This window comes from Nuphar pumila, chromosome 6 (assembly GCF_984573655.1).
Source record: "Nuphar pumila chromosome 6, dmNupPumi1.hap1.1, whole genome shotgun sequence".
In the NCBI taxonomy this organism is placed as follows: Eukaryota; Viridiplantae; Streptophyta; class Magnoliopsida; order Nymphaeales; family Nymphaeaceae; genus Nuphar; species Nuphar pumila.
The window spans coordinates 92,779,880-92,838,386 of record NC_143254.1 but is presented as its reverse complement, the minus strand read 5'-3'; the positions used below and the strand labels follow the sequence as shown (position 1 = coordinate 92,838,386).

At 38.4% G+C, this 58,507-nt stretch overlaps 1 protein-coding gene and 1 pseudogene across 4 annotated transcripts; one reads left to right on the top strand and one right to left on the bottom strand.

Annotated features, from left to right (window-relative positions):
- Window positions 1-17,817: 17,817 nt before the first annotated feature.
- LOC149835172 (protein DA1-like) lies at window positions 17,818-56,222 on the bottom strand. 3 transcript variants are annotated; one of them, XM_090011743.1, is made up of 6 exons: window positions 56,084-56,177; window positions 55,778-55,888; window positions 29,644-29,776; window positions 26,600-26,720; window positions 26,344-26,427; window positions 17,818-17,994 (listed from the first exon to the last, which is right to left on the bottom strand). In XM_090011743.1, exons 3-6 carry the CDS (start codon window positions 29,712-29,714, stop codon window positions 17,887-17,889), a joined length of 384 nt encoding a protein of 127 aa, XP_089867869.1. In that variant the 5' UTR covers window positions 29,715-29,776; window positions 55,778-55,888; window positions 56,084-56,177; the 3' UTR covers window positions 17,818-17,886. The 3 variants fall into 3 exon arrangements, with proteins under 3 accessions (XP_089867869.1, XP_089867871.1, XP_089867870.1); XM_090011745.1 differs by lacking the exon at window positions 55,778-55,888 and having other exon boundaries at window positions 56,084-56,222; XM_090011744.1 differs by lacking the exon at window positions 56,084-56,177 and having other exon boundaries at window positions 55,778-55,946.
- Window positions 21,292-24,354, top strand: LOC149835173 (protein DA1-related 1-like; annotated as a pseudogene). The gene is made up of 7 exons (XR_016432417.1): window positions 21,292-21,728; window positions 22,313-22,382; window positions 22,446-22,660; window positions 22,766-22,828; window positions 22,926-23,044; window positions 23,625-23,691; window positions 23,969-24,354. The product of XR_016432417.1 is annotated as a protein DA1-related 1-like (transcript).
- Window positions 56,223-58,507: the final 2,285 nt, after the last annotated feature.

The following is a 58,507-nucleotide window of genomic DNA, read 5'->3' as shown; positions in this document are numbered from 1 at the left end:
CCATCTCATGGAACACCACCCTCATCTTCTCCATGGTTGCATCTCAACAATCATATGAAGGAACTAACAACTCCACTTCTGAACTAAACTAACTGCCAAACTTCCCTCATCTTCAGATCCAAATCTCCTTACAATTCAGTGTGTCATCCACCGCTACCCTCTTGTCTTCTGACCCATCAAGGCTTGCCCAGATGAATGGTGTCTCTCCATCTTCAGTTTTTTTATGATAACAAGCAGGTGATTGTCCCAACAAACTGCTCCTACTTAGGTATATATTACCAATCTAACACGTCTTGTTCCATTCAAGCTGGTGTTGGTACCTTCTTCAGTGTGGCAAACGACACTTTTAAAGGTCTTGACTTGTCAAGCGCTGCAGAGTCAGAATGGATGTGCCCAAACTCAATTGCCAAGTGGTGTGAGGATTAGTATTCCACCGAGATGTGCTTGTCCTACAGCACAACAAATCAATGGTGGTATGAAGTATCTTTTGTGTTATTTGATGACTTGGCATGATACTGGCAGAAGGTTAGGTGTCAGTACCAATGCCATTTTTACCATGTTTTTGAACACCGTCCACCACGTCTTCCACCCCACCCTCTATTGCAAAATGAACAAGCATAGGGAGAACGTTTAGCCTCAGAAGAAAAACCTCGATGGGGCCGCCCTCCCATCGTTCGTCTCTCTCTCTCCCAACTCTCTTACACTCTCTCCTCACCTCGACGCTCTCTCCCTCTCTCTCACCCCAACTCTCTCACTCTCTCCTCTCACCTCGACGCTCTCACCCTCGACTCCTCACCTCTGGGAACCTCCCTCTTACCTCTCTTCGGTGAACCTCTTTCTCCGGCCATCAAGGGGGAACCGTCTCACATGTATATCTCTCTCTATGTTTGTTTTGCATCTATACCCCATTTTCAATCTAGGGTGAGAGATTTAAACCTCTCACAACTTATTGAGTGAATGCATAGGGTTTGTTAGTAAGGCATTTTTTAGGGGTTACACATAATCTTGCATACTGCAACTGTTTGTAGGCATACTTTGGGGTTCTGAGGGTAGTAGTAGCTGACTGATCGACTGCAGCTCTTGGGTTCTGATGTTTAGGTTTCGGTGAAGCTCTAACATTTTCTTTTTTTGGGGTACAAAAATTAGAGAGGAAGAATTATCATTTGTTTGGTGTTTTGCCCTCGTTTAACTCCTACTATAAATAGTTGAAACAAGAAATGAAACGCGAAGAAAATCGAGTATAGTGTTGGTTGTTACTTTTGTCTTTACTGTTTCTTCTTCTCCTGATCACTAATTGGTAAGATCATTTGGGTACGTGGATGGAGATCTGATCTATCTTAGCAAACAAAAGGACAATAAAATGGTTACGTTTTGCGATGCACCCACATACCCAGAAAAATAGGGGCCAGCTGAAATTTTGTAGATATTGAGTAATTTCCCAGCTTATCCTGTTTTCAAGCCGGTGCATCCAAACATCTCACCCAGAAGAATAGTATTAAAGGGTTACTATACTGTGGGGCAAAATATAATGTAAATTTCCACTCATTTGATTTTTTGATAAGTGGGTAAATTCAGGCTGTGCATAAGAGTGCTAGTCTTGGCTCCAAACTTGTGAGAATGAATGATGGATGTTGGAGTCCACGTCGTTAGCTTGTGGGATTCAGCAGGTAGAATGGTTGAGAACAGTTGCCGATGGGTTTGAGTGCATATTGGATAAGATGAAGGAATTGGGTTTTGTACATGGGATTGTTACAATTGCCAGAATCCATACTGCTGACTTGTAGAATTGACTAGCTCAACTCTCTACTAGCATAAGTCAGGTCGATCATTCTATATTTCTGTCTTGGCTTGATCCATCCAGCCAGACCATGAGTTGGATTAGTTCCCAACTCTGATGGCTCCATCAGATTCAGAGGACTCAATAAGTTTCTCATAGTAATGCCCATTAGATGTAATTTGAATGGTCTGTATTAAAATAGCTCTCCTTGAGTTGAGAAACAGGATTAAAACTCATCTAAGGTGGTTTAAAATCACTGTGATAATGCATTAGCATTACCCAGTAGACAACGCCCTGCGATGTCGCTTAACTTGATCCATTTGAAATCTAAAAATCTTAACGAACAGTCACAATTCTACTTGGCTATTGACGTTAGAAGGCGAAGGTGAGGTATTTGGTACTTTGTGCTGTTTTTTCATCTTGTTGTCTTGAAATGCTAAAAACTTTTAGTGGATGGTTATAATTCTACTTGGCCATTTCATTAGACGACAAAGGTGAGCTATTTGCTATATTCTGTGCTGTTCAACCTTGTTGTTTTGTTTGTAAACACATACAATGTTCGGTTTTTTATCAAGGTTTAAGTTATTAACTGTGCTGTCATTGCATTATAAACATGCATATCTCCCTTGAGACAGATAATGTACTATCTTTCTTTGTATTTTTTTAGGTGATAGTATTTGAAGAAAGCATTGAGTCACACTCCTTATAACATATTCATGATTTTGTCAGTGAAGTACAATAGATCATACATGAAAATTCTGAGCTCTAACGTTTCAAAGGAGAACAATGAGGAATGTTCTAGAGATAACATAATCATATCTGTCAGACATGGTCTCATTCATAAACATTGGATACAATGAAATTTATGTGTTAGCAAGATGCCTTTGTATGCCAAGAATGTGATACTACCGCTATCAAACGATTGCTATACTTGGTGTGATGTAGAAATGCACTCTTACCCATTCGTCACCTTCCCATTTGCGGACTACCTTAGATAGCAAATTAGAAAGAGATATGAAATGACATTAAAACAGAGACTCATTTAGCTCCACACCATATGTATGACATGGTACATATAGGAGAGACATGCCATTTGTCAGCCAAAGGAAGGAAACTAGCAGGTACAATGTGCTAAGTTGGTTCTAATTTTTATTATCTAACCTAAGGTCTCTCACCCTTTTGCATACTTGGTGTTGAAACTTGGATGTATCTTGACAAAGAGAACTTTTAAAAGGACGCATGCCTCTTATGACTATATACAAATGTACATCCTTTTATTACTCAAAAGTAATTTGATAATGCATACTATGTTTTCAATTTTTTTAAGTAGGAATATTTTTTCTTAGCATGTAATATATTCTTTTTTTGCATGTTTTATAGAATCCAGAATGGCAGATGTAATGGGTGAGGTACAAGAAGTGCAACCAAGTCAGATTGAGAAAATGCAATGGAGTACTTTCTAGGTGGACTTCTTATTTGACTGCATGTTAGAGCAGTCTATAATACCTGCAATGAAATGTTCTGGAGGATTGAAAGAGAAGGCCATGAGGATGATGGAAAGTCAGATGAAGGAGAAGTTTGGGGCCGAATCTACCTTAAAAAAAATAAAGAACAAGTTGAAGCATGCCAGACGCAACATGACAGTAATGAACAAAATCTTAAACACATTGGGCTTTGGATGAGACGTTGAACTGAAGATGCCTTTGACAAATACAGAAATATGGATCGAGTGTGTTAAGAAAAACCCAACATGAAAGAATTATCATAAACCTGAAAAATGACAATATTTTGAACAGGCTGTGGAAATTTATGGTGAATCAACTGCTATAGGTAGTTATAGGTCCATTCAATCAGAAGTACAACCACCACCACCATCTCCCATCGATCTCAGTGTGGAGGAATTGAACTCATCAACAAAAGTTTTAGGTGATAAGACACCCATGAATAGCCCACAACCTAGCAATTTTCAACATTCCACAAATCGACTTTCAACTAAAGGAAAGCACAAAGTCTATAGTGATAATCAAATCGTGGAAATGCTAGGCAGCATTTCTGAGTATGTGAAGACAATTAGCGATCAATCTCCTTGCACGATGATCAAATCGTGTAATGCTATATTGAAAGAAATGTTCAATAATGGTGAGATTACTACGAATCGACGGCAGCCGAGAGCCCCCCCTCCTCTCTGTGCCCTCTGTCAAGGCAGGGGAGGGGCCGAGCCCCTCCTCCCTGTCTCCTGTTACGACAGAGGAGGGGCTCAGCCCCCTCCTCTCTATGCCCTCTGTCAAGGCAGGGGAGGGGCCGAGCACCTCCTCCCTGCCTCCTGTTACGGCAGAGGAGGGGCCGAGCCCCTCCTCTCCCCTCCCTTTTAGGCAGGGGAGGGGCTGAGCCCCCTCCTTGCTCCCTTTTAGGCAGGGGAGGGGCTGAGCCCCCTCCTTGCTCTCTGTTATGGCACGGGAGGGGCTGAGCCCCCTCCCTGCCCTTTCGTTTGGCAGGGGAGGGGTTGAGCCCCCTTCCTGCCATTTCGTTCGGCAGGGGAGGGGCTGAGCCCCCTCCCTGCTTCGTGATACGGTAGGGGAGGGGCTGAGCCCCCTCCGTGCTTTTTGTTTTGACAGGAGAGGGGGTTGAGCCCCTCCCTGCTCTTTGTTACGGCAAGGGAGAGGGCCGAGCCCTCCCAGTGCCTCTTTTCTCGTTAGGCAGGGGTCTCGCCTCTGCCTTCGCTGTTTTTCGGCAGGCCGGGGCAAGCCCCCTTGCCTCGCTTTTCATTGGCATCGGGCGGGCCTCCGTTCGTTGTTGAAAGGCAACGTGCGACCTCCTGCTTCCCCCTTAGTGGCTCGCAGGGAAGGGCCTCGCTTCCTTGCTCTCTTGGCTGGCAGGGCGAAGCCTCCCTCGTTGGCTTCTTTGGGCAAGGGTGCGACCCCCTGCCTCCCCGTTGTTCGCTGACAGCATGTCAGCAGGGGCTCGTGGCCCTGCCCCTGCTTCTTGCGCTTATAGCAGGTGTGCATGTGCACGATGCCCCTGCCTCTGTTTCCCTTACGTCAGGGCGGCGATAGTGCCTCTGACTTTCTATTTTGGTATTAGCTTGCTAAGATCGTTACTTTTGCAGCTCGTACGACGGATCCCGCTCGCGCTCTGCGACCCGAGCCACCAATCGCGTACATCCGCGGACGACAGCAAGCTTGCAACTCTCAAAGGTAGGGGAATATTGCACAGAAGACTTGGACAATTGAATTGAGTTCAATTAACTAAAAAGGACAATTAAATAAATATATATGCATATATATATATATCATATATATTTATACGAGTACACATTTAACTCAAGGATGCAGTTTCACGATCCTTGTCCTTTACTTTGCCGTTGCGCATCGCGCACATGTTTTGTGTTGCACTCCTGTTTACAGTTCCTTTACTTTGCCGTTGCGCATCGTGCAAAGGTTCTGCATTGCACTCCTGCTTACAGTCTTTACTTGCCATCGCGCGTTGTGCGAGGGTTTGCGTTGCACTTCTGCTTACCGCCTTTACTTTGCCGTTGCGCCTAGGCTCTTGCTTTTGCATATGTGTTGGTATTGCCTTGCTTTTGCAGATGACGTGCAGGTTCGTGCTCTTTGCATATGCCTTAAAGGCATCCTCGTGGAGGATGCAAGAGACATCTATCACTCACTCTTGCGACAAGAGTTCAGTTGGGAGCTGGCGATACATCCTCGTCTAAGGAAAGGGATACCTCGCAAGGATCCTGGCTCTTCGTGCGTGCAGTCCTGCAGAGTCGACTTGAGGTTTCAGGGAGCTGCGCAAAAGCATCAAAGACTGCTCCAAATCGAAGCATTTGGAAGGATGTGACTGGCTGGTTCTGCTCGCCTTTTTGGCATATCTCGGGTGATCCCGAATTGGGGGTTCAAGCAAACTTCTTAGCGGGTGTTCTGTTGAGAAACTCGTATCCCGTTTATCGAAGCCGGTATCGAGTCATGCGAGACATGTAGATACTCCGATAACGGATGTGATTCGAGATAATCACATGCATAATGTTGGCACAAGGTACTGCTGTTTCAAAAGATAAAGTAAAGTAGATAAACTTTACATCTTTGTGAAACACTCCTGTTGAGGCTTCTATTGAGGAGCTATACCCCCTTCATCCTAGAGTACTTGTAGTCGTGCACGACACGTCTAGTACTGTGATGATCGGATGAGACGGTCGTGCGACCTCGAACAACGCTAAATGCAAAATGTTGTAATCACATAAATGGCCTCACATTCGCCTTCACAGGCAAGATGCTCGGGTGGTTTAAATACCACAACATAGAATGGGTCGTTAGTTAAGCAACCCCTAACGTACCTATTCGCTTCTTTGTGTCTGTCAAGGGAGAGGACAGAGCGGTACAAACTCCAATGGACAGGTTGTTAACAACCACCCTACGGGCAACGATCTGGCCTCCTCAGTCATTGGAGTTAGGGGAAAGGGGCTACATTAGTTAGCTCAACACTTCTGCAGAAGTTGGATGCGTCCGTGGCACAGCCTCCTTTGGGGAATCCTCTGTCGGCTAAAGCCGTCCCTTTGGAGCGAACTCAACTAGCTATTCGGGTTATTGAAAATACATAGAATAACAGACGCCCGAACTAGTTTCAGTTGGGTCTACGTTTTGCCTGCGCGTACCCGCAGGTTCGTAATTATCGAAACATAAGGTCTGTTCACACTGGTCGTTGAGTCGTGAGCTTCGCTTGCACTACTGCTTCGCTTGCACTACTGATTCGCTTGCACTACTGCTTCGCCTGCACTACTAATTCGCTTGCTTGCTCGATAGTTCAATATGCTACTCGTTGAGCTGTGTACGCCTGTCAAGGCATTACTCTAGTTGGTTAAACTGCTTACGCAGTTCTTTGTAGAGTAATAAGGAGTTTCTCATACTAGTTAAATGCTTATAATAGTAGCATTATGTCAGTTGCTACATATTAGCATGTGACTTGCTTTATCTCTTGGTCGAACTGTTTGGTGCTTATTGTAGCGTAGCACTTGTTGGCTTGCATCTCTTATGATTGATGTGATTGCATACAGCTCGTAATCTACGAACTGGTGGCAACTAGGATTGATGTGGTCGCTTGTCTTATAAGCTGCTTACATATTGTGATATAATTGTTGTCGTATGATTGCTTATGAATGGCTTGTGATGTAATGGTTTATGCCTTACGATTAATTTAATTACTTGTTCATGGACTGAGCCATTTTATGGTAATTATATGTTTTACGAGCATTGTTATGAGTGCTTGTCTTATTCAGTTGTTTTGTTTGGCTGACGGGTAGAGTTAGTTACCCTTCGCCCATAGAATCAATTGAATTGCCATATCTGCGCGTTCTCATGTGTCGTTTACACATGCTTTGAGGGCCTATTTGAGGATTGCAATATTCCTCGTGGCAATCATACGATGCGTAGGATTATATGCTTCTGCGCGGAGTGATACAATGCATATTGCTGATATACATGCTTGTGCCCATATTGTGGCTACTGACCTCGAGAGCAGTCAACTGTTCGGAGCAGTCGATTGTATAGATGCGTGTATCACCGAGTAGGGTGTCTGACGAGTACCTGATCTCCAAAGGATTATCTGCGAGGGCGTGTATGATCAAGACCAGGTACCCGGCTAGAGTGGTAGATTCTCTGTGAGGATGTACACTGTCCACGAACGGGTAGCCGCAAGGACGGTGAACTCCTGTGAGGAAGTGTATGGTCCAAGATCAGGTATACCATCTAGAGCGGAATTCCTTGTGAGGTTATACATTTCCCAGACCAGGTGATCCGGCGTTGATCTTGTTGTTTGTATTAGTAGCTATCGACCCCAAGAGCGGTCATTTGTGTTGATGCGTGTATCTCAATGATTTTCATTGGATATGGCATTTGTTGGGGACTCGTTTCCCAAAGGTTTCGCTGTGAGGTTATACTTTTCCCAGATCGGGTGACCCGGCTAGACTGAGAGATTCTCTGTGAGGATGTACACTGTCCACGAACGGGTAGCCGCAAGGACGGTGAACTCCTGTGAGGAAGTGTAGGGTCCAAGATCAGGTATACCCTCTAGGGCGGTAATTCCTTGTCCGGTCGTATATCTCTCAGACCGAACGATCCGACGTGGATCTTGTGTTTTCGCTTACCATAAAAAGTTATGGTGAGCTGTGACGATCTTCTGAGATTGTTTGTGATAGCCAACTATGAATTCATAGTTTCGGCTTTCTGTTTTAGCATGATTACGTGCATAACTCAGATGTGAGAATCAGATCGTTAGTGATTTGAGTTAGTGATCATGTTTTGGACCTTCTACGGAAGGGTGAGCTTCTCTGAGAATGTATGACGCCTTAGTGCGTCATAACCGGTGACGATTAGCCGCGTAAGACTTTGAGAGATGATGATAGATTAAGGTTGTTCAGGACAATGCGTTTGTTAGATATAGTGAGCGACAAACGATCTCCTGATGGTGATTAGATGCAGAGACCTCGTTCTAGGAACGAGGACAAGCTTGTTGCGTAGTAGTTCTCAACTTACGATCAAATGGATCGTATGCTGCGTTGGTCAGTTGCACTGCTTACTTGCTTTGAACTGCTTACTGTTTGCACTACTTATGCATTTGCACTGCTTACTCGCTTGCACTACTTACTCGCTCGCACGCCTTATTCGCTTGTACTGCTTACGTGTTTGCACTATTCATCTGCTTGCATTGCTTACCTGTTTAACTGCATATCTGCTTTAAACTGCGTAGCCTACTGAATTAAATGTACTTAATTCAGTTCCTTGTAGTATTTCTTGTGCACCTACTAGTTTTTCGCGAAACTAACCTATTCTATGGGTACAGGTGTTTATTAGGTACACTACGGGCGATGGCGCGATTGCAAGATGGCTTCAAGACTTCTTCTTCCTGCTCTTAGCTCGCGTCCTGGACGCTTGGGTTCGTATCAGATTTCCCTTAGGATATCCGAATCTTGTCAGTTTTGGTTCTTTTAGCTAACGTGCCCAAAGTTGTCAGCTTGCCTTATGATTTATCAAAGAAAAATCTTCCGCTGATTTCATAAACAAACTCTGAAGGAAAGAGATATTTCTAGTCTCTTGCTTGTTTTCTAAAAAGGGTTCGCAAGTTTGAAATTTGGGGCGTTACAATTACTTCCCAGAGGGAAGAGTGCAAAGCTTATACAGAGAAAACGTGGATGAAAAAAAACTTTTTATTTCATTCTCATAAATCAACTTTTTTCTTACAATTGTTCATCATTCATAATAAAATAAAGCAAATACATTTTATTCAATGACAAGGAAAGTAAAAGATACCAATGCTCTGCTGAAGAAGAAGAAGTGGCTCACAAGTGAATGAGCTAATGCCTGGAACTTACAGTTGTAATTAAACAAAAATGGGGGTGAGTCTACAACCCAGTAAGAAATAATCATAAGTAAATAAACAACAATTTACAACTGTAGTGGGCTCTAAGCCCCTAGTCTTATTTTAATTCTCGATACACCACACATGTTTGTATATTTTAATTTCCCCCATTATCATTCTCAAATACTCTCTTTCACACAACTATTTCTAGGCTGACTATACCGGTAATAGTCATCTATGGGCGTAGCAACCCTGTAGAACACCCCAATTCTACGTGTTGGCCAAACAGTGAACCATACACTCCCAGTGGTCCCCAGACCACCAGGCACTGCAGTGAACCACCACGGGGACCCCACCGGTAGGTAGCCGGGAGGTCAAGCTCTCAATCTCGGCATGGTTCATGCTACATCCTAAACATGATGGTTATTAACCATCCATGATCCTCTAGAGTCCCAAACCAGTGTGAGTGAAATCCTAAGTCATAACTAAGTTCACACATTGAACAATATTCTCACATTCAAAGTTCATTCGTTCTCTCACGAGTGGTGTCATGACTAATCACAACAATCTCATTCTTAATCCCATGGTGACATTAGGACTCACACCTCTCTCACTTAGCATGCAATGATGTAGTGTCTCTACATCGTTAAATCACCGGCGGCCCACTCTCCATGGTGGCTGCACTCTCGCCGCGAACCAGGTAGCCCTTGCCACAGGTCGTCACTTCCGGGATTTAAGGAGTCATGCATGCTGATCTCAAAGTATCTATTCACACGTGAATAGATTAAATGAGACTCTAAACTAAACATGGTGTCATCACAATGCAAGATATTTAACAATCATATAAACATACAATCACAATTCGAATTTCTTTTCATCATGTATGACATATCAAAACTAACTTGCATATCACATCAACATGTATATAAATCAACTCTAAATGTCAAGCATGGAATTTATGCATGTCATGGTCTCTCAAAACTATCATACTAATCAATAACAACATAATAACAACCAACGTAAAAATGTTTATTTACATCTAAGATTACTTATAATATCCCTTACCTCAAGTGCTGACTCTGTGCTCTCTCCGAAATCGAGCCTCACGAAGCTCTAAAACTAGGATCTGGTCATTAAGGTAATATACTTTAATCAGTTCACAAACTTCTTACTAAAATTACCAAAATACCCCTCCCGAATCTTATTAAAGAAACCACGGTTTCTGTATTACTAGTTTGACTGGAGTTCACAAACCAATGGATTCCTCTTTTCAATACGAATCCAACGCACCAAACCTCACTCGATTCCGAGTTTGGAGTGCGAAGATATGTCCATTTTACTGAAATGGATCTCACGGATCCAAATGGATCTCTTGGCACATTTCGGGCCAAATCGAGACTTTCTTATGATCCAATTCTGATATGGATCCAAACCCTGTCTGTTTGGATTCAGATCCATTACATAACTGGATCCGAAACTGCTTAACTGGATCCAGAAAGTCTGACTGGATCCAGAATATTCTAACTGGATCCAGAACAGGATCCATGCTCTCTTACTGGATCCAGGACTGCCAGACTGGATCCGAATCTGTCTGTCTGGACCTAGAGCATTCAGACTGGATCCGAGACAGTCTGACTGGATCCAGTTCTGATTGTATGGGTCTAGATCCTAGACTGATCCAATTGGATCCAGAACCGTTCTGGTTCAGTTCAGTTGGATCCAGATCGTCCCAATCCAATCAGACCCGGTTTGGATCAAACCGGTTCGATCCAACCCAACACTGTCTGAACCGGTTTCCCCCAAACCGGTTTGGGTCTGAACCGGTTCGACCCGAACCGGTCCACCCAAACTGGTTTGGGTCTGAACCGGTTCACCCAAACTGGTTTGGGTCTGAACCGGTTCGACCGGAACCGGTCCTCCCAAACTGGTTTGGGTCTAAACCGGTTCACCCAAACCGGTTTGGGTCTGAACCGGTTCAACCCGAACCGGTTCACCCAAATCATTTTTTTTTAAACCACTCGGTCTGGGCGCGACCCAGACCGGTGGGCTCGGTCTGGGTCGCACCCAGACCGACCCGGTTCGGTCCGAGACCGAACCGGTTTACCCCCAACTAAAAGGGCGGAAGGGGCTGTGCCCCTTCCGATTTCTGAAGTAGAGGGTCGGCCCCTGCCGACCCTCTCTCTTCACCCATCTATCTGGGTCGGCCTCCAGGGCCGGCCAAAGGCGTCGGCCGGTCGCCATAGGGCCGGCCGACCCCTCCCTCTTTCTCTAACTGTTTTTTTTTTTCAATCACTGTAACTCGCCGGCAGCAATGGCTGTCGGCCCCCCTGAGTTCGGATCAAAAGAGGAGAACAAGGAAGAAGATGGGGGAAGGTGGGCTCACCTTGCTGCCGCCGCCGCCGCCTCAGGTAAGTCTTCCTCTCTCTCTCGCTCCCCCTTCACTCTCTGTCTCTCTCCCTCTGCCGCTCGTTTGGTGCGGTGGAGGGAGGCTGCGTGAGGGTTTTTATAACCCTCACGCAGGGTGAGGATAACCCTCACCCCCACGGATTTTGGGGGGTGAGGCTTATCCTCCCCCCTCCCGTTACGCGGTTTCCCTTTTGGGGAACCCGCAGTTTATATTTTTTTTTTTAAACTTAATGTTTATCCCCTCCGGCGACTCTGCCGGAGGGGGGGTTTACAGATTTAGTAACATCCTTGGCAAATTGTAATTTGAGTGGCTATGTGCCTCCAAGTTCAAAAAAAATATGAATCACACTTCTTGCAGAAGAGAGGGCAAATGTGGAGAGGTTGTTGGAGATTAAAAAATATTCATGGGAGCAAAATGGAGTTTCTATTGTGTCTGATGGATGAACAAATATTCAAAGACATCCACTGATCAATTTCATTGCTTGTTCGCTTAGTGGCCCAATATTCTTGAAAGCAGTTGATGCATCTGAGAAATATAAAAATGCAGAGTATTTGAAGATAATATTTATATAAGTCATAAAAGAAGTGGGTGATCAGAAAATGGTACAAATCATTACAGACAACGCACCAGTTTGTAAAAGTGCAACATTGAGTTTTGAGAGTGAGTACCCTCATATTTTTTGGACTCCCTGTGTAGCATACAACTTAAATCTAGTCCTAAAGAGCATCTGCAACCCCAAAGAAGAAGAAAATTCACAAGTATATGCTTTATGTTTATGGATTGAAGATTTAGAAAGAAATGTCAAAAACATTAGAAATTTTGTTGTTAACCACCATCGTGCTAATGCTATATTTAATAGGCATTCTGACCTGAAATTGTTGAAGGTCGCTGAAACACGTTTTGCGTCCATCATTGTGATGGTGAAGATGATTAAAAGAGTGAAGAATGTTTTGATTAACATGGTGACCGATGAAAATTGGACATTCTATCATGCTGATGATGATATCAAGGCTCAAGAAATTAAAAACTTCATTCTTGATGATGAGTTTTGGGACAGAGTAGTATACTTCCTTCAATTTACGCAACCTATTTGGGAAATGTTAAGAAAAGTTGATAAGGATGAGTCCATGCTTCACAGGGTTTATGAAATGTGGGATAATATTATTGAAAAAATACAAGCTATAGTTTTCAAGCATGAAGAAAAAAATCCTGCATTGGATGATTCAGAATTTTTTAATCATATTCATTCAATTTTAGTTAGAAGATGGGATAAGAGCAACACTTCTTTGCATTGCATAACACATTCTCTTAATCCAAAATATTATGCAAATAAGTGACGGGCTGATGGTATTGGTCGTGTCCCTCCAAATTTAGACCCAGAGCTATCAAGACATAGAAATATGTGTATGACAAGACTTTTTTCAGAAGCATATCTTCTACATCAAGTCACACTAGAGTTTGAAAAATTTTCATCTTCGAGATTATATGGATCGAAATTATTCGCTAGAGAAGAGGATAATATAGATCCTATCACATGGTGGTCAACATTTGGATCAGAAACACCTTTTCTCCAACGTCTTGCATTAAGATTGTTATCGAAGCCTGCTAGTTCATCTTGTTGTAAAAGAAATTGGAGCACATATTTTCAAATCTACAACATGAAGAGAAACAAACTCACCAGCAAGCGTGCAGAGGATTTAGTATATGCTCATTCAAATCTTCGATTACTTTCGCGAACCAATGATGAATACAGGTACTAATTTGCTCTCTTAGTTATTTGATTATTTCTTAGTTTTTCATTTAAATATACTTGTATTGTATTTAACATTTTCAAATTGGGTTTGTAACGCAGACAAGGAACATCCAAATTTTGGGATATAAACACAGAAGAGTGTGACTTTGAGGGAGAGCATGATTTCAACATAACAAACATGGATTTAGCTGAGCCCAGTATTCCTTCTAATGATGCATTTGATGATGAAGAAGAAACTTATTAAGATCAATTACTTCATTAGGATATACATTGGTATGTAATTTAGTTCCTTTTTGCTTTACTTATTTGATTGATGAATGATATTATGACAATGTTAACTGTTAAAACTTCGAATATATATATATATATATATATATATATATATATATATATATATATATATATATATATATATATATATATATTACATTTTTGCCCCTGCCGCACCCCCGCACCCTAGGTTTTTGAAAGTATTGCACCCCCGCACCCGCACTCATGTGTCACAAGGATTCGGCCAACCAGGTTCCGCACTCGCGTCAACACGGTGAGACGCGGGTGCGCGTGAGGGTGCGGCACCCGGTGCGGGTGCGTCTTGGGATTTTTTATCAAAACAGGGAATTAGAAGAGGGATAGACATCAAAGCCGCTATCGGCATCATCTTTGTCGCCTCTGGTAGGTCGAAGGTGGTCAAACCCCTCGACCACAACTACCAAAAACCCAAGACAGCGCCCGACAAACCCCCGACACCGGACCACAATAGGATCGATGGTAGATTTAAAAAAAAAATAGAGGGGGTAAGGGTAAGAGGATAAAGGAAAAAATAGAGGGTTTTAGTCATCTTTTGTGCACCTCACACCGGCAGGAATCCGATCGGTGGTGGTTGGGCTGGATTGAGAGGCGAGAGGACGTCATCGGCGGTGGGTGGCGCTGCTCAGTGGTGGCAGAGGACGTCATCGGTGGGAACTCTCGTCGAGCACCGCGTCTCGGTGGCGGAGACGAAGGAGGTCGCTGGCGGAAACTCTGAGGTTTAGGGTTTCAGTAAAGAGAAGGAAGAAGGGTCGAGACCCTTCTTTCGTTTTCTTAAAACAAGTTTTTTTTAAATATTTTTTTAAGTTGCTTTTTTCTATTAGAGTCCATTTTATTATCAAATATTACTTTTAGGACCCTATGTTATTTATTGATTTGAGGTTTGGTTTCTAAAATTTCATAAAAAACTATTGTACTTTTATAAAATTACATAAAGGTGGTTTATACTTTCTGTTTAACTCAAAAAATTGTAAAAACAGGTTTTTGTGTTTTTATTTCATTAGTGTTACTGTTGTTAACTGTTAAAACTTGAAAATTCTATATATATTATGTATATATATTTAATTTTTTATATTTTTGCCTTTTTGCACCTCCGCACCCAAGTTTTTTTAAAGTGCCGCATCTCTGCACCCGCACCCGCACCCATGTGACATAGGTTGCATGTTATAACATTATTACATATTCAATATACATGTTTATTGAAACCATGTTATTCTCATTCGATTTTTGTCATGATATACATATTTATTCAATCATGTTAAATATACGTATTCAATATACATGTTTATGTATGCATTTGCACAAGTCAATCATAGTCTCTAGTGTTAATTTTGATAATGATCATTTTGTTAAATGTTCATAGTGTTGAATGTAAATCTCAATGATTTTGTGCATGCTACTAATATTAAAACCTCAATGATTTTATTTGTATTTGCAGAAGTATAATGAACCCTAATCAAGAACTTATTTACTTACTCACAATGGTGATGTTGATCATTTCCTTATGTAGTTTGAGAAGGTCGTGTAGGGCAATAGTTCATAATTCTATACATAGTGGTAATGATTTCGTGTGTGATTACTTGTTGGGTCATTGGCACAATTGTTTTAACATTTTACGCATGGAAAAAGATACTTACATTGCATTATGTGAAGCTCTTCCCAGAAGTGTATTATTGCAAGATGCCCATGATATAGGTCTTGAAGAACAAGTTGCAGTTTTTTTATTACAATTGGTCACAATAAGCGAAATAGAGCAGTGCAATATGTGTTCCAACACTTAGGACAAACAATTAACAAGTACTTTAATTTAGTTTTAAATGCATTACTTAGCATTGGTCATCGGTATATGGGCCGACACAATAATGATATCCCAACAAAAATTATGGGAGAACCGAGATTCTACCCATATTTGAAGGTAACTGAGATTCTATACTTGTAATGTATATATATATATAGTCTATTGATTTACCTTTATTTCTTATAATAGGATTGCTTGGGGGCTATAGATGGAACACATATTCCTATAAAATGTATCAAGGGGAGAACAAATTAGGTTTCAAAATAGAAAATTCTGGTTGTCACAAAATGTCCTCGTTGTGATGGGGCTTAACATGCAATTTCACTGTGCTTGCTGGGTGGAAAGGAAGTGCAACCGATACAAAAGTATTATACACTGCACTTGATGATCTTGACCAGCCTCTAGTAATACCCAGAGGCAAGTAAATAACTATCATGTGCATAAATTACATTGATTATTGTATATAGACAAATATTTTTTATTAAATCATAAACCAAATGTGTGTAGGCAAATATTATCTTGCATATTCTGGATACCCAAATATTGTTGAGTTTTTTACTCAACACAAAGGATATCGCTACCACTTGTCAGAATTTAATACACCTGGTGCAAAACCAATTGAAAAAGTAACAGAGTTATACAACCATAGACACTCCTCATTGCTAACAATAGTTTAGCGTATTTTTGGTTTGCTCAAAGCACAATTTCTAATTTTAAAGTGCCATATAAAATATCCAATTGCCACTTAAGTTAAAATTATTTATGTGGAATGCATACATAATTTTATATTAAAAAATAACCTATATGGCAAATAATTCATAATTGACAATCATGAAGATACGTTGGTTCCTGAATCTGAAGAAGAAAATTCCATAACATTAGTTACTCGTGGTTACAACAAGGACCAGAGAGATGCAATAACAACTCAAATGTGGAATGATTAGCCACACAGTAAGTATATTTCATGATTTTATTACATGTTAGATAAGTTTCATAATTGCAATATAGAATCATTAGCAAAATTGATGATTTGTTGGTTCTTGATAATTTTGTATGTATTAAGTGAAACAAGAGGTGGAGCAACTAGAGGTGAGTGAAAGAGCAACTACATGATATTCGAGGAGGTGCTGCATTTGTTTTGCCATGATACTCTTCTTGATTTTGTATTTTTTCCTAGTATATTCATGTTTTTTCATGCTGGAGTGATGTACACTTTTTGGGCCTTGGGTGGGTGGTTCACATAGTATGATACTCTCAGTTTGCACATTTTAGATTTATGATATTGTTGATATTTTAATTAATGAAATATATGTATTTGAAAACATAAGTTGATTCTTGAATGAATGAAAAGAACATGAATACAATAAGCATAGAAACTCATCTTGTTGTGGATTTTTCTGTGGGTTATTAAATTTAGCAAAGGCTAAACAAGCTCTGTTCAAATCTAGTTATGTATTTTGATCAAATGTTGGCTTTAGTCAGTTGTTTTATGAACTTCCCGATGAAAAATGTTAGCATTCATTGAATCACAATACATATTTGGCATTTTTTAATTTTTTGTATAAGTGTAATGACTGCACACAAATAGCACTGTATCGAATTTGAAGTCCAAGTAGTACTAGGAATTTAATGCACCCTAGAGCTCCCCCTCAATATTCATTATTGGTTGGCTACCACAGATTGATTTCATTACATATCATTGTTTCCTTCAAATTAGAAATGTGGTTGTGATTCCTTTTTTTTTCTCTTCTTTTATGGCCATGCGTGGATTAGGTCTGTAGTTTATTCGTTCTACTTCAATGTAGCTCTAAGGTGACCCCTCCACCAATTTTCTGATGAATCTAATAAAAATCCACTTTCCCTGAAATAAAACTTCTCCTTTACCATACACTATCAGCAACCTTTCATGCTGTTTTGGACATCTTAGATGTGTATTTTGATTATGTATGTCTGCGTGTATCCTTGTGAATCACCTCTCAAATCTGTCATCTCTCAATGCTATAACACACTCATTTCAGCTGTGTTTTGATGAATTTCTTGGCCTCTCCTTGCCTCAACTGGTGTCGGACACTGTGAAGTACTTAGCTGATCAAATAATGGAGTAAATACTTCACCTAGATTATAAGGAACTTTTTCTATTTCTTTGCATGTTGCACGCTGTCCGGATTTGCTTATGAACTTTGTGTCACATTTTATCTCCTTAATTGTTGTCTTATTGAATTTTTTTTGTACCAATACCCTTAGGAGGATGATAAAGATTTAATTTATCAAAAGTAATATTTTTAGAAATTGAATTCTTGGGATTATAGCAACTTGCATAGATGATCAAGCTTAGGAAGTTGAATGATTTAAGGGTTTGCTTTCTGTCAAGTTTTGCTTGGTCCTTACTGAATTCTTTGTTTCTTAGATTTTCATCCGATGTCTAATAACCGTACTGAAAATCCACAAGCTACACCAAGTTGATTGTTCTAAACATGGTTAGAAGCAAAATAATATTAGTTGTTCTCTGTGCAAGGGTTGTCTCTGCATATCCAAGTACCACTAAGAATGTAGCCACCAAATGCACTCATTTGCATAGCAGGGTGTGTCCTTGATGGCAGAACCTGCAAGGAAAAAGATAGGGAAAAAATCACAGATTACTGAAGGAATCCAAAAAGAATGCGAAGAACCAACTTACACAAACTAATAGCAAAAATTAAAAGCATTCTGGGAATTTTCAAGAAAGCACACTTGGTATTCACGTAGCCAAGGTTCAGAAATTTGCAAACCAACAACCATCTTTTCAGAATGCATATTGTGATTGTGCATGATTGCTGCAAGATGCTGCAACAAAAAAAAAAGTCTAGTTGGGTATCCAGAATAAGTGATCTGTATGTTAGTGGTGTCAAACAGATAATTAGCATAACCAGGTTGTTGAACTACAGTGCGTTGTCTAGGTTTATTTGACTGCCAAGGGTTCAACTGCAGGAGAATTTGTAACCTATGAAATAGGCAGTAGAGGCCAAGAGAGTGTAAATGACTTGACATGAGAATAAATGACTTGAAACAAAGAATTTTAGGCTACACTTCTCTGCAACCATATTTCACAGAAAGAATTTAAACCTGTCATATGAAGTCCAAGAAGTACTGCACGATGAGTGGCATTGAGGACCTTTATACCATCCCTTAAACAAGCTAATAGGAGCTTATATGTAAAATATTAAAACAAAAAACAAAACAAAACAAAACAGCAAGCATAATCCCACAGACATTGACATAGAAAACGACCAATCAATTTCTTTGCTAAAACAAATAGAAGCCATCACATAATCTGAAAAAAAATGAGTTGCTTTCTTTTCATTCATCAAAATAGAACTTGTTCATGCACATGTCCTTTCATTCATAGAGGCAGATACTCTGTATCTGTGCACATGCATCCATGTCTTTTATATGCCACTCACATTTGTGAACAGACATGAGGTTAAACCTGTGTAGCCAAGGAACCCTGACTTTAGAATAGGAGAAAAGAAAGCAAAGAAAAAACCTATGTAGTCAATTGCATCTATGCTGCCAAACTGAGCACAACTCTCAGAGTATGAGATAGCAGACCCAGAACTAGACCGATTGCTTGACTCTTCTTCCAAAACCTTTTCATTTTGAGGCTCATAATCACTAGTTCCATCTTCACCAATACTTATTCTCACCAATAATTTACTAACTTTTCATGTGATTCCAAATTACATTCACATTCACATTCACCTTATGATTCTGAATCATATGATTTCCAATCACATAAGGTGGAATCACATGTGATTTCAAATAGAATGAGATGCAAGCAAACAGTACCTTAGTGCTGATGTCTATGATTAAAAAAAAGGTATTGAGTGAATAAGGAGAGTATGAAAGCCACTAAATTGTGTACTATTCGCTTGTCCCACAATTAGAGGTTCATGTCAGTTTAGAAGCTAAAGGCCATGATTGAAAAATAAAAATAAAAAAAAGTAAAAATCTCATAAGAAAAATGTTACATATGAGAATTTTCATATAAGAACTTCTTTCTATGAAAAATATTCTCTTGTTTGTGTGACATGAGAAAATCTGGTTGGAGAAAAGTCATATCCGACTCTCATTGTATAAAGGATATGCTTTGAGGTTCCAAGTTTAGTGATTGGGAACCTCTAAACCAATATTAGCATTGTTGTAGGAGCATTTTGGGTGCCACTCGGACATCATGCATGTGAAATTCTTCATTCCTTTTATTTTTCTTTTATTTTTTTGGTTATTTGATAAGCAAACTGGGGATGACCCTCGTGGGATTCGAATCTGTGACCTCTCTGCAGCTTTACCATTTGGCCATTCATTGGATCTCTCATTATGGGCACATGCCATGTTTAGTAATTACCATTCCCATGAACCTCAACATTTCATTGAGGGTGCTGCACAGATCAGATGCAATCACATTTAGTGTAGTCGTCCTCGATGATTTATCGACTATTCATCGTCGATGAATCACGACATTCATCCAAAACAATTTGGGATCATGATTTTCATTGAAAATCATTGGATCTTCAAGTCGCCAATTAAATTCGGGACAAAAATCCAATTTGAGATTAATATTTGAGGAAAAAATTCATATTCAGGGTAAATATCCAATTCAAGATCCATATTTGGGGCAAAAATCCAATTTGAGATCCTTATTCGGGATAAAATTCTCATTCGAGATCCATATTTGGGGCAAAAATCCAATTCTAAATCCATATTTTTAGGGCAAAAAATCATGATTTTAGATATAATTTCATAATTGAATCCATATCCGGGTAAAAAACCATAATAAACTTGTTAAAACATATAAAATGGTGGATGGACTGGCTCATACAATCTAAAATAAAGTAATTCAACCCATTATCCATGACTGTCCAAGTTGGCCGCACATCGTCATCAAACAACAAACATTTAAAACATAGCATTTGAGTATGGTCCAAACAAACGTTGAACTTAGAACAATTGTTAAGGAATGAATAGAACCAATGTCTGGACAAGCCACCAAACATACCGTTAATGCCAATGGGCTTACTTTTGAGAACCCCACAATCCTCTCATTTACTACACTTTTGGTTCCTATGCAGAATGAGCCTTTGGTTAATCAAACCATCACACCACCATCTCCATAACTCCTCCCTTCATCTCGCCCTGTAAAGAAATCTAGAGCAGGGATTTATGTGGGTGTGGGGGTATCAGTCTCTGTTATACTCTTGATCCTCAGTTTGGTGCTTTTCTGTTTCTGTTTCCAAAAGAAGGAACCCATTGAAGATGTGTCCAAGGAAGAGTGAGAAGTGTTTTGCAAAAGAGGGGGAAGACAAAATCTGAATTGGCTGATGAGCTTATTATTGGTATATCTGATCTGGGTCATGTCTTAAAGGTGTATAAATTTGAAAATTTATGGTCCGCGAAGATAAGAATGCAGGATGTTGGGCTGCCAAGAGACATCATATTCAAAAAATGAGTGTAGCTGAGATGCGTATGCTGAGATGGATGTGTGGAAATACAATAAAAGATAACATTCGGAACGAGGAGATACGTAAGAAGGTAGGCGTTGCACCCATTGAAAATAAGATGAGAGAGAATCGTTTACGGTGGTTTGGACATATTCGGCGAAGGCCTAATGATGCTCCAGTTAGAAGGATGGAGAAATGGGAAAATATATTAGCTAAAAGAGGTCGGGTAGGCCTAGGAAGACATGGATGGAGGTGATAGGAAAGGATATGAATGCTTTGAACCTCACCGAGGACATGGCATTGGATAGAAATGATTGGAGGAGAAGGATTCATGTGGAAGACCCAGAATGATTTTCTTTTTTGGTTCATATCGCCGACCCCAATTGTTTTGGGATGAAGGCGTAGTTGTTGTTGTTGAAGATAAGAATGCAGGATAAAGGGCTCCGTTATCGCGGGCTCATCAAGGGGGACATGGCAGCTATTAAGAAAATGAATGGAGATGCATCTGTGGAAATAGATATAGTGAAGAAGTTCAATAACATTAATCTGATTCGGCTCTCTGGTGTTTATTTCGATCGCGTGTACTCTTATCTTGTTTATGAGTATGCTGAGAATGGTTCGTTTAGCGATTGGATTCATGGCAGGGATGGCTTGTTCTTGAATTGGACTCAGAGGGTGCAGATTGCTCTGGATGTGACCAGTGGACTCCAGTATCTTCACAATTATGCTCAGCCTGCTTATGTGCACAAGGATATCAAGACAAGTAATATTCTTCTGGATGGTGATTTCATTGGAAAGATTGCGAATTCCGGGCTCGCAAGATCTGTAAAAGGTAAGGAAGGAGAAGATTTTGTATTGACAAGGTATGTCACACACACATAGATGTGGTATTGTGGTTTTAATGTCCACTTCCTTTCATGAATGTTATCAAGTTTGCTGCATTTTCTTGCCCCTAACAAGTTTTGAGATTCCAGGTGATGCTTTAAATTTTCACTATCAAGGGAATTTGAGTAAATTTATATAGAACACATCATGTGAAATTATAGAATGACAACATTGTCATTGGTGGTGGCAAACATATGGAACCAGCAAGCTGTTTTAAAATTTGTCAAGGGTAAGATGATTTAATAAACTTGTTAATATCCAATGTTGGCTGCACATATGTTTGTTTTGAATGTTTGTCAGGCTTGCTTTGGATCTTTAAGGTATCTTTCATTACTTTTATGTACATTTTGAAATTGGCTGTCTCATGAGCTTGACAATACCCCAAGATGCTGTAGTTGCGAACGTATGGAGGTATCATCTATTATCCTTCCTTCCCTACAGGAGAAAAGTTACAGTTTTTAATTGTTGGAGGTCTATTGTGATGCCAATGCTGCAAGTTACAGTTGGTATCTGTAATATATTTTGTGGCATTAGATTTGACTGAATCTTCTGCAATTTACAGTTGTTATAGTTGTAATATAATTTACAGTTGTTTTAACAAGACCATGGTCCATATGTTTTACCAGTACAAGGTTATATTATGAATCTTCTGCTAATGTGATTCACTCAAAAGATCTTTTCTATTTTTGACTTAGCCTCGTGATACACAATATATCTCCCTGGGTGATGGCCGGAAGCTCTGTTTGGAATGTTTACATTCTTCAGTCATGGATATACCAGCGAGTGTCAACCTCTATACCTTGATATACGGGATTTATATGAAGGCTTAAACATGAAAGTGGGGCAGCAAATTCCACTGTTATTAGTTGTGAGGCAGGCACTGAATGGGGCCTTGGAAGGAGAAAAGCAAGCAAGGCAGCTAACTTGTGGTTGAACTCCTGTCATCGTGCAGTGTGAAGAATTTGAACTATTTTATTACCCAAGAGATCCTCCATGACCAATCTTATGTAAGCAGGGACATCATCACTTGCCTGAAACCAGAGGGCTTTGCGTCTCTGAGGAGCAGACAGTCAGCACTGTGAGTATACCTCCACAATGTTGTTGAGATATTGTTGAGGTCATAATTGTACCATAAATTGTTTAAAATGCTATTTCAAATCTTTGAATTTTATCAGATTCGGAGAAGGCCTAGACTTGGAGTAAGAAATTCCATCATTGATATGATAACAGAACCATATAGACTAACTCGGCGATGTGAGGTGACAGCTATTCTCATCTTGTATGGGCTTCCAAGGTACCCTTTTTTGTTCCTTGTTTAGTTATAATGTCTGAATTCAATACCATGGAAGTTGCAACATTTTAGATATTCCTTTTCTTCTGGCTGCATAGTCATCCATCCCTCCTTTTTTATTTTTGCAAGGCATCCATCTCCATTTTCTGTTATATTCATATGGCATTGTTTTAGAAACCAACTGTTCTTCCTCAACCTATGAGTATCAATGTGCCTCTTATATTCATGAACCCTAGAGAATGCCAGGCTCAACTGCAGATCTTAGAAATGTTTAAATACCCAGAGATTTTTGGGCAATGAAATTCATTTTTTGCATTGTGATACGACAGGTGATAAACTGCAAATAACTTTCTTTAGGCATCATTTTTGTTATTGCTTACAACCCTTTTCGAATTGTTTACCTTTTGTACTACATATTAAAAAATTCTATTCTTTTTTTAAGTTTGTAAACATCAATGTCTCTGCTGCTATTTTTGCACCCTTTTGATCCATATTAAGCGAAACCTTGAATTTTTGTGTATCCTGTATATGCTCTAGCCACTGGCAGTGGCGGTCTGACATGATCTACTGATCTTGCTTACAGGTTGCTAACAGGTTCAATCTTGGCACATGAAATGATGCATGCGTGGTTACAACTTAACGACTTAACGGTGTTGATTTGTCTGATTCAAACTTTGTAGCTTGCTTTTATTTGGAAGCAATGCCACAGATTTCAGCATCAGGATTTTCTCAGCAAGGGAAAATCTCGTGATAAATTTACAAATCTAAACGATCATCAGAGTCCTTTGACCTCATATCTGAAATTTAAAATCGGCCCGACAGGATACTGAACTCTCAGGCAAGATGTGGAAGGGATCTGCCAGGTGCTGGCCCACGTGGTTAGAGTCAGAGATCATGTCAGGGTCTGGAAGTAACATTGCATAAACTTCATCATCAGCATCCTCATCATCATGGTCGGTGGGGGCTGTGTCAAAGAAGGGTAGTAGGTCCCCCTTTGAGAGGAAACTTAGGGAATTCTTTATCCACCAGATTGAGTCAGATTCTTCGGCAGCATACGGAGATGGTTTCAGATCTGGTAATCGGGCTGTTCTTCAGTATGGACTCAGGGGGACAGGGTAGAAGGTTAGCAGAAGTTGCTCCTTTTATTATATTATTATTCAAGAAAATAATGGCAAAGTTAGGGTGTTCCTACGTGAAGATCCAGGTTTTCTCAGCGTATATTGTAAATGGCATGTCATCTGATTAGAAACATTGAAAATGCTTATTGAGGTAAAACGCCTTCAAATACCAACATGAAAGCCTTGAACTTTAAAGACATATCATCGAAAGAGAGAGAGAGAGAGCTAAACTCTTTCTATCCAGTCATTTCAGAACCTTACTGATTATTTGGCGGTTTAATATTCTTGATCCTTATAGATTGCAGATTGTGTGAAAGTGGTTTTTCTATACCAATTGGAAACTAAGTGAGGGAAACTCCAACTTGCCATCGTGTCATGTCTCGTATATTATTTTTAATAGAAAATTACATAAAAAATGGCTTGTCCAGTGCCTTTTTGGCCGTGTCCTTGTGACATAAAGGGCCAAAGCGAAAAACACAGGAATATAGCCTTTTAATTCTATACATTTCACTAAAATGTCTCAGCTCACTTCGGGGGATCAAAATTCTCCTGCAAGAATCCAAGAGGCATTCGAACATCAGACTCAATGGACCGGGGCGGGGGTGGGGGACAGGGTCTCCACCCCTGCCTCGTCTCAAATTTTGAACCTACATCCCCGCCTCCATCCCCACAAGGGGATGGATTTTAACCTCCACCCCTGCCTCCATCCCTGTTTCATGCCTTTCATCCCCGGTCCAAACGGGGCGAGATGGGGCGGGGCCCCGCTTTCCCTCGATCCACTGTCATCCCTACTTACCTCTCACCCCTTTATATACAAGAGAGTGGGGGCACCGACATCTCTTTCTGAATGATATGGGACTAAGCTCCTGTTCATATGCGTTTGAATTTCAAATGTTCACCCAACAGAGTTTCCACCCAACTCCCGTTCATATGGGGTTGGGATGAGGCAGGGCGGGGAAAATGTGACGGGGCGGGGGAAAGCGTAAGTCCATCCCCACCCCCATCCCCGCACGGGGATGAATTTTAACCTTCATCCCCGCCTCCATCCCCGTTTCATGCCCTTCATCCCCGGTCCAAACGGGGCGAGGCGGGGCAGGGCCCCGCTTTCCTCTGGTCCACTGCCATCCCTACTCATTCGTAATAGAACAACCAGTAGCATCATGGTTTGAATTCACTTAAACAACCAAAGAGCATCAAGGAATTTGTAATTCTATTTGACTGGTCACATCGATCAACATGGGATTTTCTTCTTCAAAAGCAGAGTTTCAGAATCTGCTTTTTGCATTCCTGGAAGGGGCAATTTGGAAACCAGCCAGATTAGTGCTTAAAATACCCAAAATTCAAAAGCTTGGAATGGCCAGCCAATTCATTTGAGAATGGATCAGGTCAGGGACACCAAAGTTCAATTTCATAACATGCCAAACTTCTCTCTTTCTCCCATTTATCACAGAAGAATCAATAAAAACTGCAAAGTCCACTTATATATAGCCATGAAGTTATGAACTCATCAGTTCATTCTTAAAAGAATCAAAATGATGGAGGGCAAAACAATGCGATCATGTCCAGAAAATTCATTGGCGTCTTTGATACTCACAGTTGTTAAATCCATAACTATCCCTACAAATATGATCCACCTTATGAAACAGAATAATGTCTCACACCATCCACAATTCTTTGGTTGTTGTCAGGAGCATCTAAGACAAACCATGTCTTTAAACCAGTTGCTAAATTAGAGGATTGCTTGCATGTTGACCAATTACAGCATTTAGAGTAAATAAAGCTTCAAAGTTTGCAAAAAATGTTTATCATTAACATATTAATTTCACTTTGTGATGTGCACAGAGACAAGTGTATTTCACAGGAAAGATTACTTCTCTTGTTAAAGTTGCTCAACGGTAGACATTACTGACATGAGCAAGTTGTGATGGGTTTGATGAAGATACCGAAGATGAGGTAGGTATGCAGGCCTGCAATTGACCATTGCAGGAGTAGAAATAGACTGTATGTGGAAACACTTTATCTCTTGCTTTGGTGCACTTTAAGACTGCTGGGCTTTCAGGTGCAGAGTACAGACGCCAAGGAAGAAGTTGGGCAAACAAGAGACAAACAATCAAGCAGATACAAGCATATGTTTCAATAAAAAGATAGTTGGCACCCAACAATCCATCAAGTTCAGGTACTTACAAACTGCTTGCAGACATCACACTTAGGATGATAAAGCTCTTGATAGCATGACTTGTGATAGGGGTAGTTACTAGACATAGAAGACTGTCCAAAAACAAACACTAGGTAAAATTAATATGTATCATCTAGCACAAAAGTAAAAGATAAACAAAGAGAGAAAAGAATAGAAAAATGCAGCCCGTTGACCTGCTGTGTAATAACAAGTACACATAAACACAAACTAGGAAAAAGTCATACTAGATCCAATTTTTTGTACCTCCATTTCATATATAGGTTGATTGCAAGAATGATAACGAAGACATTCTGGATGCCAGTCTGCACCCATGCAACTCAGGAAGCGCCCCCGACCTATCTCATTGTTGCAACCAGCACAGATCCTGCAAAGAGGGATATCTAAAATATAAAATTCTATAACATTGGTAGAGAATACGGCTCCACCTTGATGATGAAAGTAGATAGAAATCAATCCTTACAGATATATAACTAGAATTGAGGGATAAGGCAGTTATAAATGTGGATCACTATGTTACTATTTTAAGAAAAGGTTCAAGATACAACATGCATGCAGATAGAAATCAATACACAGATATATAAAAAGAATATAGTGATACAAATGGAGACTATATTACCGTTTTAAGAAAAGATTCAAGATATAACATGCCTGCAGAACATTAAAACCAACTATGTGAGGTTAAACCAAACAATTCAAATATGAACACGCTAGAGGCCTTTCAAGATCAAACATGAGCTAATATATTGCTTGAAAACTATTACAAATACAAAGATAATTTCATCAAACTTTTAGTTTCGCTCTACACCATTCACATTTTAGAACAAAAAATAAAAATAAAAATAAAATCAGATCAATCTGGAAGTACTGTAAGATGAATGTGTTTATAATTAGCAATAAATGTCACATGGTATTACATAGAGATAATCAAAATTCATGATTAGCAAAAAAAAAGGAATCATTCATATCATACCTGAAAAGACTAATAACTACAACATAATTATATAAATCACAAGTAACTAAATTGAAACATAACTGTTAAACCTGAACTCAACATGTAAGGACAACAAAAAAATAAAAAGTATCTAAACTTTCAAAGATCCTAAAAGTATTATACTTCTAGAAATTCTTTTCTAAATAAAATTCTAACATTGTGTCATTGATCATCTTTGTCACCCAACATATGATTAAGAACCCTCACTATCCATGAACGAGAACTTTCTCCAGCTTCTGCTTGAGGTATCAATGAACACTTACATTCAAGGTGGTTTGGAAATCCTAGATGACCTTCTAGTATGTTGTTCAACATATTTCTCCAGTGCACATGGTTGGTTAAGGTCCCTACGCCTAGCATATTATAAATAGTTTTTGTTCCTATGAGGTTGCTCTTCAGTAATTATATTATCATGACCATTATCAAGATCACATTCATCTATTATATCAAGACCACTATTCAGGTCACACTTATAATCATATTTTTCATGACTTGGACTTAAATCAAATAAAAAGGAATTCTCATCTACTTCCTTTGCAAGGCACAAGGAATAGCAATGTTTCTAACATATCGAATTGGTGGTATTCAAAGGACCAGTATATTGTCTGATAGACATTGATATGTTACAAATATACCTCCCTTTTGATAAAGTAGTGTATATCCTGTATCACCTAATACAGAGACACTTCACTTAGCTTGCATGTCTAGTGTCAATACACAAATCACTCACATGGGCACCAGTCATGGTAGGACATCTCATGGACACATGCGGCCAACATGATCGAAACCATTCTAGTGACTTCATGTATTTTTTTTAAATGAACTTGAGCTTTTATGTTGTTTCTGTTGTTGTTTGTCAATAACATATTTATGTTAGTAATTGTGGAGTAGGATCTTGGTGTTACTTTTCATATAATTGGCATGTCCATGTCCATGTCCATGTCCATGTCCATGTCCATGTCCATGTCCATGTCCATGTCCATGTCCATGTCCATATGACACAGTCTACAATAGAATGAAAAATCATACTTTATCACGTATTTGAGATGGCATTTTCACTAGAAATGGTTAAGAATTCATTATGGATGCACAGGAAGGACATAAAATCATATAGGGATTTTAGTCAAGACCCTTCTTTCTCCTATTTGTTCAACATAATTGGGTAGGTGGAGGCAATGCCAAAAATCTCCACCTAACGCTATCATCCACTTTCTTAGGTGACAATCCAAACACAACCGTTCAAAAAGGATTCAGATATCTCCTCATGAGGAGACTCTCCTAGAACATTTTATTGAGGCTCTCTTGCACCCTCTAATGTACTTATGCAAATGCATCCTAAGGTCCCATTGAAGCAATTCACTCTTGTGTACAAGCTGTAGAAGAAGGGTGGTACAATGAACAAGAACGCCCTCTTAGAACTTAAGAAGAGATATGGAAGAAAACATGAATCCCTGTAAAAGCAATAAAGAAAAAAGAGAATTCCACTCGTAATTTGCCTAGGACAGGTGACAAAACTGACAGAACTCCGAAAGTAAAATCTTCATCTCTATAACTCCAAACTTAAACATACAAACTTGGTAAGAAGACCAAGATAATGGGGCTCAGTAGGGCTGCCGAGCACCCCAACAACCATCCACAAAAACATTAACCATGTCTATTCAGTAGGACAGTGAGGCCAAAAGAGAGCACCCTAAACTGCTATTGTAAATGACCCAGAGAATCATTTTCCTGAAATAAACATTGACAGGGTTCATAGTTTTTGGCCTTGAAAAAGAATTCTCCATCCATTCGCATTAGGCAACTTTTTTATCTTTTTTTTTCCCAACCAATGTCTATGGAAGAGAAAGGTGCCATCAGATTCTGTCAACCACCTCCCATTCTAGACACCTGAATATGACCTTGAGAAGAGAGGCACATTTACATGCACACAGGCCAGTACCTACCGACGTGTATGGTTCTCGGGTTTAGCAACAAAGACATTTCATAGAAATAAAGATTTTCAATTGCTATCCATCTAAATATTTCAAGTATAGCAAGCAGTTGTATCTGGGTAGAATATAAATACACAGAACGCAGCTATCAAATGTATCAATATGTCATGGTTCTGCAATTGGAAGAAGGTGATATTATACTGCTAATGTATATACAAAGCATATGCAAACAAAGGCAAATGCAAAATAAAAGAATGACGTGTATATTCTACAAAAACATGCCAAGATGAAGTAGTAACAGCAAAATAAATTGGCAGAAAGCTCATTAAATGACCAGGCTCAGGACAATACAGTATGTCACACACCTGAACCCTGTTGAAAAAGGATATGATGGAGGCTGATAAATATGATCATTTCTGCGAGACGCGTATCCCATGTCCAGACTTGCTTGTAGAGACCATGCAAGTTCATCATCTTCCTCCAAGTGGGAGCCTCTTTCTAACAAAAAAGCAACATAATCTAAAGACCATAATGCACAAAAGGCAAATTTGTATCCATTCCTAAGTGACCAAAGAAAATTCACAAAGAAAGCCTCGGAGTAGAGGATAAAGAATGAAGCAAATCACATATCCATAACATATGAAAGGAACAAAGTAGCAAACACCAGATTTACATAGCATAATAGTCCCTTATGTCACACAGACACTCCATTTTTTCCTCCGTACATGTGTCGACGCACGTCAACACCTGGACATACCATTTTACCCTCCATACTACAAGTTTGTATTCAATTTATAATTTATAATTATATTTTCAGTATATATATATATATATTTTAGATATAGCATATATATTTAATAATATATATATAGCTGTGTGATTTTTGGCAATGTAGATTGCACTTTTATTATCACAACATAATTTTGGGGGCCCTTGAACTTGAATATTCATATCTCCCAACAAGTTGCGAATCCAAACAATCTCCATGGTAGTAGATGTCATGACTCTATACTCAGCTTCGGTGGATGAAAGCGATACTTTTTGTTGCTTCTTGCATCTCCAAGAGATTAATGATTCACCTAAAAAAATACAGAAACCAGTGGTGGAGTGACGGTTATTTGTGTCACCTCCCCAATTAGAGTCAGTATAAGCAATTAAACTTAATTCAGACGTAGAAGATAGAAATACTCCCTTGTTTATTGTACCCTTTATGTATCTGATGATGTGAAGGATGGCGCTCATATGGACTGTAGTAGGTGCATGTTGAAATTGACTAGCAACATGTACTGCATGAGAAATATCAGGCCTGGTAATGCTGAGATACGTTAGGGATCCAACCAGTTGCCGGTAAGGTGTCGGATCTTTTAGGAGACTCCCATCATCAATCTTCATCTTTGAACCTACTATTTCAGGAGTTTCGCAGACCTTGTCTGTGATTCTTGATCTATCAAGAAACTCACAAGTAAGTTTAGTTTGAGACAAAAAATAGTCTCTCTGAGAATGGGCAACCTCAATTCCCAAAAAATATGTCAGAAATCCTAAGTCTGACATTTCAAATCTTGAAGTCAAAATAGATTTAATGCTCTTGATTCCTTTCATATCATCACATGTTATTAACATATCATCAACATATAACAATAATATAACAATCCCTGCATCAGATTTCTTAACAAACAATGCAATGTCAGTATAGCATGAAGTGAAACCATTTTCAATCATTACATTGTTAAACCTATCGTGCCAAGCCTTGGGTGCTTGTTTCAGTCCATAAAGAGCTTTACAAAGACGAAGAACTTTATTTTTAGGGAATTCCATACCAGGTGGAGCATCCATGTAAACTTCTTCATTAAGATCTTCATTTAAAAAGTCATTTTTGACATCCATTTGGTAAATATTCTATTTTTGAATTGAAGCAATGGTGATAAGACATCTGACAGTAGCCATACAAGCTACTGAAGAAAATGTCTCTTCATAGTCAATCCCATATTCTTGATTGTACCCTTTAGCTACAAGACGAGTCTTATACCTTTCAAGAGAACCATCACTCTTAGTCTTGACCTTGAACACTCATCGACATCGTATAGTTTTCTTGCCATTGGGAAGAGATTGAAATTCCTAAGTGTTAGCTTTCTTAAGAGCTTTGAGTTCACTCTCCATGACTTCTCTCCATTCAGTACATTGTTTGGCTTCTCCAAAAAAATTTGGTTCAAAATAAGAGTGAATGACACTCAAACAAGCTCGATATTTAGGAGAGTAAGAATCAAAAGATACGAATCTAGAAGGAGTCCTTCTAGTTCTTTCAGTTCTCCTAGGATGAGAATCATAAGTGGAAATAGTCTCACTAGGTTCACTATATAGTTCATTAGCACTCCTAAAGGTGCTTCTATCTCTATGAGAATAAGTGATGGGTTCTCTAGATACATTTTCTTCTTGAGGGGTAGAAGGGTTAGAGTTATTGTTGATCACAACTATTTCATTTTCACTATTATATGTTGATTCATCATCACTAGAGATATCATCATCATTAGATAAAAGGTCAAAAAGAAAGGAGTAATCGGCATTTTCTAAATGAGATTCATTTTTTTCAAAACCACTATCATTTTCCAAAAAAGTTACATTCCTTGAAACATATAATTTATCATTCTTAGAGTCATAACATCAAAATCTTTTTTGAGTTTCCGAATAGCCAAGGAAAGCACAAGGAATGGCTTTTGGTGAGAGTTTATCATTTTTATCGGTAAGAATAAAGCACTTACAAAAAAAAACTCTCAACCTATTATAATCGGGTTCTTTTTCATATAGAATCTCAAAGGGAGAAATTTTATCTAAATTTTTGGATGGAAGTCGGTTGATAACATAGACGGAAGCAAGAGCCGCTTCGGCCCAAAAATTTTTAGGAATATTTTGAGAAATGAGAAGGGTTCTAGTGGTTTCAATGATATGCCTATGCTTTCTTTCGGCCAAACCATTTTGTTGTGGGGTCTTAGGACACGATCTTTGATGGACAATGCCACAATCCTCAAGATATTTCTTAAACTCATTAGAGAGATATTCACCTCCGGAATCGGTCATAAATATCTTTAAATTACTATTAAATTGATTTTTTTATCATCATATGATATGTTGTAAAACATGAAAAAACTTCATGCTTATGTTTGAGAAAATATATCCAACAATATCGTGAGAAATCATCCACAAAAATCACATAGTAAGCAAAACCACCTTTGGATATGACAGGTGTCGGTCCCCAAACATCTGAGTGAATAATTTCAAAAGGTTTAGTACTAAACATAGTTCTTGGTTCAAAATGTATACTTCCCATTTTTCCAAGAATACAATCATTACAAGAGAAAGTATTTTTACAAAGATCTTTAACAAAATGTAGATAGGATAACTTGGTAATGTTGGGATGACCAAGTCTCTTGTGCCAAACATTTATGTCTTTATGTTGGGCCACATTACAAAAGGTGTTTTTAGGAATTTAAAGAAAGTCCACATAGTACAAGTCTCATTTCCTAGAGCCTTCCCCAATCAATCTCTCGGACCGGTGATCCTGTATTAAACATTTATTAGATGAGAATTGAATGTTACACCCAAGGTCCGTGACTTGAGAAACGGAAAGCAAGTTTAAATTTAATTTTGGTATAAGTCTAATTTTTGGAATAAAGAAGTTTTGGGTTTTAAAATTTCCAATTCCCTTAATTTCGAGAGAAGTACCATCCGCGGTCGAAACAAAAGGTGACAGATTTTTAGAATACTCGGAAAGAGATGAAATGTTTGGGGTCATATGAAAGGATGCACCCGAATCTAAGAGCCAAGAAGTTTTACCTGGAGGAGAAGAGGTGGATATGGCGGCACCGAAAATAGCTCCATTTAGAAGAGGTTGAAGAGCCTCCAGAATTTGATTGAGAGATAGAGCTTCTTTTGAAGATTCCTCTTTGGATGGTTGAGATGTAGTTTCCATTGCTAGAAGTTTTTTCCATTTTGGGCAAACCGGTTTGATATGACCCGGTTCTTTGCAAAAGTGACACGAGATTTTGCTATAATCTCTTCTTCCTCCTTGATTACCTTGATTTTGATTCTTAAAATGAGGAGGTCTATATGTTCTTAAATTGTTACCGGGTCTAGAAACGGCATTAACTGTTAGAATTGTATTTGTATCGGATATGGATCCGATATTGGATCCATATCCGAGCGTATGCTTTCCCCATGCTTGGGCGGTGGCATACTTGTAATCCTGTATATTTTTCATGTATTTTGTTCAGTAGTGTTAGATCCTATATATATCTTATTAAGAGAGGGTCACGATACTTTTAACGTGCCCTACTTTTCATTTGGCATCCTCCTCTTCTCCCCCCTCTCTTCTCTTCTCTTTATTTTGTATTTTCAGATTGAAGGCTATTCTCCAAAGCTTGAAGGCGCACTATCTTGAAGCCCTATTCAGATTCTTTCATCTTGAAGCCCTATTCAGATTCTTTCATGGTATCAGAGCAACCCACGATCGACGCCTGTTTCTCCAGCCACGAGCGAGTCTTCTCCAGCCACGATCGACGAACTGCTGAGTTACGTCTGCCTTCTTCATCACGCCTGTCAACCAGGCCACGATCTGCTGAGTTTGATCTTCATTCTTCAGCCGAGTGCCTGATCCTCATCCTTCAGCCGAGTGCCTGATCCTCATCCTTCAGCCGAGTGCCTGATCCTTCAGCCGAGTACCTTTGGAAACGCAAATATTATATCAGCATAATCATGTCCACCCTCTCTTCGAGTTTTCTCTCCCAACTCATCTCCCAAAAGTTAACCCATTCCAACTATTTGATGTGGAAACGTCAGATAGTCCCTTTCATTAAGAGCCATTGTCTATATGGTCATATTGATGGCTCTACTCCAGCCCCGCCTGAATTGATTTTGGGTGAAACAAAGGATGCTACTAGTTCGGTGACTGCTACAGATAATATCCCTAATCCAGCATATGCCGTATGGATGGCACATGATCAGGCTTTAGTTGCTTATATTACTTCTACCCTCTCTGAAGAAGTGCTTGCAGGTATAGATGATGATATCTCAGCTTTTCAACTATGGAATACGCTTGCAAATACATACTCTCAAGTTTCAGAAGCTAGATATCTTCAATTGAAGCGTCAATTTCAAAGCATAAATAGAGGCTCCAGATCTGTACTTGAGTATCTCTATGAGATTAAAAATGTAAGCGATCAACTTGCTGTTATTGGCCATCCTATTTCAGACAAGGATAAAGTTCAGCAGGCTCTTAGTGGTCTAGGGTCAGAGTTTGATATATTTTGCACTGCTCTGGAGGTTCTCCCTGTCTTACCCTCTTTTGAAGACTTAAAGGCAAAATTGATCCAGCATGAGGCTAGTAGAGTTCACAGGCATGATGCTTCCATTTCTACTTCGCCCAGTATTTTAGTTACTTCTACACATGGTGTGTCAGGACAGCGTGCACATACTTGGGCTCATACATCCGGACAAGGAAAGGGTATTCTTCCTACTCCTCAGGGCAGCACTCTTGTTAACATGCCAAAGCGTATCCCTACATGTTTCTATTGCAACAAGAGAGGACATATTAAATCTGAATGTTGGCACAATCCTCAGAACAAAGCTAAGGGAGGTCGACGTGATCACAGGCCAACCCCCTCTATCATTTCTAGAGCGTCTTCCTCCTCATTCACGCCCGATGCACAACAACTTTTAATGACAGCTATTTCTAATCTGAATCTCAAGCAAAATGATGATGGTGTCTGGTATGTGGATTCTGGTGCTGCCGCCCATGTGACTGATGATGCAGGTAAACTCTCTAGTGCATCTCCATATTTAGCAAAAGGTTCTGTAGTTACAGGTGATGGCACTCACCACAAAATTACTCACATTGGTAATGCATATGTTTCTTTGCCGCATACTTCTCTTCCTTTACACAATGTTTTAGTCATCCCTAATGTCAATAAAAACATTATTTCAGTATCTAAACTCATTGATGACTCTTCCACATCAGTTGAATTCACTCCTTCCTCTGTTTTTGTCAAGGATCCTCTCACCAAGACGATATTCGCTGAAGGAATTCGTGAAGGCAACATGTACGTCCTCAAAGAAGCTCCTCCAGTGTCCAAGTCCAGTTCATCTGTTTCTTTTCCTATCAGTCCGAATGAAGTCAATTTGACTCAAATTGATATGCCGTCCATTTGGCATAATCGATTAGGCCATTGTAGTCATTCTTTTATTTCTAGCCTTGTTAATAATGGATTGTTGCACAAATCCAGTCTGAGACCTGTTAGTGAGTCAGGCATGTGCTCAAGCTGTCAACTTTGTAAGAGTCATGCCCTTCCTTTTAATTCCATCAATAAAAGAGCTTCTAAATTGTTTGAAACGATTTACTCTGATGTTTGGGGACCAGCTCCTGTCTCATCTCCTTCCGGCAGTAGATACTATGTCATTTTTGTTGATTCTTTTTCTCGCTATACATGGATACACTTCATAAAACACAAATCTGAAGTGTTCCGTTTGTTTAGCCAATTTCATGCCCTCATCCAAAATAAATTTTCATCCAACATAGTGCATTTTCAATGTGATGGTGGTGGTGAATATTTATCATCTGAATTTACTGAATACTTGCTAAATCATGGCATCACTAGACAGATATCTTGTCCACACACACCACAGCAAAATGGCATTGCAGAACGCAAGCACCGACACATTGTAGAGACTGCCTTAAGCATGCTCCATGACACTGATCTCCCTATGACTCTATGGACTGAGGCATTTCACACGGCCGTTTATGTTATAAATCGATTGCCTTTAGCTCTTCTCGCAGGGAAATCTCCTTTCTTTCTTTTGAATCATGAGCATCCTAAGTATGATGAGCTTCGGGTTTTTGGATGCATTTGCTATGTTCATGTTGATTCCAGCCTCCGGAACAAACTTCAGGCTCGGGCTATAATGTGTCAGTTTGTGGGCTATGCAGACCATTATCGAGGCTATAGGTGCTATAATCCCCTAACAGGCCGTATACATATTTCAAGACATGTTTTTGATGAACTCAGATTGCAGTTTCACACTTCTTCCAAGGCTATTCATGATTCAGCGTCCAGACTATATGATCCATGGTTATGTGCTAATATCTTAGGCGATGGGATTCAACCGACCACTTTTCCAGCCCCTTCTGACAGTACTCACATTGAAGCAGAAATGTCTGATGCCCAGATGGATAGTACTCACATTGAAGCAGACATGTCTGATACTCAGATGGCTGATCCTCCTTTAGACAGATTTTCTGGCTTGGTTTATTCTCGTCGCACTCCTGCCTCTACTACTGATTCTGTCATTGTTCCTTCTCATCCACGAAGGTCCACTCGAGCGAGACATCCCGTGGATAGATGGATAAGCTATAACACTATCACTTTGGATTTTCAGCTTTTTATGACCAGTTTGCATAAACAGACTGAACCAAAGTGTTATTCTCAGGCCTCTCAAAATTCCCGTTGGATTGAAGCCATGAATGAAGAAATGGAAGCCTTGAATGAATGTCAAACATAGGAAGTCGTTCCACGGCCAAGGGATAAGAATGTTGTTGGGTCTAAATGGGTTTATAAAATCAAATATAAACCAGATGGCAGTATTGATAGGTATAAAGCTCGTCTTGTGGCTAGAGGTTTCACTCAACAACATGGGGAAGATTATGATGAGACTTTCAGCCCTGTTGTTAAGATGAGTACCATTCGAGTTATTCTCTCTCTTGCAGTTACTTTTGGATGGTCATTACATCAACTTGATGTCAAAAATGCTTTTCTTCATGGTTTCCTCAAAGAGGACGTCTACATGGAACAGCCACCAGGATATGCTACTAATGATTCTAATCTATGGGTATGCAAGTTGCACAAGTCATTATATGGGTTAAAACAGGCTTCTCGTTCATGGTTTGAAAGGTTCTCCCTTCACATTCAAGAAGCTGGTTTTCAGAAGAGTGCTCTTGATCATTCTCTTTTTATCTATCACAAAGGAGGGATCACTACTTGGTTATTGATATATGTGGATGACATTGTTCTCACGGGAAATACTTCCTCTCATATCGTCCAAATCAAAGAAGTGTTAGAACAACACTTCAAAATGAAAGATCTCGGGGACCTCAGATATTTTTTGGGTGTTGAATTAGACAGGACTGAGGATTCCCTCACTCTTTCTCAACACAAGTATGCCCTTGATATTCTCACATCCTCTGGTATGTCTGATTGTAAGCCCATTAACACGCCCAGCGTTTTGCATGCAAAGTTGAACGTTTCAGATGGCAGTCCTGCATATCCTGTTCCAACCCTTTACCGCAGTATTGTTGGGAAACTTCAATATTTGACATTCACTCGGCCCGACATTGTATATGCTGTCAATCAAGTTTCCCAGTTTATGCATGCTCCCACAGACACTCATATGGAAGCTGTCAAGCGTATCTTACGTTATCTCAAGGGGACTATTGGCGATGGACTTACTTATAAACGCATGTCTCCTACTGTGGATGGTCATATTATCTCTACTTACACTGATGCTGATTGGGGAAGCGATCTTGATGAACGCCGATCTGTTTCTGGCTATTGTGTCTTTCTCAATTCTAATCTTGTCTGTTGGAGTAGTCGCAGACAACGCGCCATTGCAAAATCCAGCACAGAAGCTGAATATAGGGCCATGGCTGCTGGCACTGCCGATGCTACTTGGCTTCGTCACCTCCTTGGGGAATTATCTCTTCCTATTGCTCAATCTTCCATGCTGGTTGACAATCAAAGTGCCATTAAAATTTCATTCAATCCCATACTTCACAGTCGTACCAAGCACATTGAGATTGATCAACATTTCATTCGTCAGAAAATAGAAGATGAGGAAATCTCCCCTGCATATATACATACTTCTGAACAAGTTGCTGATCTTTTCACCAAAGGACTCACTGAATCACAGTTTTGGCATTTGAAGAACAAGTTGGGCATGATGAAAACTCATGCACAACTTGAGGGGGGATGTTAGAATTGTATTTGTATCGGATATGGATCCGATATTGGATCCATATCCGAGCGTATGCTTTCCCCATGCTTGGGCGGTGGCATACTTGTAATCCTGTATATTTTTCATGTATTTTGTTTAGTAGTGTTAGATCCTATATATATCTTATTAAGAGAGGGTCACGATACTTTTAACGTGCCCTACTTTCCATTTGGTATCCTCCTCTTCTCCCCCCTCTCCTCTCTTCTCTTTATTTTGTATTTTCAGATTGAAGGCTATTCTCCAAAGCTTGAAGGCGCACTATCTTGAAGCCCTATTCAGATTCTTTCATCTTGAAGCCCTATTCAGATTCTTTCATTAACACCATCACATTCTTCTTGATTTGTGGACATTGCAAGCACACTAGGATTTTGCTTGCTAATGCCCATACGGGTTTCCTCTCCACTTAATTTAGTTAAGACATCTTCAAGAGAGGGAGAGGTAAAAGAGGATAGGAGAGAAGATCTTATTTGCTCAAACTCGGGCCTTAGCCCATTCAAAAAATTGAAGAATCGGTCTTCTTCTAATTGCTTATGACGAAGCTCTATGGCTTCTCCACTCCACTTAGGTTCAAGCGTGGCAAGCTCATCCCAAATTGAAGAGAGTTCCGCAAAATACTCTCTTATAGACATATCACCTTGAACAAGAGTTAACGCTCTCTTTTGAAGATAATACTTATGGGACAAGTGTGAAAATCTCTACAAAAAGAGATTGTGTGTAACACCACAATACAAGAAATACAAAGAGTGCACAAAGGCACAAAGGAGAACACTCACAAGTGCACGAAGGCACGGATACACATGCACAACAGCATGAAACAAAATGAACTTCAATTCATAAGTTCCCAAGAGGGGCTTTACAATATTGCATATGCACTCACAAAAAAGAATGTGTTTACAAGGGCCACTAAGGCCTATTTATAATGCAAAAAGAAGCCAAAGGTGCAGCTCAATATGACTGTTGGAGCTGCACCCAACGGTCTATATGGAGTTGTCCCTTTCACAACAGTCAAAAAGAAAAAAAAGTGTAAAAAGCAAAAGTAAATAAAAAAAGAAAAAGTAAAAATGTTAGCTCATTAGGGTGGCTGACACCTATTGAGTAAAAGGACTGAAATACCCTTGATGGGTATTTCAGTTTACAGTTAAAAGAGACATAATATTTTAACACTCCCCCTCAAACTTAGGGTGTCACGACCGAAAGTTTGCCAAGAAGGAAGTTAAATCTTGGAGAACACAGCGCCTTAGTGAAGAAGTCTGCCAGTTGATATTCTGATGTAACATAAGGAAGGTCAATGGTTTTTCTTAAATATTCTTCACGAACATAGTGGCAGTCCATCTCGATATGCTTCGTGCGCTCATGAAATGTGTGATTTTTGGCAATGTAGATTGCACTTTTATTATCACAACATAATTTTGTGGGCCCTTGAACTTGAATATTCATATCTTCCAACAAGTTGCGAATCCAAACAATCTCCATGGTAGTAGATGCCATGGCTCTATACTCAGCTTCGGTGGATAAAAGCGATACTTTTTGCTGCTTCTTGCATCTCTAAGAGATTAATGATTCACCTAAAAAAATACAGAAACCAGTGGTGGAGTGACGGTTATTTGTGTCACCTCCCCAATCAGAGTCAGTATAAGCAATTAAAGTTAATTCAGACGTAGAAGATAAAAATACTCCCTTGTTTACTGTACCCTTTATGTATCTGATGATGCGAAGGATGACGCTCATGTGGACTGTAGTAGGTGCATGTTGAAATTGACTAGCAACATATACTGCATGAGAAATATCAGGCCTGGTAATGCTGAGATAAATTAGGGATCCAACCAGTTGCCGGTAAGGTGTGGGATCTTTTAAAAGTATCCCATCATCAATCTTCATCTTCGAACCTACTATTTCAGGAGTTTCGCAGACCTTGTCATCTGTGATTCCTGATCTATCAAGAATCTCACAAGCAAGTTTAGTTTGAGACAAAAAATAGCCTCTCTAAGAATAGGCAACCTCAATTCCCAAAAAGTATGTCAGAAATCCTAAGTCTGACATTTCAAATTTTGAAGTCAAAATAGATTTGATGCTCTTGATTCCTTTGATATCATCACCTGTTATTAACATATCATCAACATATAACAATAATATAACAATCCGTGCATCAGATTTCTTAACAAACAATGCAGTGTCAGTATAGCATGAAGTGAAACCATTTTCAATCATTACATTGTTAAATCAATCGTGTCAAGCCTTGGGTGCTTGTTTCAGTCCATAAAGAGCTTTACGAAGACGAAGAACTTTATTTTTAAGGATTTCCATACCAGGTGGAGCATCCATGTAAACTTCTTCATTAAGATCTCCATTTAAAAAGGCATTTTTGACATCCATTTGGTAAATATTCCATTTTCGAATTGAAGCAATGGTGATAAGACATCTGACAGTAACCATACGAGCTACTGGAGCAAATGTCTCTTCATAGTCAATCCCATATTCTTGAATGTACCCTTTAGCTACAAGACGAGCCTTATACCTTTCAAGAGAACCATCACTCTTAGTCTTGACCTTGAACACCCATTGACATCCTATAGTTTTCTTGCCATTGGGAAGAGATTGAAATTCCCAAGTGTTAGCTTTCTTAAGAGCTTTGAGTTCACTCTCCATGGCTTCTCTCCATTCAGTACATTGTTTGGCTTCTCCAAAAATTTTTGGTTCAAAATAAGAGTGAATGACACTCAAACAAGCTCGATATTTAGGAGAGAAAGAATCAAAAGATACGAATCTAGAGGGAGTCCTTCTAGTTCTTTCAGTTCTCCTAGGATGAGAATCATGAGTGGAAATAGTCTCACTAGGTTCACTATATAGTTCAATAGCACTCCTAAAGGTGTTTCTATCTTTATGCGAATAAGTGATGGGTTCTCTAGATACATTTTCTTCTTGAGGGGTAGAAGGGTTAGAGTTATTGTTGATCACAACCATTTCATTTTCACTATTATATGTTGATTCATCATCACTAGAGATATCATCATCCTTAGATAAAAGGTCAAAAAGAAAGGAGTAATCGGCATTTTCTAAATGAGATTCATTTTTTTCAAAACCACTATCAATTTCCAAAAAAGTTACATTCCTTGAAACATATAATTTATCATTCTTAAAGTCATAACATCAAAATCCTTTTTGAGTTTCCGAATAGCCAAGGAAAGCACAAGGAATGGCTTTTGGTGAGAGTTTATCATTTTTATCGGTAAGAACAAAGCACTTACAACAAAAAACTCTCAACCTATTATAATCAGGTTCTTTTTCATATAGAATCTCAAAGGGAGAAATTTTATCTAAATTTTTGGATGGAAGTCGGTTGATAAGATAGACGGAAGCAAGAGCCGCTTCGGCCCAAAAATTTTTAGGAATATTTTGGGAAATGAGAAGGGTTCTAGTGGTTTCAATGATATGCCTATGCTTTCTTTCGGCCAAACCATTTTGTTGTGGGGTCTTAGGACACGATCTTTGACGGACAATGCCACAATTCTCAAGATATTTCTTAAACTCATTAGAGAGATATTCACCTCCGGAATCGGTCCTAAATATCTTTAAATTACTATTAAATTGATTTTTAATCATCATATGATATGTTTTAAAACATGAAAAAATTTCATGCTTATGTTTGAGAAAATGTATCCAACAATATCGTGAGAAATCATCTACAAAAATCACATAGTAAGCAAAACCACCTTTGGATATGACAGGTGCTGGTCCCCAAACATCCGAGTGAATAATTTCAAAAGGTTTATTACTAAACATAGTTCTTGGTTCAAAAGGTATACTTCTCATTTTTTCAAGAATACAATCATTACAAGATAAAGTATTTTTACAAAGATCTTTAACAAAATGTAGATAGGATAACTTGGTAATGTTGGGATGACCAAGTCTCTTGTGCCAAACATTTATGTCTTTATGTTGGGCCACATTACAAAAGGTGTTTTTAGGAATTTAAAGAAAGTCCACATAGTACAAGTCTCATTTCCTAGAGCCTTCCCCAATCAATCTCTCGGACCGGTGATCCTGTATTAAACATTTATTAGATGAGAATTGAATGTTACACCCAAGGTCCGTGAGTTGAGAAACGGAAAGCAAGTTTAAATTTAATTTTGGTATAAGTCTAATTTTTGGAATAAAGAAGTTTTGGGTTTTAAAATTTCCAATTCCCTTAATTTCGAGAGAAGTACCATCCGCGGTCGAAACAAAAGGTGACAGATTTTTAGAATACTCGGAAAGAGATGAAATGTTTGGGGTCATATGAAAGGATGCACCCGAATCTAAGAGCCAAGAAGTTTTACCTGGAGGAGAAGAGGTGGATACGGCGGCACCGAAAATAGCTCCATTTAGAAGAGGTTGAAGAGCCTCCACAATTTGATTGAGAGATAGAGCTTCTTTTGAAGATTCCTCTTTGGATGGTTGAGATGTAGTTTCCATTGCTAAAAGTTTCTTCCATTTTGGGCAAACCGGTTTGATATGACCCGGTTCTTTGCAAAAGTGACACGAGATTTTGCTATAATCTCTTCTTCCTCCTTGATTTTGATTCTTAAAATGAGGAGGTCTATATGTTCTTAAATTGTTACCGGGTCTAGAAACGGCATTAACACCATCACATTCTTCTTGATTTGTGGACATTGCAAGCACACTAGGATTTTGCTTGCTAATGCCCATACGGGTTTCCTCTCCACTTAATTTAGTTAAGACATCTTCAAGAGAAGAAGAGGTAAAAGAGGATAGGAGAGAAGATCTTATTTGCTCAAACTCGGGCCTTAGCCCATTCAAAAAATTGAAGAATCGGTCTTCTTCTAATTGCTTATGACGAAGCTCTATGGCTTCTCCACTCCACTTGGGTTCAAGCATGGCAAGCTCATCCCAAATTGAAGAGAGTTCCGCAAAATACTCTCTTATAGACATATCACCTTGAACAAGAGTTAAACGCTCTCTTTTGAAGATAATACTTATGGGACAAGTCCCTAGAAGTATACATCTTCTCAAGATACTCCCATGCTTGAGAAGCCTTTTTAAACTTTATAATGTTGGCATTAATCCTTGTCTCAACGGAAGAGAAAATCCAAGACAAGATCTTAAAATTCTTTATTTCCCATTGCTCATGTTTCCTACTATATTCCTCAAGAGCATTAGTTCTTTCATCTCCCTCAAGGATTTTGATTTCTCCTTCTTTAACCAAAGTAATTTTAGGCTCGGGTTCCGGAATCGAGCCTTGAATGTAACCCCAAAGCCCTTTCCCTTTGATGTGAGCTTCCATATTTCCGCCCCACACATGATAATTTGAGCCATTTAGCTTGAAACCAAGAGAAAAATGGGAGTCTTTCTCACCCATTAGAGAGGAAAGAAGAAAGAAAAGAATACGTACCACAATAAGATTTTAAATCTTTCTTGTTGTAGTAATCTTCTAAAATATTGAATGAAGAAGAGCCTCCACTCCAATCACCAAAAAGTTGAAGGCACGTTTTTCGATGCACTTGATATTGAGAAGAATCACACCAATTTCTTTCTCCAAACAACCTTGCTCTGATACCATGTGAAAATCTCTACAAAAAGAGATTGTGTGTAACACCACAATACAAGAAATACAAAGAGTGCACAAAGGCACAAAGGAGAACACTCACAAGTGCACGAAGGCACGGATACACATGCACAACAGCATGAAACAAAATGAACTTCAATTCATAAGTTCCCAAGAGGGGCTTTACAATATTGCATATGCACTCACAAAAAAGAATGTGTTTACAAGGGCCACTAAGGCCTATTTATAATGCAAAAAGAAGCCACAGGTGCAGCTCAATATGACTGTTGGAGCTGCACCCAACGGTCACATTTGTGACTGTTGGGGCAGCTCCAACATCTATATGGAGCTGTCCCTTTCACAACAGTCAAAAAGAAAAAAAAAGTGTAAAAAGCAAAAGTAAATAAAAAAAGAAAAAGTAAAAATGTTAGCTCATTAGGGTGGCTGACACCTATTGAGTAAAAGGACTGAAATACCCCTGATGGGTATTTCAGTTTACAGTTAAAAGAGACATAATATTTTAACAACAAGTCCCTAGAAGTATACATCTTCTTAAGATACTCCCACGCTTGAGAAGCATTTTTAAACTTTATAATGTTGGCATTAATCCTTGTCTCAACGGAAGAGAAAATCCAAGACAAAATCTTGAAATTCTTCATTTCCCATTCCTCATGTTTCCTACTATATTCCTCAAGAGCATTAGTTCTTTCATCTCCCTCAAGGATTTTGATTTCCCCTTCTTTAACCAAACTAATTTTAGGCTCTGGTTCCGGAATCGAGCCTTGAATGTAACCCCAAAGCCCTTTCCCTTTGATGTGAGCTTCCATATTTCCGGCCCACACGTGATAATTTGAGCCATTTAGCTTGAAACCAAGAGAAAAATGAATCTTTCTCACCCATTAGAGAGGAAAGAAGAAAGAAAAGAATACGTACCACAATAAGATTTTAAATCTTTCTTGTTGTAGTAATCTTCTAAAATATTGAATGAAGAAGTCTCTACTCCAATCACCAAAAAGTTGAAGGCACGTTTTCCGGGGCACTTGATATTGAGAAGAATCACACCAATTTCTTTCTTCGAACAACCTTGCTCTGATACCATGTGAAAATCTTTACAAAAAGAGATTGTGTGTAACACCACAATACAAGAAATACAAAGAGTGCACAAAGGCACAAAGGATAACACTCACAAGTGCACGAAGGCACGGATACACATGCACAAAAGCATGAAACAAAATGAACTTCAATTCATAAATTCCCAAGAGGGGCTTTACAAAAGCATTGTTATTGCATATGCACTCACAAAAAAGGATGAGTTTACAAAGGCCACTAAGGCCTATTTATAATGCAAAAAGAAGCCACAGGGTGCGGCTCAATATGACTGTTGGAGCTGCACCCAACGGTCACATTTGTGACTGTTGGGGCAGCTCCAACAGCTATATGGAGCTGTCCCTTTCACAACAGTCAAAAAGAAAAAAAGTGTAAAAAGAAAAAGGTGTAAAAGGCAAAAGTAAATAAAAAAAGAAAAAGTAAAAATGTTAGCCCATTAGGGTGACTGACACCTATTGAGTAAAAGGACTGCAATACCCCTGATGGGTATTTCAGTTTACAGTTAAAAGAGACATAATATTTTAATAATAGCCATGTCCCTGTACCCACATTTTTTGGAATTACCGTGTTGTACCCGTACTCGTACCCATACCCAAGTGACATAGGTAGTCCCAATTAACTACATTGGATGACCATTGATACCCTTTGTCCTATCAAACAATTTACTTCAATTGTCAGAATCAACTATCAAAATTCCTAAAATCATGACATTGACATTGTAAAATTAATCCTCAACAGTGACAACTTTTAGATGGTTGCAGTATTCATTCCATTACCACTTGTCTATAATGACAACCATGGCCAAATATTTTAAAACAGTCCACCTTAGGCAAACAAGCTAAAAAAAAGAAATGTATGGTTTTTATTGGACTTGGATTCATTAACAGAAACTTAAGACAAAAAAGTTTAAGTGTTAAACTAAACCAACCAATTACAATCACTCTGGAATAACAATAAGAAAAAGACACTGCCACATCTCTGCCAGAACTTAGAAGTGCACTTGAAGTTTTCCTTTATCATCTGAAGCTTTCTATTATATACGTGTCAAACAGATATCATGTCAAGTACAATATGAAATGAAATGGGGATCTTCGAAACACGAGCTTAGATTAACAAGGGCAAGTGTCAAGAATGACACTAAAGCATAACCCTTAAAAAGGGTATAACTGGAAACAAAATAAAAATAAAAATGTATTCTTTATTGATATGAAAAACCAATTGCTTAAGAAGCATTGGAATAAAATACAAGAGGGGCTGCACCCCTTTATATACACAGCTGAAAGAGGACTCAATAGAGCTGTTGAACACAGTCCAACAGCTCTATTTAGAGCTGTTGGAATGTGTCAGTCCAACAGCTCTATTGCTAGTCAAGTCTGGACAAGACTTGACTAGCAACAGTCATTCTAGTTCAAACTGAACTAGATGACATACAACAACAACAACAACAACTACGCCTTCATCCCAAAACAATTGGGGTCAGCGATATGAACCAAAAAAGAAATTCATTTTGGGTCTTCCACATGAATCCTTTTCCTCCAATCATTTCTATCCAACGCCATGTCCTCGGTGAGGTTCAAAGCATTCATATCCTTTCCTATCATCTCCATCCAAGTCTTCCTAGGCCTACCCCGACCTCTTTTAACTAATATATTTTCCCATTTCTCCAACCTTCTAACTGGAGCATCATTAGGCCTTCGCCGAATATGTCCAAACCACCGTAAACGATTCTCTCGCATCTTATTTTCAATGGGTGCAACACCTACCTTCTTACGTATCTCTTCGTTCCGAATCTTATCTTTTATTGTATTTCCACACATCCATCTAAGCATCCGCATCTCAGCTACACTCATTTTTTGAATATGATGTCTCTTGGCAGCCCAACATTCCGTACCATATAGTAAAGCGGGTCTAATAGTCGTCCTATAAAACTTTCCCTTCAACCGCAATGGCATTCTACGATCGCACAGCACTCCAGTAGCACTTTTCCATTTCATCCACCCAACCTTTATCCTATGATTTACATCTCCATCAATTTCTCCATACTTTTGAATGATGGATCCCAAATATTTGAAATAATCATTCACCGGTATATCTTGCTCACCAAGCTTCACTACACTCCCATCACTACTTCGTTGCTTACTAAACCGACATTCCATATATTCAGTCTTACTCTTACTCAACTTAAAACCTCTAGCTTCCAATGTCTGTCTCCATAATTCTAACTTAGCATTAACCCCAGCTCTAGACTCATCAATCAAAACAATATCATCAGCAAACAACATACACCACGGTACATTGGACCCCAGCTCTAGACTCATCAAACAAAACAATATCATCAGCAAACTGAACTAGATGACATAAAGACAAAAAATAAAAATAAAGGAAAAAAATTACAGAAAAGAAAGAAATGAAAAATGTATTTATATATATATAATAATAATAATATAATATTATTATATATACATATGTGTACAGTTTTACATTTTAACACTCCCCCTCAAACTTACGGTACAATGAGCGAAAGTTTGTCTAAGAGAAAGTGAAATCGGGGAGCAGCGAGAGGCTTTGTAAAGAAGTCTGCTAACTGATATTCTGAAGTGACATATGGCAGATCAATTATCCCGTGTAGATATTCCTCTCTGACGTAGTGACAATCCATTTCGATGTGTTTGGTGCGTTCGTGGAATGTTCTGTTACTGGCAATGTAGATCGCACTTTTGTTGTCACAACACATTTGTGAAACCTTTGTTGCTTCAACTCCCATGTCAGCAAGCAGTCGTCGGAGCCAAACTACTTTCATGGTTGTAGTTGTCATGGCTCTGTATTCAGCTTCGGTGGATGAGAGAGATACCTTCTGCTGCTTTTTACACCTCCACGAGATCAATGATTCCCCTAAAAAGACACAAAAGTCAGTGGTTGAGTGTCTGTTATTGGGATCACCTCCCCAATCAGCATCAGTATATGCAATTAAATCAAGAGAAGAGGAGGAAGATAAGAAAAATCCTCGTGAAAGAGAGGACTTGATGTATCTGATAATACGCATGACTGCTCCCATATGAACAGAAGTAGGAGCATGTTGAAATTGACTTGCTGTATGAACAACATGTGCTATATCTGGTCTGGTAATGGATAGATAGGAAAGTGCCCCGACAAGCTGTCTATAAGGAGTAGGGTCTGCAAGAAGTTCTCCATCATCAATCTTCATTTTAACATTAACAACTTCTGGAGTGTCAACTTTCTTATCATCAGTAATACCAGACCTGAAAACAATATCAAAAGCAAATTTAGTTTGAGATAATAAATATCCTCTAGGAGAATAAGCAACTTCAATGCCTAAAAAGTATCTCAACAAGCCCAAATCAGTCATTTCAAAATGAGATTTAAGAAGTGTTTTGATTGTTTCAACTCCCTGTTTATCGCTTCTGGTGATGATCATATCATCCACATAGAGAAAAAGCACAATGATCCCTGCATCAGAATTCTTAATAAATAAAGCAGTGTCAGTTAAACAGAATTGAAAACCAATATCAATCATAACACGACTAAACCTATCATACCAAGCTTTTGGTGCTTGTTTAAGTCCATAAAGAGTTTTTTCTAAGCGAAGGACTTTACCCTTAGGAATACTTAGACTAGGAGGGGGTTCCATGTATACTTCTTCAACTAACTTTCCATTTAAAAAAACATTTTTGACATCCATTTGAAAAATAGATCGTTTTTTGATAGAAGCTAAGGCAATCAAGGTTCGAACAATAGTCATACGAGCCACCGGAGCAAATGTTTCTTCATAATCAATCTCATATTCTTGGGCATAACCTTTGGCTACTAAACGGGCTTTATATCTTTCAAGAGTACCATCACTCTTGGTTTTAATTTTATAAACCCATCGACATCCTATAGTTTTCTTCCCTGAAGGAAGATCTTGAATATTCCATGTAGAAGCCTTTTCAAGTGCATCTAATTCAGCTTTCATGGCTTCTATCCATTTGATATCATTTTTTGCTTGAAAATATGTGGATGGTTCTTTATATGAGTGAATTAATGCAATAACTGCCCTATATGTGGGTGAGAAAGACTCGTATGATACAAACTTTTCTGGAGGCCTCGAGATTCGGGATGATTGTCTAGTTGGAATGTTAGAATATTTTTCAAGTGCACATGAAGGATTAGACTCTTGTCGCCTGAAATATTGAATACTAGTATCTCTATGAACTTCTTCATTTTCAACATTAAGATCAATAATTCTTTGATCATCATCAAAGTTACAATCAAGGTCATATTCATCAGATGTTGATATTAGATCTAGCAAAAAGGAGTACTCAGTGACGTCTTTTAATTTTCTAAAATCAAAGAAGCTCTCCTTTTCAAGAAAGGAAACATTTCTAGACACATATAGTTTATTATTTTTGAAGTCAAAACATCTATAACCTTTCTGGTTTTCAGCATATTCTAAAAAGGCACAGAGAATCGCAAGAGGGGAAAGTTTATCATTTTTGTCAGTAAATATGAAACATTTGCACCCAAATATTCTTAGTCTAGAGTATTCTGGAGAAATGTTCATAAGTTTTTCAATGGGAGTGATATTTTGTAACGAAGAAGATGGCATCCTATTAATGAGATAGGTGGCAGTTAAGGCAACTTCTGCCCAAAAGTCTTTCGGGACTTGATTTGCTATTAATAAAGTCCTAATGGTTTCTATAATATGGCGATGTTTTTGTTCTGCCAGTCCATTTTGTTGAGGTGTATAAGGACAAGATCTTTGATGTGTGATGCCATGCAATTTAAGATAATTTTGAAAATCTGTGGATAAAAACTCTCCCCCTAAATATGTGCGAAAAATAGTAATATCATTTTGAAACTTGTTTTTAACCATATTATGAAAAGTTTGAAAGTATGAAAATACTTCAGACTTATGTTTGAGAAAGTACATCCACGTATGTCGGGAGAAATCATCAACAAAAATAACATAGTAAATAAATCCTCCTTTAGAAATTACTGGTGCAGGACCCCAAACATCCGAGTGTATTAATTCAAGTGGTCTTGAAGAGAAAAAGGTTCTGTTCTGAAATGGTAATCTTTTCATTTTAGCGAGAATACAATCTTTACAATCAAATGATTCAGAGTTACAAAATTTCCCTAGATTTGGAAAATGTTGGATTTTGGCTATATGTGGGTGACCAAGTCTCTTATGCCACAGTTCCAACTCTATTTTTTGAATATTATAACAAAAAGCTTTCTTCGGCATTTCCAAAAAATCCATGTAATAGAGTCTTCCTTCTCTATGGCCTTCCCCAATCAGCTTACCTGACTGGCGATCCTGTACCCAACAACCATGAGAAGAAAAAGAAATATTACACCCATAATCAGAAATTTGAGATACAGATAAAAGATTTAAATTTAATTTGGGAACATGTCTAATTTCTGGAATAAAAAAATTTTTTGTTTTATAATTTTTTTCAAAATTTCCTATTCCTTCTATTTCAAGAGAAGTCCCATCAGCAGTAAAGACCTTTGACACACTTGTTTTATTTTTAACACATTTGGATAGACTTTGATTATTTGGGGTCATATGAAAAGATGCACCAGAGTCAAGAAGCCAAGAAATTTTACCTAGATCAGAAAAAGATAAGGCTGCTGCGCCGGTTGAAGCTTCAGATGAGGAAGAGGCACCTTTGATGAGAGGCTGAAGAATCTCCATTAGTTGGGCCATGAAAACTGGTGCATCCTGATCTTTAGGCTCCGATCCAGCAATTGCAACTCTTTTTTCTCTCAGCTCCTTAAGTTTGGGACATTGTGGCCTGTAGTGTCCCGGTTCATGACAGTGATGACAAATAACTTTCTTCTTATCATAGTCACCATTTTGTCGGTTAAAGTGAGGAGGCCTATATGATCGAACATGATTCCCTGGTCTAGACACGGCTAAAACGGAATCATCTTCAATTTTTAAAGAACCTTTCCGGAGACGATTTTCTTCCATTGTTAACTCTTCAATAGTTTCAACAATAGAAGGAATTTTTCCCCGGTGAAGTAGGGCCGATTTAGTGGTTTCAAATTCCGGCCTTAATCCAGTGATAAACTGGTAAAAATGTTCAGCATCGAGTTGTTTCTGACGAAGCTCGATGTCTTCGGCACAATGCCACTTTGGTTCTAAAAGGGAAAGTTCTTCCCAAAGTTCAGACAACCCATTGTAATATTCACGAATAGTTTTGTCTCCTTGTGTCATTATTCGAACTTTTTCTTGGAGGTTCCACACGTGTGCAATATCTTTAAGGGAATACATATTCTTAAGGTATTCCCATGCCTTATCGGCATGATCAAATTTGGCAAGACTTGAGCATTTTTTAATGTCAACGCTATTGATAAGCCATGACATTATCTTCGCATGAGATATTCTCCATTCTTTCCATTTCTTCTCGTATGAGGCAATAGCCTTGATTTTCTCTTCTTCCGATAGAGGGACCTCTTTATCTCCCTCCTTTTTAGTAAGAGATAGCTTAGGTTCCGAATCGGAACCATCCACAATCCCCCATAAGCTTTTTCCCCATATATGGTGCTTCATGATTGAAGCTCATGTTACATAGTTCGTATCGCTTAGTTTCATATGCATGATGGTGACTTTATCATTGTCATCCATCGATTACAAGGAGAGAAAGAATTGGGATAGAAGAGAAATAAGAAAGAAAATGAAAAAGAAAGAAGAAAAAAACAATACAACAAGATGTGAAATCTTCTTTAATGAAGTGATAAAACACTTCTCTTCAAGTGGCGAACACTTTTGCAAACGGGCACGGAAACCAAGGCAGCTTTTCCTCAAGATTTAGTACTTCCGCGGCTCTGATACCATGAAATGAAATGGGGATCTTCGAAACACGAGCTTAGATTAACAAGGGCAAGTGTCAAGAATGACACTAAAGCATAACCCTTAAAAAGGGTATAACTGGAAACAAAATAAAAATAAAAATGTATTCTTTATTGATATGAAAAAACAATTGCTTAAGAAGCATTGGAATAAAATACAAGAGGGGCTGCACCCCTTTATATACACAGCTGAAAGAGGACTCAATAGAGCCGTTGGACACAGTCCAACAGCTCTATTTAGAGCTGTTGGAATGTGTCAGTCCAACAGCTCTATTGCTAGTCAAGTCTGGACAGGACTTGACTAGCAACAGTCATTCTAGTTCAAACTGAACTAGATGACATAAAGACAAAAAATAAAAATAAAGGAAAAAAATTACAGAAAAGAAAGAAATGAAAAATGTATTTATATATATATAATAATATAATATTATTATATATACATATGTGTACAGTTTTACATTTTAACACAATACACAACAGAAAGCAGCAAAGTGCAAGAAATTTCACTAGAATGGTGTACAGATGGGGGCAGCATTCAGGTTATTGGCATTGAATAAAAGCCTTTACTGGAAGACTGATTCCATTGCAAAAACCTCCATTGTTCATTTTCAACATTTCCAAATAGGGCTTAAGTGGCTAAGAGGTTCAGGGGATCTAGGTTTTGGTAGATAAATAACACTGCATCTAGATCACCTACTGCAAAATGATGGAGTCGTAACTCATCAATTTGCAAAGATGATTCTATTACAAATATGTTGTCTAAAACTTGCAAGAGACTTTGCTTGGCATATGAATAGCCATGATTTATGTCACAGAATTAACCAATTGGTAGAATGAAGATCAATTACATGACTTGATGAACTCTCAGCACATCTAAATGCATCTTTTACTGTCTTAATTACAGGCAAAAGCTGTTAGAGATGGCATGGGTATGTGCATTGTAATGTAAGGGGTATTTTTGTCATTTATGACTCATAGAGGTGTGTTGTATTTTATTATCATGTCTGAGGGCATTCTTGTAATCTACCTCATTAATATAAAAGAGGACATGACCTAGGGTGAGGGCATGATCCATGCCTCTCTTTCCCATCTATTCCTTTTACTTGTCTTCTTCTACAAGTTAACTGCAGGCACGCTTACCGAAGCAACAGATTTGTCAAAACTCAAAAGCTACTATCTACTTGACTGAATGGATGAAATCACAAGTGAATATCATGTTTTCCCCTCACATTTTGATCACTAAAGTATGCCAATGAAGTGAATAGATGCACACACATGCATACATACAAAAATGGTACATACATACACACATACATAAATATAAACATAAAGCATAGCATATGGTTTTCTACAACATTTTTTTGGATGGTAGATATGGAACTTCTTTCAATGTCAACCTTCCACAAGGGTGCAGTCTCCTCAATTTTGCACCATTTGACTAACAGATATCTCTAAACAAAACTAAAGACCATTGGCAAAAAAACCACCTTCAGTTCACCTAATTAAGGGTTCATGAGTATTTGGATAGCATAGAAGAAACACACTACCTTTTATTGTGATACTTGTTAACTTCATATACATAATACTTGCTAGTGCTAAGATTAAGAAATATGTTTTTTCACTTTCACATGAAAAGAATGTATGAACACCAAATATTTTAGTGTTTATTTATCATAAAAAATCTGAAATCGGGGGTCACTTACGTGTAACATAACATGAAACCTAATAAATTCCAACTCTTTTATGTTCATGTATTCGTAGATATGTGACATTATGCATATGTGCATGCATGCATGCATGCATATACATACAAAATACACATGTGAATGCATCCACACAAATCAATAGTACCATATTCTCTAGCAAACAGCCATAGGCAGAATTGTTATTTACTTAACTGGACCTTGTACATGTTCTTATCAAGGTTATTTACTAGGGAACATGCTTTGGGTTGAGTTATTCTCATGTAAAACCTGAATATATGTATCATAGAATTCTGATGCAATATGATCTGTTGCTTTTTAAATTTCTTCAAATAACCTGTCTAAACCAAAATCTCCTAATCTAAAACATGTACTTCACCACTAAATAAAATATGAGGATCACATCTACAAGATTTGACTTGCAAAACATTCAATATAATGTTAAAAAGCTAACAAGGTTGACTCGATAGTATTAGTTTCAACTTTCAAAAAAAAATAATATATATATATATATATATATATATATATATAGCTTCTTTTGAGACAGGTTGGACGTCTTGCCACAACATTGGTGAAAAAGGTTGACACAAAGCAAGTATAAACTATAAAGAATTAGGAAAAGAGAAAAACCAATGAATACTAGGAAGGAGGCCATGAAAGATTGTAGGTTGACTGATGTCATAGCTCTGGATATGAAGAAATGGAGAAACAGGAAGCATAAAGCCAAGTCCATGCAGTTGAGATAAAGCTTGAGACAACAATGATGATGACGTATGTATATAAAATGCATACACGTACCCCCCCCCCCACACACACACACACGGATAACACATGATTTAAAATGAGTACAGAATATCTACAATACATGATAAGTTGATAACAATGATATTATTCCCTGAAAAGAGCATAATATGTGCAAATCATAGTCACAAATATCGGTATCGGCTATATCTCAGTGAGGCTATTTCTTGCGCTATTATAGGTTTGGTGATAAATCTCAAGAAAATCTCGGGGCTTAAAAAAAATAAAAATATATAAAAATAACAAAAATAAGTAAAAAGATATTATGTTTAGATAATAAAATACATATATAATAAAAGAAATAAGTAAAAAAATGAAAAACACATTTAAGATGTAGAAAATAAATAAAAACAGTAACAATAATTGATAATATATTGTGACATTATCAAATTGGCGATATTTTCAAAATATGGTGGTATTTTACCTATAATATTGTTTGCTGAAAATACAGCGATAATATCGCGATATTTTGAAAATATCGTCGATACATGTGACTATGGTTCAAATACACTCAGTTTTACTAGATATCAGTCACATATCATTCATAAATGATCTCTATTCCATTCACAGAATTAGCAATGATCTAGACACTCCACACAATTAGCTAGAGAAAGGAAGGAACCTTGGAAGGATGACTAACTGAAGGAACATCGCACGACTTAAGATCCTCAGTGTGATAGATGAACGCATCTCATTTTCCATCGACCTATTTGCAGTGATTTGTATGGTTGACCCGTTCACAAATTAACACCAACCCCATGGGACAAGGCTCACAAAGGAAGAAGGGGGATGGGTGGTTTGCACCCAAGGCATAATACAGGGGCCCATTGCCATATGAGTAAAATCATCTCAGTATGTTGATAGAATTTGAGTCCCATGAACCTAAACAAGACTATCTGACCCAATTGGCTATAATAGAAATCAGAACAGCAACCAACCCATCTCTACCCTTCCATAATTATCAAAGTAGTATACCATTTCCTCAAAAACAATTTCATGGCATTTATGTACTGGAAGAAAACTAGTTTCAAATTATGCAAAATAGGGTTACTATGAAATCGTCTACAGATTCAGTAAAATAGGCAATTGTTGAAAGACCTTTTTTTTCCTAGAAGCAATCACCAAATTGCAAACAAAATAGAATGATTAACCACGATCACAAACTTCCACATTTAAAGTGAAAAAAAAAATCAAATAAACAACAAACACAAAGACTTCCCCCTTGCGGGAAAATCTTTCATTCAGTTTTTGTGTTACAGTAGAATACACTATCTACTTATTCGATTAAAGGATGCTCCATTCAATCATTTAACCCAAAAAAAAAACACAAAGTTCCAAGACAATTTCCATACATAAAACACTCTTAAAGGTCACCGCAATAAAAATATCATAGAATCAACAGAAAGAAACAAACAAGTGAAAGAAAGAAAATATTTCAATACCCAACAGACGTACAGTATTGGCCGCTAGCACTAAATAATCCACGCGATTACAAACTCAATCTTATCCCAATACCAACCACCCAAAAGAAATCCTAACCTCAAAACCAACCCTCATCAATATCATCTGCATGGTAACAAAACCCAATTCTCAGAAACGAAAAAGGGGGAAAAGGAGACAAACGTTCCTGCACCTCCCCCACATAAAAAGGAGAAAAACCAAGAAAACATATCACCAAGAAAACCAATAAAAAGAAAGCAAAAGAAGAGGAAACGTTTACAAAAGCGACAAAAAAAAATGTTTCCGAACAAAACTACTCACCTCAAGAAGAACGGTGGAACAGGCGACCCAACAGGAAGTGGGGACTCGAAACCCCGAGTTGAGGAGCGAGGTGGCTTCATCATTACGCTCGTCCAGATCAAAAGAAGGCTTTTCGAAAGGTGGGGGTCATGGAAATTTCTCCTCCCTTTCACACGTGGGTCCTCCTTGACTTTCTCCCACCACCACCACAGCAACAATCCAAAAAAATCCAAAACATTGCACTTTTATCAGGCCAAGGTGACGACCCATCTCTCTCTCTATACTCGACGCATGCATTTTACAACGTGAAAACAAAAACACGAAGTACTTCAATAGCAATCTAAACAAGCGAGTCTGAAGTATCTAATATGTCTAATAATATTATATATTGAGTACAGGCTGCAGCTGCAATTTACTCTTCAAAAAAAAAAGAGTATAGTTGCTATTTACATAAAGGAGTATGATGGAAATTCCTGAATTCTTTTTCAAAATAATGAAAGTGGGAGAAGAGAATCCATCTTATCATAGGAAAAGGTAACGGAAAAGAGAATGGCACAACAACTGTGAAGGGCATTGTGATTTAGTAAAGAAACCGTGTGACAGATACTTCTTTGTTTGTCTTGTGGTTAAAGTGGTGCGAGAGAATCCTTGTTTCTTATACAAAGTTGTAAAAGACGAGAAATCCACAACCAGCGTGGCGAGAAACGTAATAATTAGTAAAAGGAGAACAAGGCAGCTTTTAAGATTTCTCCACGCCGAGGAGTTTTTTGGGGTTTATCTCTTTATTCTATCTTTCCTTCATCCTTGCCTTTTTCTTTCTTCTTTTGTCAACGTACAGATCGGACATGAACATGGAAATGTTCTCATTTTTCTATAAGTATGTTTAGATTTTTTTTTATGGTTTTTTGGGCAATGTTTATGGTGTGTGGATGCAAAAATCACTGAGACAAACATTAAAAGCCTTTTGAATCGTTGAGTTTCATGTTTTTCTGGCTGATTTCCCTACACATCCCTTTTTTCAGGGGTTAAGTGGATGCATCCAAACGCCAAATTGGGATCTCATCCCCATCTTGGTACCCCTCCTTGGGATTTCATTGATGCAAGTTGTTTGATCAAATGGGACTTCTAGGATGTGATATCATTAGTTTAGGGTATCTTTGAAAGAGAGAAAATCTTTCATATAAAAAAAAAAGTTTTGCCTATAAAAGTTTTTGATATGTGAAGTTTTGCAAAAGAAAGTTTTTCTCTAGTTTGTGTAGCAAAATAAAAACAGAGTTGGAAAATGTGAAAAAATGGGAGATGAGGAGAAGGGTGGTGGGTAGTGATGAGATGGATGGTGGTGATGATGATGAGATGGGTGGCGGTGGTGGTGATGGTAGTGGTGAGATGGGCGGTGGAGAGTGTAAAAATATTTTTTCTCTTGGTAAAAACATTCATTCACCTCTTTGGTGAAGGAATGTTCCATATCATAAAGTGTACTTTTTAGAAAAAACTTTTTCAGCAAAAAAAAAACCTTTTGTTTGTTTTGATAGGGTAAAAAAAATTGTACGGTTTTTTAAATATTTGTATCACTTTTCCTACATATTTTTCGCTTTCAAATATGGCCTTAGTGAAGATCAACATCAGTTAAATCCGACTTGGATTTTTTGGCGAGTCAAAAGTCGACTTTTGACAAGATACAAAATTTTCATCATTTAAAAAATGATATTTTTTGGTTGAAAAAATATGACCCAAAGGTTGGTTTTTATTAAATCGACCATATGAACTAACTGACAGCTGCAAGCTCCACGACCCCAACCAAACCGGTTTGAAGATTAAACGTAGATATATGCATGGCCTCTCACTCAATGTCTTTGGACGCTACCGTCAACAGTTTTGTGGAGTCGAAGGGCGTATCCGGACGGTTAGGTCACACTATTATAAGTTTCATAAACAAGAGAGGGCTCAGGTTCGAATCCCTCTTAAGTTATATGCATCTTACTTACTTAAAAGAACCTAATTTACATACAGGCCCCCAAACATATGGCAAATTTACGTTCTTCCAAATATGTAAGATAGATGGATAAACTTTCAAGAAATTACTCTTGTAACTGCTTAGATTAATTATTTTTCTTTCTAAATTTACTTATTTACCTCTAAGTAAAGCTACACATGTAAAGGTCTACAAAAGTCTCCTCTCAAAAAAAAAAGTTATCTAAAGAAAAAGAGTTAAAAATATCTATTTCAAAAATTAGCTAGATTTAAATGATTAGAAAAGCAACTTGGGCGATCATTTGAGTTTTTTCTTATTAAGGTTCGGCATCTATCTTAAATATTTAAAACCTGACAGTTAAACATGAATACTGGAAAGATGGGAAATCGTTCCATGATGGTTTCCTTTCCTTTGCTTTGGGAGAATGATTATGTTTATTCCATGATATCTAATGCCCATGGAACTCATTTCAT

What these genes read in the sequence shown, in the direction of transcription:
- LOC149835172 (XM_090011745.1), bottom strand. Translation starts at nt 29,714, where the DNA reads ATGGGATACGCGTCTCGCAGAAATGATCATATTTATCAGCCTCCATCA. An exon ending in AACCTATATATGAAATGGAG is followed by an intron (nt 26,428 to 26,599) that starts GTACAAAAAATT and finishes GTTTTTGGACAG; the next exon opens with TCTTCTATGTCTAGTAACTA. An exon ending in GTGATGTCTGCAAGCAGTTT is followed by an intron (nt 17,995 to 26,343) that starts GTAAGTACCTGA and finishes TTTTCCTTGCAG; the next exon opens with GTTCTGCCATCAAGGACACA.